The sequence below is a fragment of the Cucumis melo genome, chromosome 9 (assembly GCF_025177605.1).
Source record: "Cucumis melo cultivar AY chromosome 9, USDA_Cmelo_AY_1.0, whole genome shotgun sequence".
In the NCBI taxonomy this organism is placed as follows: domain Eukaryota; kingdom Viridiplantae; phylum Streptophyta; class Magnoliopsida; order Cucurbitales; family Cucurbitaceae; genus Cucumis; species Cucumis melo.
This window is the reverse complement of record NC_066865.1, coordinates 2812288-2884376: the sequence shown is the minus strand read 5'-3', so window position 1 is coordinate 2884376 and position 72089 is coordinate 2812288. Positions and strand designations below refer to the sequence as shown.

General features: G+C 32.0%; 6 protein-coding genes across 6 annotated transcripts; all 6 read right to left on the bottom strand.

The window, feature by feature from the left end:
- Positions 1–4295: 4295 nt before the first annotated feature.
- LOC103498042 (metalloendoproteinase 1-like) lies at positions 4296–5430 on the bottom strand. The gene has a single exon (XM_008460493.3). The coding sequence runs from the start codon at positions 5386–5388 to the stop codon at positions 4435–4437; it is 954 nt and encodes a 317-aa protein (XP_008458715.1). The 5' UTR covers positions 5389–5430; the 3' UTR covers positions 4296–4434.
- A 4149-nt stretch (positions 5431–9579) lies between these two features.
- LOC103498041 (metalloendoproteinase 2-MMP-like) lies at positions 9580–10848 on the bottom strand. The gene is made up of 2 exons (XM_008460492.3): positions 10272–10848; positions 9580–10144 (listed from the first exon to the last, which is right to left on the bottom strand). The coding sequence occupies exons 1-2, from the start codon at positions 10795–10797 to the stop codon at positions 9711–9713; spliced, it is 960 nt and encodes a 319-aa protein (XP_008458714.2). The 5' UTR covers positions 10798–10848; the 3' UTR covers positions 9580–9710.
- An 11231-nt stretch (positions 10849–22079) lies between these two features.
- On the bottom strand, positions 22080–23392 carry LOC103498171 (metalloendoproteinase 2-MMP-like). The gene is made up of 2 exons (XM_008460685.2): positions 22873–23392; positions 22080–22510 (listed from the first exon to the last, which is right to left on the bottom strand). Exons 1-2 carry the CDS (start codon positions 23390–23392, stop codon positions 22080–22082), a joined length of 951 nt encoding a protein of 316 aa, XP_008458907.2.
- Positions 23393–47295: 23903 nt separating this feature from the next.
- Positions 47296–50338, bottom strand: LOC127150982 (uncharacterized). Its single transcript, XM_051090060.1, has 7 exons — positions 50213–50338; positions 50093–50143; positions 49944–49970; positions 49686–49811; positions 49475–49558; positions 47637–48020; positions 47296–47559 (listed from the first exon to the last, which is right to left on the bottom strand). The coding sequence occupies exons 1-7, from the start codon at positions 50336–50338 to the stop codon at positions 47296–47298; spliced, it is 1062 nt and encodes a 353-aa protein (XP_050946017.1).
- Positions 50339–52326: 1988 nt separating this feature from the next.
- On the bottom strand, positions 52327–53825 carry LOC103498039 (metalloendoproteinase 2-MMP-like). Its single transcript, XM_008460491.3, has 2 exons — positions 53313–53825; positions 52327–52913 (listed from the first exon to the last, which is right to left on the bottom strand). The coding sequence occupies exons 1-2, from the start codon at positions 53821–53823 to the stop codon at positions 52483–52485; spliced, it is 942 nt and encodes a 313-aa protein (XP_008458713.2). The 5' UTR covers positions 53824–53825; the 3' UTR covers positions 52327–52482.
- A 3887-nt stretch (positions 53826–57712) lies between these two features.
- LOC103498038 (ABC transporter B family member 15-like) lies at positions 57713–64098 on the bottom strand. Its single transcript, XM_008460490.3, has 7 exons — positions 63712–64098; positions 63516–63570; positions 63245–63423; positions 62414–62871; positions 60961–61501; positions 59412–60302; positions 57713–59323 (listed from the first exon to the last, which is right to left on the bottom strand). Exons 1-7 carry the CDS (start codon positions 63973–63975, stop codon positions 57956–57958), a joined length of 3756 nt encoding a protein of 1251 aa, XP_008458712.1. The 5' UTR covers positions 63976–64098; the 3' UTR covers positions 57713–57955.
- Between the last annotated feature and the right edge of the window lie 7991 nt (positions 64099–72089).

Genomic DNA, 72089 nt, shown 5'->3' with positions numbered 1-72089 from the left:
TTTCATCATATATGTCTCGTAAGCTTCTCATGCCACGAGGTTCTTCACTTGAACTTGAAGATGATGAAGATGTGCTTTGTTGTAGAGTGATTGATGATGTTGGTGGAGAAGCAATGTCACTAGGCTCATCACGATCGTCGGGAAAAAACAAAAATTTGTAATCTTCTGGTTCGTCATTCCAATTCCATGATGTTTCTTCATCAAACACAACATCTCTACTTACGATCGTCTTCTTTGTAACAGGATTATAAAGCTTGTAGCCTTTTGAGCTTGCATCATAGCCAACAAAAACATATTTCTCACTTTTATCATCAAGCTTACTACGCTTTTGATCAGGTATATGCGCATAAGCCATGCATCCGAATACTCTCAAATGATCAATGGATGGTTTTCTTCCTGCCCATGCTTGTTGAGGAGTTTTGTTCCATAAGCTTCTAGTAGGGGAACGATTTGACAAGTACACTGCACACTCAACAGCTTGTGCCCAAAATTCTTTTGGCATCTTCTTGTACTTCAACATGCTTCGAGTCATGTTAAGTATTGTTCGGTTCTTCCTTTCAACAACACCATTTTGTTGAGGAGTAAATGGAACTGTCATAGGTCGACGGATTCCATTTTCTGCGCAAAAAGTTTTAAATTAATTTGAAGTGAATTCACCTCCCCTGTCTGATCTCAAAGCTTTAACGTAATAACCACTTTCTTTTTCAACAAGAGCTTTAAATCTCTTGAACATGCCAAATACTTCTGATTTCTCCTTGACAAAGTAAACCCAAGTTTTCCGGCTGAAATCATCAATAAATAATAAGAAATAATTATTGTTACCAAAAGAACTTGGTTTGATCGGTCCACAAAGATCCGTGTGAACTAACTCCAGTGGTCTCCTTGCTCTCGAAGATGATTCTTGTGGAAAACTCTTCCTTGATTGTTTGCCATGAAGACAACCTTCACAAAGTTGGTCTGGATGTTTGACATATGGCAACCCTTTCACCATGTTCTTTCTGGCTAATAATCTTAAGCCATCAAAGTTCAAATGTTCAAATCTCAAGTGCCAAATCCAATTGGGATCTTTCAAACACGACTTTAAACATTTAGCAACATCAGTTTGAATGTTTAATAAAAACATTCTATTTTTCGTCATTTGCACTTTAGTAATAATTTTGTCATGATTATCTCTTATCGAAAGACTATAATCCTTCATCAAAATATTATAGCCTTTCTCTAAGAGTTGCCCCAAACTCAAAATGTTGTTCTTCATATTAGGCACATAATAAACATTAGAGATAAACTCATGCTTCCCATTCTTCAAATTGATCAAAATTTTACCTTTTCCTTTAACTGGAATTTTTGTGGCATCACCAAATACGATATCTCCACCAAAATATTCATCAAGTTCCACGAACATTGATTTACTTCCACACATGTGATTGCTTGCACCACTATCGAGATACCATGCACTGTTTTCACATGTTTCCCACCTTTGCATGCTAGAAACAATGAGGAATCACCACTTTCTTCATCTTTCTCAGCATAATTTGCATTTTCTTCAACTCTATTTCTGCATTCCCAAGAATAATGGTCGAATTTATGTCAATTATAACATTCAACCTGTCTTTTGTCATACCTCCTATCATTATTTGATCTTTCCCCACTTGACCTCGAATAATGTTGTCTTCCTCTACCTCTTGATGAATTTGAGTTTGAATTACTCTCATCAATTTTTTTTTACCGTAGCTTTCTCGACCTCGATCTTTGAAATCACCACGTCCACGATTACCATCACGTCCTCGACCTCGATTTCCTTTTTCTAGGCTGTCTTCCTTGTCTTTTAATTTCAACTTTGATTGAAAAAGTTGCTCAGTCATCTGCTTATTCTTCTTAAGAAGCTTCTCTTCATGGGCTTGTAAAGAACCCATAAGTTGATCAATGGACATTGTACTCAAATCCTTTGATTCTTCAATAGCTACAACGATGAAATTAAATTTTTCATCTAATGAGCGAAGTATCTTTTCTACTACTTGCTCATTGCTTATTGTCTCACCAAATCTTTTCATTTCATTTACTACTGCTAGCAATCTTGAAGTATAATCTGAAACTGATTCAGACTCCTTCATATGTAATTCATATTCACCTCTCAACTTTTGAAGGCGAACCTTCTTGACTCGATCTACTCCTTTATAAGAATAACAAAATTTGTCATGCTTGATATGTAGTAGTTGCTTCAGAAATTTTCTCAAAATTGTTATCATCAATGGCTTGATGAATTATGGTGAGGGCCTTTTGATCTTTTTTCCTTGTATTTTGTAAAGCTTCTCGTTGAGCTTGATTCAAAGCTGCATCACTTTCTGGTTCTTCATAACCATTACTAACAATGTCCCACACATCTTGTGAACCAAGTAGAGCTTTCATTCGAATACACCAACTACTATAATTTTCTTTCGTAAGTCGAGGTACTTGGAAGAGAACTAAATTGTTGTTTGTCATTTGCAAAAACAGTTTTTTAGACTCCAAACTCAAGCTCTGATACCACTTTGTTGGAAGCGTTTGATGAACACCCCAAATAAATAATCACCAAATAGAATATTTGATGGAAAACAAAAACTTTTTGGAAGACTTGTTGTGTGTATTCAACTCACACTTGGATGATTTAGATTACAACATTTCAATCCTATTTATAGGATTTTCATAAGAATAACTTATATCACAATTAAATACAACAAATTAAATCCTACATTTAACTAAGATGAAAGTCTTACTAAATTAACTCTAACATTTTTAACTCACATCCTTCTCTAACTTACATAAATTAACTCACATATAACTTATTTATTTAAAACATGTTTAATTTTCAACAATTTAACTTTGGTTTCAAAAAAGTCTGCCTTTGTTTTTTTATAGAAAAACCGACATTATATATATCAAATATCACTTTTTTCAACGAACAATAAAAGGTTAAATTTGCTGTAGTGTCCACTAAGCTTGGTCAGAATATCTTCTCAAGATGTTAAGGAACATATCAATACATGGCTAGGAGTAAAGCCTCCAACCACCTTATAGTAACACGACTTTCGCCCCTTTAAAGATCAATACACTTGTGAAAATTTCTCAACAAACAATGATGACTTTAGCTCGTAAAATTCTCATGAAATAGCCAAGAAACAATCACAATACCATAAAATACGTGCAACGAAAAACCAAAGAGAGCAACCCTAGTTCTCAAAACAAACGCACTTAGGAAAGAAAGGAAGTTAGTAAAAAGACAACGACAAGATTTTTCTAATAAGGAAAAATTTTCTCTACACCAGGTTTTTTTAAAAACAATCATTTAGTTGATACAACAAATGCAAAGACAGATGAATAACATCCACCGGAGATACGTCGAAGATTGTCAACACAACATCTCTAACATCCATTTGATGGTGTGGGAAGATTTTGGCCCATGCCTTTTCCACCTACTTACCAATGGGAGGCTTCATTTTGATGCTGAGGAAGCTTGGTTCAATGGGTGCTGTTTCTGGTTATTTTGGTGTGGAAATTGTGGCTTTGCATGAGATTGAACATATTCTTAACCTTCAACATAGCACTCTTGAAGGAGCTATTATATATGTTTCCAATTATACCTAATAGAGAGACAAGGGTTTGCATGAAGATGATATTAATTGCTAGAATCCAATGCCTTACATTGAAGTCACTCATTCAAATTTAACTTTAGCAACTTTAAGTATAAGAACTTCTTTTAATTTTAGTGTTTTTGGGCGCTTGAAGTAATCTTTTAAGTTATAAAAAAATTGGAATATTATTCTAACGTGGCCAAGGGTCGAGGTCGAGCATAGGTCAACTAAACCCTTAATCCAAACTCCCCACATTTCATATTTAATTTGACCCAAGGGTGTGGTTCTCCAGGTTAAGTTTCACCATCTTCTTGATTAGATAGCTTGTGAAACTCTATCATCTCAAGTCAATTTACATTCTTTAGCCCAAAATCACTCAAAATCATTTAACTTACATATATCATAATGAAGAGAACGATTAGGTGGAGCTTAGGCAGCACCAAATTATACATGCTTCCCTTTCTTTTGTGCACACAGATAAAATATAAAAATAATCATTAGAAAAGGTTAAAAAAAGTGTTATGTGGCATGTTATTATTGGGTGCAGCCTCGAGAGATATGTACGATAGGTTATGGGTACAGTTTGACTGCACCCAAATATTTTCCAAAACATAAATCTAGTCGTTCCTTACAAAATAAAATATACTTAATTTCAGTATTAGATTCACATTATTAATTTGGATAGAATTAATACAACAAGCCTAAACATTATTCAACCACAATAAGACATTGTACATGTACTTTTCATATAATAATGAACTTAAATTCTAACGAAAACCAATAAAAGTATACACAAATTAAATATCATTTGAGAGTATCAATCGTATCAAACTCGATAAAGAGTCTTAATTCCAGCAATATCATCACCATGCAAACCCTTGGTAACTCCCTCTGGTATACTTGGAAACATAATAGCCTCTTCAATAGTGCTATGTTGAAGCCCAAGAATATGTCCAATCTCATGCAAAGCCACAGTTTCCACATCAAAATAACCTGAAATAGCACCCACAGACCAAGCTTCATCACCATCAAAATGAAGCCTTCCATCCGTTGGTGGATAAGCATGAGCTAAAACTCCTCCCACACCGTCAAACGGAGCGTTGTCTCCATGTTCGCCTCTTTCAAAGCTTATTTTGATATCAGCTTTTCTATAATCTACAACATGTGAAAATTTGAAATGGGTATTCAAACTCCATTTTGAGAAAGCTCTTGACACTGGTTTTATTGCTTCAATTGGGTAGTTTGGGAGGAATCCATAGCTTAAGTGGAACTTTGAAGACGGCCATTTGAGGTTTCCTTCAAAGAAAGTAAAGTGAGAGACTTTGTGGAAATGAATATGGCCATTATTTTTGTAATTTTGGTTTCTTTTTTTGTTTTTGATTACATCTTGGACTCCACATCTAGGCTTGGCTATTTGAGCAAGGGTGTTGGAGTCCAAGATTCCTGAGGGTGCAAGATTGTGGTTTGTTTGGTATGTTTTTAGGGCAGATTCCAAGACTTGATCAAAAGTATCATCAAATATGGGGTTGGAGTGTTTTTGGATATTGGTAGTAATGTAACCAAAACGTTGAAGGTATTTTTTTATTTGTTGAATGCCTTGTTTTGTATCACCTAAATGACATCCTTGGAGATTCTTGAGAAACATTAAGGAATTGGATGAGTTCATGTTGTGGGAGTTATGTTTCAAGATCATTGGAGATGATGTATTTAGATTAGGGAAGAGGGAAAGAAATAGAAGGGTAAAAGGGAAGATGATTTGGATTGCTTTGGAAGAGGCCATTTTCTCTTTAAGAGATATTAGTTATTTTTGTGCAAAATACTTAAGATTTTCAAGCCTATTTATAGGGTTTGAGCAGTACTTATGTGCAACAACTTAATTCTTCTCCCACACATACAAATATTTTTGACTAATTATCTTTTTTATATATATATATATAACAACTTTCAGTATTTTTAATTGGGTGCAGCAAAATGAACTTAGCTCAATGATACTTGAACATGATGACTTTGAATCTTAAGGATGAGAGCTAGGTTCAATTTTCTATTCTACACCTAAATTTTCTCCGTTTGATCATAATGAACAAAATGAGCAATATGTAGGTGCATTTTACCTCTATGTATCCATTCTCATTAAACCAACAAAAGAAATTAAACATATAGAGAAAGTAAGAAGAATTTATGACGTGACAAACTACATCATTCTAGATAATTTAGTAAAATTACACAATGATAAATGTAACCTAAGATGCATCTAAATGTATATTTGGGAGTAAGTTTTGAAATTGTTAAAATTATTTTGGTTGTGTGTTTTTAAAATTATACTTTAAGTGAAAATCTATTCGGGGTTTAATTTTACGCTTTCAAGTATATAATATTCATTTTATACTATTAAAATTAATTTTGAAAATTCTAGAAGCATTTATAAGTGATTTCTATACTTTTTTAGAAGCATTCCGAAAACATGTTAAATTAAGAAAATGATGAGAAATGAATAAGAAAAAGTGCACGTCTCTTTGATGTTTAAACAGTTAAAAAACGTAGGGCTTTGAATGACGAAAATTAAAAGATAAAAATATTGATTGAATTTAATTAGTTAGTAGAAACGGAGGGATTTAGAGTTAGGCCATTTTTGTTTTTTTCTTCATTTGCTCAATTTAGAAAGTCCTAAGTGATTACGTACAAGTTTAATTCAAACAATGGATAACATTGATGGCCATGTCTGCCATGCAGAAGAGGGAACCTGCATCTCTCCTTCCTCTCATTTTAAACCCTAATGCTGCAACATTTAATTTAATGATCCATCCAAAAAGACGAGGACTAATGGATCAAAGTGAATTATGGATAAATAATATTTTTTATGGAAACAATTTTATACTTAACTTCGATTAGAGTTTTCTTAATTAATTATGAACGTGTAGAATTCATATATGTATTTGACATGTTGAGTTGAGTTCACGTGTCAAAGATATCTTATGCAATTTTTTCTAATATAAATAAAATGTTTTTATAGTGATTATTTTAGATTGAATTTTCTTTTATTCAATAGTAACGATACCCAAAAAAAAAAAATATTCAATTTTGCTTTGTAAGTGAAATGGCTCCAGATGTAATTGTAATAATAATCTATGCAAAAAGTCATTTATATTTAAACACTTTAAATTAAAAACACATGTATCTTCAACTCTTTTTGAAAGTTTTTATATATAAGTTTGTTTATTTGTTATATACTAAAAGCTTCTTTTTATTAACGTCGAATTACTAAAAATAAAAGCAACTAATACAATATTAATAACCAATGCATTAAAATAATATAATGGTCGTCATAACTTGTCATTTGAGATGGTCATTGTCAGAGTTTGTGATAGTTTGTTAGTTGTGATCGTTGATGGTAGTAGTCGAAGGTAGCTCTGTTAATGGTGTTGGTTGACCAACAATGGTGTCCCAACAAAATTGATCAACGATGGTGGCCAGAGTTGGCTTACGGAAGGAGACGGCGGCCCTAACAACATAGTTAAAGAGCAATATTTTAGACAGAATTATACAAATTAATATACATATAAAGAAGAAGATATTAAATGTTTCTCTTAAGAAAAAACATCTTCTAAAAGTTGATATCAAATTTTTTATCCTAAACCAATTTATTTAATTCACAGACTCATTTTTTGAAAGCGATTATTAAAGCATCCACTTTGTTTTTTTTTTTTCCAAAATTAAACACATACTCTAAAATCTCCCTATATATAAAGGGAGACATGAAGAAGCAAAGAAAGTATTTAGTGGAAGAGCATCTTACTCAACCTTCGCAGAGCTGTCTCTTCCCCAGCCAGAAACCTGCAGTTTGCAAAATGTGGAGGAGTTAAGGTACTATACCCACACTCACCTTAATTAGAGTGACAAGATATGTCTCCCCTCCACATATATATACATGCATATGTACTGACAAGACATGTCTCTTGAAGTTGTAGTTCAATATAGCAACAAACACGATTAAAAATTTCAAAATCCCTGTGAAATATGGAATAGAAAAAGTTAATTATAATATATAACTCGACATTCTAACTTATATAATTATTGTGCGAATCTTCGATTCTTTTTCGACTATGGAATCTCCAATGTTATTTCAATTTTTAGATATAAGACAGTAAAATGAACTAATTAAATTATTTTCAAATAATAGAAACATTTTACTTTTTGATAAATTGATATACACAAAAATAAACTTCTATCACTTGCAAAAATAGATTTTTATAACTGAGTCTATTCTAATTAAAAGTTTATCTATTATTTATAAATATTTTTAAAAGCTTTATACATTTAAAACAAAATTTCATATTTATTTTTTTATTTAATAATATGTTTGTTTGAACTTTAATTATAAACTTTTATTATAAATCAATTGAAACCGACTAATTAACGAAATAAAACATTAGTCAAATATAGGGTTAGGTGAAGGATGTCATATTATTATTTTTCTGTGAAATGTGAACTATGTGTATGTTTTCCACACACTGTCACACCCATAGACGAAAACTTCTGGCTTTGTTGGACCTACACGTCGTCCATCATCTTTCACACTCTCTCTTCACTTAAAAAGGAAAAACCTTTGAGAAACAGAAAAGTTTCCAAAACACAATAATTACTTTAACAAGTAATTATGAATATATATTGATGGACACGACTGGTAAAATTTAATACTTTTCTCAACTTTGAAATTTATACATATATGCTTTCTAAATTTTTTTTTTTTAAAAAAAAACATTTTATCTTATTTATTTTGAATGAAAGAAATTGAAATTGTCACTCAAATATGCAATCACCAAATTTTAATACTTCTTATAAATTATTAAATACTGAATTTAATATTGAACTATGTGTAACAATGTTCCTAATAACATACTCTAGTTTAAGAAAGATATAACTTAATTAATTAAGCGATAATGACACTATGGAATTAATAGGGCTAATGACTTTATTTCTTGACTTTCCAATTTCCACTTTCCACCTTCTTCCAACATGTAATTTCTTCTCTTTGCTGGTACTAGTCCTTCTCCTTCCATAATTTGTTGGAGCTTGTTTTTTCTTTCTTTAAAAAACAAAAACATAACTAAAATTAATAAAGTACTGTATGGCAACCTTTTCAAAAAAAAAAATGGTATAAATATAACAAAACCATTAATCAACCATAATGATATATGAAAGGCTTCTAGTAAGATATGATCTGTCACTAATATACTCATGAACTGATTATAAATTTTGCCTATAATATATCTGCAACTTTACATTGTATTCTTTATGTTAATACTTTAGACTCGATTCTTCCATTCGAATGGCTTTAAAAAAAATCAAATATATCTCTTTTCTAAGAGAAAGAAAATAGAAGATTAATAAACTGGTTAGAAAAGTAGCAAAGCCTAGTTACAATCAAGTATTTTCTTCTCATTTTCTTATTTTTCGCGGTCATCTCTCTGTAAAAGGTGAATCACTACAAATGGGGCATACAGCAGAATAGATAATAATATCAAATTATCAATATCCATATCATTTTATAATAAATACATTATTGTATAAATGGTAAAACTAGCGAAAATATTTATAAAATATAGTAAAATTTTAAATTGTTGATAGACATTTTTATCACCGTCTATCAGTATAACTCATTAATAAAATCTAAAATTTTACTATATTTTATAAATATTTTAGTTTATTTTGCTAGATTTAAAAATATTCGATCTATATATAAATATAAACAAGACTTAGTTTTAAAGTTAGACAATATCATCCTACATGATTTAATTCACCTAAAAAGAATACTGCTACAAAAGTATAGATGTCATTAGCAAAAATTTATTTAAATCATTTATAATTAATTAGTGAAAATAATTAAAAACACGTATATATCTTGAAAAAGAGGAAATCTCACCTTAAATAAATTAATTGTACAATTATTTTATATTCGTTAAAACCTTTAACCTAATACTTGCAAACAATATATAAATATAATTCAAATTAATAATCAATTACAAGATATCAAACATTGAACCAAATTTTTATAAAATAAATAAATAAATAAACCTATAGATGAAGAAATACAGAGTTGTAATTTTAAAGAATGTTATTATACAAAGCCTTAATCCCTGCAATATCATCAGCATGCAAACCCTTGGAAGCTCCTTCGGGGACTTGTGGCCACATGATAGCCCCTTCAATGGAGCTATGTTGAAGGCCAAGAAGGTGTCCAATCTCATGCAAGGCCACCGTCTCCAAATCAAAAGAACCAGAAACAACACCGTTCGCCCAAGACTCGTCGGCATCGAGGTGAAACCGGCCATCCGACGGTGAAAAAGCATGAGCTACCACTCCTCCAACACCATCAAATGGATACCCATCTCCATGATCACCGCTTTCAAACCCTATTGTTATGTCTGAAGTTTGGTTGTCCAAAGCTTGGGAGAAGGTGAAGTGAGAGTTCGCCGCCCAAGTAGCAAAAGCTCGAGCTACCGGACTCACCGTTTCTGGTGGAGTTCCTGGAAGAAACCCTGTTGAGAATATGAATAAAAGATTATATATGCTCTTTGAAGTATTGATACAACTGAGCTAACTATAATTCACTAGCTTAAGCTTAGCTTAAGCTTTTAAGTTGATTGCTATTAGCCGATAATTTACCATAAGTGAGATGAGATTTTGTAGCAGGCCACTTAGGGTTTCCGTCAAAGAAAGCAAAGTGAGAAACCCTATGAAAATGGCCAACTATTCCATGTTCAAGTTGCTTTCTTTTCTTGCTTGATCTCATCCAAGTATTGCCATGGATGATATCTGCAACTCCGCATCGAGGCTTCAACATTTGAGCTATTGTCATAGCATCAAGAGTTCCTGTAACTTTGAGATTGTAATTCTTTTGGTATGTTTTAATGGCGGACTCTAGCAACTCGTCAAATTCGTCGTCTTTATTTTCAGAATGAATTTGAGCATCCTCATTCAAGTAGCCAAATTGGTGAAGGTATTTCTTCAGTTGGTGGATACCTTCAACTTTGTCACCCTTTTGGGATCCATGAAGTTGGTTAAGAAACACAAATTGCGATGATGCTTTTCCATGGGAGTGAGAATGGTTTGGTTGAGAAGATGATATTAAAGGGAAGAAGGTAAGAAGGAGAAGAGTGAAAGTGAAGAATGATAATTCTTCCAAGGCCATAACTCACTTCTCCAAATATTATTATTGGTTGTAATGGTCAGTTATTACAAATATGGTGGTCTTTGAAGAAAAGTTCTCCCCTTATTTATAGCTTTTTTGGAGAGAGAGACTATGGAAAACATTGAAAAGGAAGATTGATGTCCATTTCATAATAACTAACTTTTTTAGAAGGGATTATTGAAACAAATATAACTATTTTTTCTAAAGGAATTATTGTATTAATATGTAGGTGAGGAAATCAGATCTCTAACTTTAAGGTTAAGTACAAGCACTACATTAGTTTAGTCATGTTTATTTTGATCGCACGTTTATATTTTTAGTCAAATTCTAAAAATAAAATTAAATTTGTTGAGACCTATTATTTTTCTGGACTCTTATGGTTGGAAGAGTAATTTTTATAAGTTTATTTCGTAAAAAGTCAAATGTTATCAAAAGGGTTTTTTTTTTTTTTTTTTTCCTTCATATCATCCTTCAATAAGCATTTTGAATTCTTAACCAAAAACAAAAAACGATGTTTCTGAAACTACCCTTTTAGTTATGTTGTAAGGTAAAGTATAAGCAGTTTTTATAAATTTATTTAAAGAGAAAAACGAAAACCCAAATTGTTATGAACAAAGTTTGAATTAGTGAGTTTTTAACTTTCAAAATAACTTCTATTTAGTCTAAACTATTATATATTCCTTAAAACGTTTCAATAGAATTAATCAAGTTTATGTATCTAAATAATCGATATGTTTCATATAGTCAAAATAAATGTAATGTTTATTATTATAAGCTATAGAAATATAATTTTGAATTGACAACTCAACAACTACAAGTTTTTGAAGAGCTGATCTCTTGGAAAAAGTGTATTCATTTTTGGTAAAATATTCCTTTTTCTTTAAGCATTTTTAACAAATTAATTATTCAATATTTGTTTAATATATAGTTTAATTTCTTTGCCTGATTTTAGATTATCAAAAGTATTTTTCTCAAAAAAAAAATCTCAAATTTATATAAAAAGTATTGAAATATTAGATTCATTTAGAAACTATTTTATAAAAGGAACCTTTAGAGAAATAATTTATCTAAAAAAAAAATTAACAATAAGTTCTATCACTAATATATTTTACTATATTTGCAATTCTTTTAAAATATTATAATATAAACTTAATTATTAACCCTAAAAATTTTGTCCATCGTAAATACGTACTCTTTTTATTTTTAACATAATGCAACTCACAAAAGAATTGTTATTTGAATTAAAGTTGCGAGATTTATCATACGAGATTCACTAGTGGTGCACGACTCCATCTCCCCAACCGAAAGTACCGAATATTATTCTTGAGGTACACTTGTATATGTCAACATGGTCGGGATGGTCCAAGATGTAGACCTCCTAACCCTAATTATTGCTATCCCAATTGCAATAGTTTTGGTTTTGATAAACACAAGTGTTGCTAGGAGAAAAAAAAGTCACATTAAAGATAGGGTTAGTTAATTTAAGTCAGTAGATAACGAGAAATATTGGAGAAAATTGAATGTAAAATGAGGAATTAGAATTTGAAAGTTAGGCTGGAAAATTAAAATTTATTAGATGAGATTATAAGCCTCTAGAAGTGTTAGAATTCAAAAATGTTGCATAAAATTAACGTCAAATGTGATGGTCGTTTAAATTTGGGAGGTGGGTGTAACAGTAAATAAAACGTTTTTTTTTTTTTTTTTTTTATATTATTTCATCTCATCCAATATTGGCCAAGTAATTGGGCTAAAATAGTGCCAACGTGTAATTTCTTTCTGCCACGTATGCAACGGTCAACTTTTCTTTTTCTTTTTTTTATAGAAAAATTGACTCTCTATTTCTTAGACAACAAACTTACAGCTTCCTTTTCAAACTTTTCTGCTTGATTGCACGTGACATGTTTCTTTCTTCCACATAGAAAATGAGAGATGGCAATTATTGACAAAAGTTATACCATATGATATAACATATTTTTGTGTAGTTTGATTCAATTATAGTTTGTCTATGTGAGTGAAAATTGTTTTTCATACATATATTCTTTGGTTACTTGTTCTTCTTTTTAGAAATAAACGTAGAGTATTTTAATGCTAAATGGTGTCTCCAAAGAAATCCTCTTATGCACTATATACTCCAAATTCATTCATAAAAGGGGTAAGGTTACATGGTATAAGTATCTTAAAGGGTCCGAGAAAAGCACTAGGTTACTTGTTCTTTTCTAACCTAAATTCTTTAAAATGTTTCATTTTCATCTTTAAACTTTAAATTTTGTTTAGAAAAAAATTCATGGAGGGTATTGGAAAAGATACATGAGAGCGTCATGTATATTACATTATGTATTATTCCAACCTTATCCGAGTAGTTATTGAATAAAGTTGAACTAAACTATTTTAACTAAAATAAGTTGATTTTACAATATCTTTTGAGATAAAATAAATAGTAACAACAATCTTAATTAATCTTCTATATTGTTGTTAAATAACATGGTCACATATGTCTATTAATTTTTACAAGTGATTGGGAACTATGATGTTTCTTTGAATCCTTTATTTTAAGGGAAATTGACATTATCAAGATTATATATATTGTGACCCACATTTGTATTCTAGTGATACACCAGAAAAGAATATGAATGAAAGTTAGTTATGTGTGAACTTCTAGGTTAGTCATTTCATTTAAACGAAAAATCTTAGAAAAACACTATTAAAAAGGAAAAAGAATATATTGTTAAAGACATATGTGTTTGTTTGTTCAAATATATTATTCAGAGAATAATTATGAGAGTGCTTCCATTTCAGAAGTCATTCTCATTGAAAATGACTTCGGCTTTGGCGGCTTTTGGTTTTCCAAAAATGTTTGGTTAGTTTGGACTAATCATATATAATAGTTATTTTGATAGTTTTCTTGGAGTTGCATGTTCTTTTTCCCAACTTAATTGGAGTTGTAAATGTTGTGTTGCAATTAAGTACTAATATTTATGAAAACATTAATCAAATTTTGTTTAACATTTTTTATGTATTAAATTGAGGATATAGTTGGGTATGTATTAAAATAGAGTAAGATCGCAGTTAAAATAGATGTAAAGTAGTTATAATACTAAAGAGAAGAAAATGAAGTGAATAACACATAAAGATTTTACATGAAGATCAACTAAATAAATTAGAGTAAAAACAAAAAATAAGGATACAGAAGATATATTTTTTTCTATATAGCATTTGACAAACATTATGTGTATTTTATCTTTCACATACTTTGCTTACTTGTTGAAGATTTTTAGGATGGTTTTTGCAGTTATAGGTCTTGTCCTATTTATAGTTTAAAGAAATTAAACTTAGTCATCAAGCAAAATCAATTACTCCAAAATGTTATAGATCAATTGTAAAAGATTCAGTAACTATGATATAAATTAAAATTTTTAGCTATTACCAACCTAAGCAAAATTGAAAAAAAAATTATTAGACATAAAATTCATAGAATAATTAACTATAGTTATATAGTGAAGACAAAAATAAATGAGAGATGACCAATAACACAAGTATACTCTCTTGATTGGTGTAATTAGTCTTCCACTTATTTGAAGATATCTTAAATATCATTGATGTAACGCTTTTGATAATGCTAGAAATACAATAAATATAAATATATATATTGATTTCTGGACAAATTTGGTTTGTGAAATTGAACTTGTGTTGATATTGTGTTTGTATTGATTTGATGCGATGTGGTTCGATCTCAATAATTTAATCTCTCTAATTCTCTTTCGATTGAATGATTTGAGGAAACGAAACACGTGTTCTTGAAGTTGGAGTCTTGGAAGAAAGCTTGTATCTTCAAATGTGCTTCAATCTTCGAGAATGATCGACTTCAGAAGTTAGGGAGAGAATTCTTTCTATAAAATATTTTCAATCCCACAAATGAAGAAAACTCCTCTATTAGAGTTCTTTTGTGGGCTTTTATGGACTTGGACCTAATTGGTTTATGGACCAGACCCATGGACTCAACCAAAATGGTTTGGGTCATATTTGACCGTTGGGCTAAATTAAGTTTATTTTTGGGCTAAATTAAATTTTAGGTCGAGTAAATAATATTTAATTAGACCAAAATAATAATTTGATCCAATGCTCATAATAAAAACATGTGGCATCATTAGAATAGGCCAATTTTGTCGAGAAATTTTTAGTTAATCTTAAATTCAATTATTTTAGTAAATGACGTGATAATTTGTTATTGGTTCCAAAAAATTTTTATTTAACAATGTCTTTCACTTTTTCATTGATTAATTAAAATCATAAACTAATAAACTTATAAATTAAAACCACTTAAACTTTCACACATTTGTCAATCATGAACACTTCCATATGTAATTCTCGTACTTGTATATAATACAAACAACAATTAAAATGATATGTATCTCTATTTAATAGTATGAGATTTCATCGACAATAGGTTTTTCAAAGTGGAATTCTTATATCATTGTCTTAATGCTCCCTCAAGATGGTGCCTCTTCAGGCTGGATTTACCGATTCTTGATCGGATCTCAAATTCATTTGATTGGACCGAATTTTTGTTTGAACTTTATGGGTTTTGATATTATATTTGGTCGTATGAGGTATCATCTCAAAACCAAATTAGCAATAAATGGAGTGGCACATCTATCATATAAGAAATATGAGTCCTTTGTTTTTTTTTTTTTTTTTTTAATTTTGAAACAAAGACAAACGTGTGACCCCTTTGTTTTTCCAATGTGAGATTCTCTTGCATCTTTATAATCTCTTTTCAAAAACCTCGATGCATTGGATTAAATTATCTAGAGGGTGCGGGTTTCAATTAAACCACTTTTATCATATACTATAAATTAAGCTCAATACAATAAATAAATACATTTCTTTCTTTTTTTTTTTTTTTTTTTTTGAAAAGGAAACGGAGAGATATAGTGATCATACACTATACCACAATTCATTAATATGAGGCAAAGTTACAGATGTTTTATATTGGTGAGGGACCATATTACAAACATTACTTTAACAATGCCTTGTAGTTTAGAGATATTACTCTTTGGTTGTAGTCTTTGAACATTGAGTTTTTGCTAGACCACATACCAATTAGAGAGCCTATATCTTCCCACATGTTGACCAAACTTTTTTCTACATCTCTGAAAATCTTCTCATTTCTTTCCAGCCATATTGTGTCCACAAGAGAGCCACCCCAGCATTTAGGCTGATTACATTTTTTCTGCTTATTTGCTTCATTTCTCCCACCAAAATACTGACGGTATTTATGCTTCTTATGTCAAAATTGACCCCAATCTGCCGACTTAGCTTGTCCCAAAGGGTCTTTGTTAAATGGCAGGATATGAAGATGTGGTTTATTCCTTCGGCATCAGATTTGTAGAGGAAGCATCTACTTGGTTGAAGGTATGTATTTGGAAGTCTTTTTTGGAGCACATCCGTCGTGTTTATGCTTTCATGGAACAGAGACCACATAAAGAATTTTCCTTTTTTCGGCAACTTTGATTTCCACAAAGTTTCATAAAAATTCCTTTCATTTAGATTTGGAGTAGGTCTTTCAGAGAGTAGTTGTCTCTTTGCTGATGCGGCTGTGTAGGTTCCTTTATCGTTTGGTGTCCAGATCATGTTGTTTTTGCCACCATTGAGGGTAAGAATTTTTAGTATCCCCTTTAAGTTTGTCCAAAGCTCAATTTCCCTGTCATTTAGGGGGCGTCTAGGATGTAGGTTCCAGTCGTTTGTGTTGGGATCCCACAACTCTTCAATTGTTGCATTTTGAGCCTTGGATAAGGTGTATAGCCTCGGATAAGTGTTTGAGAGAGAGCCAGAAGCAATCCAATTGCTATGCCAAAAAGATAGGTTTTCCCCATCTTTAATTTCCCAACTGCTGTGATTTTGAAACCATCCAATCTCTTTGATGATTTGTCTCCACGGGGCTTTCATACTACTATATTTCCCAATTGTTGGAGGGAAATCTCCTATATGATGCCCTTTATATTTTGCAGAGATGATTTCCACCCAGAGGGAATCTTTCTCCTCTTGGAATCGCCAGAGCCACTTACAAAGAAGGGCTGTATTGATGACTTTTACATTTGTTATGCCCAGACCTCCCTTGCATTTTGGAGTAGTGATTGTGGACCATCTAGCCAGGTTTGTGCAATTGGTCTCATTTTTGTTTTTCCAAAGGAAATTTCTCCAGCATTTTTCAATTGTTTTGCCTGCCAGGTTTGTGCAATTGGTCTCATTTTTGTTTTTCCAAAGGAAATTTCTCCAGCATTTTTCAATTGTTTTGCCTACTCCACTCAGAGCTTTGAAGATTGAAAGCTGGTATGTTGGTAGACTGGATAGGGATGCCTGAATTAGTGTTAATTTTCCCCCTTTAGAGATTTGTGAGTACTTCCACCCACTTAGCTTCTTTTGTATTTTGTCCATAATGTTTGTCCAAAAGCCTTTTGTGTTTGGTTTTCCCCCCAAGGGAACTAGAAGGTATTCTTTTGGTAGAAGCTTTGTAGGGAAATTCCAGAGATTTGCTACTTCAGCTGATCTGGTAGTTGGGATATTGACAGGAGAAATTGAAGATTTGCTTCTGTTGATTGTTAATCCGGATGCGGCTTCAAAGAGGAAAATAGCATTCTGTAAGCTTTTGATAGCTCTATTGTCATCCTCTATGAACACTAGAATATCATCGACAAACAGAAGGTAATTTAGTTCACAATTTTTGTCGAAAACCACCCCTTTGATGACTCCGTTTTTCTGCAGTTTTGTTAGGAGTCGACTTAGGTAATCCATGGCTATGACGAAAATGAAAGGAGATATCGGATCTCCCTGTCTTAGGCCTCTGTTTGGAAGAATTTTTCCCCTTGGTCTTCCGTTTATCAAAATGGAATATTGGATGCTACTGATACATGCTTTGATCCAGCTTCTCCATTTTAGAGGGTAGTTTTTTACCCTTAGCATGTAGTCAATGAAATCCCATCTAACTTTATCAAAAGCTTTTTCAATGTCAAGTTTTAGGACGTACCCTTTTGTTTTGCTTGTGATCCAGAAATCCACTGCTTCATTAGCCATAAGGATGGCATATGTAATTTGTCTCCCTTTGACAAAGGCAAGTTGGTTGGGGGAGATACTTGTTGGGAGAGTGGACTTCAATCTATTTGCAATAGCCTTAGCTATGATTTTGTAAAGAGATGTTGCAAGGCTAATGGATCTGTAGTCTTTTGGATTTGCACAATTTGACTTTTTAGCAATGAGAGCAATGTAAGTATTGTTAACATTCTTGTTAATAATACTTTTTTCATGAAAATCTTTAAACACTTTTATTACGTCTCCTTTGAGGTGATTCCAAAACTTTTTTAAGAACTCCATCGTATATCCATCAGGCCCGGGAGCTTTGTTGCCATTGAAAGAGAATAAAGCTTTTTTTATCTCAGATTCTTTGAATTCGGAGCATAGTGCAACATGAAGTGATGAATCAATTGGGGTCCAGTTCAAATTTTCTAAGAGAATTTGCTCCTTTTTTTCCCCGACATAGATAGTCTTGAAGTGTTTAATAATTGACTCTGTTGTTTTTTCCTCTGTATCATGGACCATTCCTTTGTCGTCTTCTATTTCAGTAATGAGGCCTTTTTTATGATTTGTTGTGCAGACTTTGTGGAAAAAGGAGGTGTTTTCGTCCCCTTCCTGTATCCATTTGATTTTTGCTCTTTGAGCCCAAAGCTGGGCCTCTTTGAATTCAATGTTACAGAGGTCAGTCTTAATAGCTGTTCTTCTTTCACTGTCTTCAGAACTTAACTGGTTTTGAATTTCCTTTTTGTCAATAGCCTCAATTTCCTTTGCGAGGGCCTTTTTTTGGAAGGTAAACTTGTTTAGATTGTTTTTTTGCCAATCCTTGATAGGCCTTGAGATTTGCTTTAGTTTTTATATGAATGCATGACCCAGGTGTCCATCATGTCTGGTGTTTAACCACCAATGCAAAAAGTTACTTTTGAAGTCCTTCTCCTTTAGGGAAATGTTATTTAGTCTGAAGGGAGGAGGCCCCCATCGAATTTCCGAGCATTCTAAGACTATTGGAAAGTGATCTGATGTGATTCTTGGCAGTGTTCTTGAGAGGTGGGTTTTGTAGGTTGATTCCCAAGAAGGGGTATAAAGGAAACGATCGAGTCTTGAGCAAACTGGCTTTTGTCTGAGGTTGGACCACGTGTATAAGTTGTTTGTAAGAGGGGGGGTCTATGAGACTTGTTCTTTGTATGAGTTTATTGAACATGTTCATACTGTGTTTTGCCATGCTTGTGGTATTGGATTCACTCCTCCATCTGATCACATTGAAGTCTCCTGCCAAGATCCAATTTTGCAAATTATGGGATGAGAGGTTGTCCAATTCCTTCCAGAAATCATTTCTATGTCTTCTTTTTGCATGCCCATTTACCGTTGTTAGCCACCATGTTGTATTATTTCCTTTGAAATTTGCCGATACTGTGAAGCTATCTTCATTTGAGTTGATGATGTTGTATCTAAGATCATTCCAAAGGATCAATATTCCTCCTGAATTTCTAGATGACTTTTTTGCAATCCACTTAAGACTTTTTATTCCCCATAAAGATTTGATTGTGAATTTCTTAGCAACTTTCAACTTTGTTTCAGTTAATACCACAACATCAGGATCATAGCTAGTAATTATATTTTTTATTTGGGCTCTTTTATGGGGAGAGCTTAACCCCCCTTACATTCCACGTTAGCACTTTCATTTAACATGATCATTCCCTTGAAACATTTTGTTTGATGAATCCCCCATAACCATGAAGTCATTCCCATACAGATTGTTTGATGTGCTTGGCAAATTTTGAGTGTTTGTTGGGGCTAACTTCAAGTTGTTTTCTTTTAGCCATATCACTAACTGTTTTTTGAATTCTAAATTTTCAATTGGCTTTCCTCCTTTCTTTTGCTCCCCCTTTTGTTTTTTGAGTCTTGCTTTCTAGCTTTGGTGGCGTCTTCTGGATCATCATTATCTGTTAGATTGCAGTTTGGGCTTGTGTGCTTCTGGGCCTGTTGTTCAGATGGTATTTGTGTTGGTGTTTCTTGAACAACTTCTGGGCCGGTATGCATGATCTCATCTTCATTGTCGCAGTTTGTTTGAAATTCTCCTGGGGAAATGTAGCCAAGATCAACAGTAAGATTGCAATCCCTGTCTTTTTCTCCATCAACCACCATTTGTATGGGGATGATTTCGGTTTCTGCATTGGATCTTGATTTGATTCTGTAGGTTTTTTGTTGAGATTTTCTTCCCGATGTGTGTTTCTTTCTTGGATTGCTCTGCTTTGATCTATCCTCATTAATGGCGTGTCTTATCTTCCTCGTGGGTGCACTGCTGGGATTATAATAAAAAGTTTTTTCTTTTGGAGAAGGAAAACTTACTTTCCTTTTTGAGACATTCCTTGAGCTGACGTGTCCAACCTCTGTTTGCATTAATTGAGAATCCCCTTCCATATCTTCATTAATGCTCTGTGATAAACAAACCTCTTTGCCTTTTCTTTTCACTTTCTTTTTTGCCATCTCCTCATCCGAATCTTTAGATCATTTAGATCCTTTGTCATCAGTACCCTTGGCCAATGTGAGATTTCCACTTGAGTGTGACGGCTCATTTATTACAATCTTGCTTTTCAATTTGAATTTTTTCGGTGGAACTACTGAGTTTCCGATTAAGTAATACTGCTCTGCTTTAGGATTGAAATCATCAAAGTCAATTGCAGCTTGTCTTTGGAAAGACCATGGATTTTTACATCCCTTTCAGTGAGCCACTTTTCATGAGTAACAGTATGAACTACGAAGGAGTGGCCATTGTCGTCTTTGATGCTTATATTTGTTGGGATGAAGCCAGAGTAATTATATCTGATTTTGATTTTGACTTCCACAAGGTTTGTTTTGTTCTTTGTTTCTTTTGCCACATCCAGCAAACCCCCGCAGGCGTTCCCAATCTGGATGAAAGTATCGGTTTTCCAAGCTGAAAGAGGAATTTCTCTAAAGTTTACCCATCCGCCATAGCTCGGAACCAGTCTTGGGGTCGCATGTTTTTCAAAAGACCATTTTTCAAATTTGACGTAAAAATTACCTACTGTGGTCCACTTGTTGTTGTTGCATAGGAGGGTTGCTTGTGTCAGTTCTTGAAAGTGACAGTGGCTTTATCTACATGAAACGGTGTGAAAGAGAATGAAGTTTCCATCTGTTTCTTCAAAGTGTTCATGATCTTTTACCAGTCATAATGGAAAAACCTTCTTGTTATGATGATAGTGTTGTTTTCTTCGATTATATCTCTTGTTGGGCTTTTAGAGATGCTTCTTTCTCTGTCCGATGATGAGTCACTTGGGTAGCCTTCTGAAAGGACTTGTGCAATAGGACCTTCTTGATGTTTCAGAGTCAGATGAGGAGGAGTAATACCTATTTGTTCCTTGACGGTCAGCAATTGGTGGCCTTGCTTTTGGTTCTATATCAACTGTAGGGCTAATCATGGAGAGGAAGGAGACCCAACCACTTTTCTTCGTGCCTTCAGGTACCAAAATACAACTTTTTCTCCCTATCTTGTCTACTATGAACACTTCTGTTATGGGTCCATTTTGGTTTCTAGTCTTTCTAACCCAAATGCAATATTTCGCATACCGTTTTTCCAGGAAAAAGCGATTGGACTTTGGAGTGGCTATTAGTGATTTGAAGGTACTTATAAGCCCGTCTAAGGAGTCTTTTGTGATAAGGATTTAAAAGGACTTTCGGGCCCCCACCTCAGTGATCCAGTAGCTAAGTGGCTTCTTTCTTTTTTCTAACGACAAAATGAACTCTTTTCTTTCTATTTGGCAGGAACGTGGGAGGGATTTGAACTCCATTTTTACTGCAAAAAGTAGTTGAAAAGTTGTAGTACTTGTGAAGAAGGTGTAGATGGATCTTACCTTTTATGGAAAAAATGTAGGCCTTTTTGTCATCAAATGCGTCTGAAAAGTAGTTGCCTGTAATAGTTAATGAAGCTTGCTGTCGTTTTTGTTGTTCGTTAATGCAAGAGGAAGCTTCAGGTGGATTCCGAGAAAAGAGAAAAGAGGAATGATTGAGAGCATTTTCTCCCTCTAGAAAAGAGGAATTTGGCTAGCTAAATTCTCAGATAAATACATTTCATTGAAATGTGAAATAATAATTTGAATTAATTAACTTAGTAAAAAAAAAACAATTGCAAGAAACGAAAAAAAAAAAAAAAAACAAATCAAGTTAAAAATAATATATAGCCCTAACACTAATGAAAATCAATTAGCATTGTATAATGCATTAATGCCTGCAATGTCATCGGCATCCAAACCCTTGGTAGTTCCTTCCATGATGCTTGGCCACATAATAGCCCCTTCGACGGAGCTGTGATGGAGGCCGAGAAGGTGTCCGATCTCGTGTAACGCTACGGTCTCCAAGTCAAACGAATCAGCAACAGCGCCGACGGCCCATGACTCGATTGCGTCGAAATGTAATCTCCCATCTGTGGGTGCAAAACCATGAGCTATAACTCCTCCAACGCCATCGAAGGAATGGCCATCTCCATGGTCGCCACTTCTAAAGCTTATTTTGATGTCAGCTTTTTTGTATTTAGATGCTCGGGAGAAGTTGAAGTGAGTGTGTGCACCCCATGTCTTAAATGCTCGACCCACCGGAGCTACTGCCTTCGATGGGGTTCCCGGGAGGAATCCTGTTAAGAATGTGAATAAAAGGTTATAATAACTTTGAATTCAACAATGAAATTAACATAGTATCAAAATAGAAGATCTTGTTATAATCAAACTTCAATGATATTAACAGCTCATTTAATGATAATTATTTACCATCATAAATTTGTGACATGAAAATCTGTCTTAAATTTTAAAAAATAAAAAACGAACTGTTCTTTTTCACCAAAAAAAATAATAATAATAAGTGATCAGTTTAGCTTTTATGGCGGTTCTTTTTTCTCTCTTGAATTGTATTTATTCTTGTGTCATAAAAAGTCCAAATTGTTGTAAAATTGATGAAAAATGTACGTAAAAGTATATATGAATAAAAGATGGAATGTACCATAAGTCAGATGGGATTTAGAAGCAGGCCATTTAGGGTTTCCATCAAAGAAAGCATAGTGAGAAACAGTATGAAAATGACCATTTATTTTTCTATGTTGATTCACCATTTTCTTCCCCGATTTCATCCTCGTCTTTCCGTCAATAATATCTGCAACCCCACATCGAGGTTTCGACATAAGATCTAGCGTCTTGGCATCGAGAGTACCAGTGGCCTTGAGATTGTAGTTGAGTTGATAAGTTTTAATGGCGGACTCTAAAACACCGTCAAACTCGTCATCATCAAAAGATTTAGAATAGTTTTGAAGATAGTTATTCAGATAACCAAAATGTTGAAGATATTCCTTTATTTGGTGAATTCCTGCTACTTTGTCACCTTTCCTGCATCCATTGAGGTTCTTCAGAAACGCCAATCCGTTAGAATGATGAATATTTGGATGAGAAGATGATATCAAAGGGAAGAGGACAATTACAAGAAAAAAAGAGGTAGTCAAAAATGATAATAATTTTTCAAATGTCATGGCTAATCTCTTCAATAAAGCCTATACTGTGTTGTGTTCATAAGTGTAATAAAATGAAATATTATTATACTACAAGTTTGGTGGATATTGTAAAAAAGGATTGACCTATTTAAGGAAGGAAGTTGAGAAGTTATGAACAAATTTTCTTTTTTTGATTTTAAAGGATTATTAAGTTTGGGAAGAAAAATTCCAAGACCGAACCATAAGTCAGAAAAAGGAAAGTCTAGAAGAAAGAACAAACGAATAAAACAAAATTTGGTGCAATGCATTCAAGAAAAAGGTGAAGAAACTATATGGGAAAGGTGTGTAATAGTGCATAAACGTTTATCAATTTAGATTGGAAATAATTAAACTAATTGGTATAAGGAAAAGTTAATTTGGGTTAGTTGTTGCTTTGCCCTATTTTGACTATTTTTTCTCCAATAATTAATAAAGGATGTTAATTACTAAGTAATATTATTACTTGGTTGAAACTAATTCTTTTGAAACAAATATTCCAACATTAATTCTCCTATAACATTTGGGTGTACATATATTTCTTTTAAGAGTTAAATATAAAAGAAATTTATGTTTCTTTTGACCCTTGTTTAACTTTTTTTTTTTTTTTTTAGAAAAATCATTTTAAATGACAAAAACTTCTTAAAATATTTTAAAATGTAGCAAATATGACAATATTATAAATAGCAGTTTAATTTAGTCTATTGCAAATAGATTGTGATATTTTATTTTATTTTGTAAATATGTTAGAATCATTTTACTATATTTCGAAATAGTTCTTTTTATATGTATTTATTATTAATATTATCTTAATTAGTTCAAAACTATACAAAGGATGAACTTGTTCTATTAATAATCAAACATAACATGCATGGTAATTATTTAGCTATTGTGTTAGAGAGTTGATATATATAAAAATATAGTATGTAGTTATTGCAACCCTAAAAACTTAAATTTTTTGGGTTAAAATTTTTTGGGTTAGTTAATGATATTTTACAACTTCTTTTGTTTTCTTCTTTCTTCTTCTTTCTTTCTCTATACCAAGTAGATCGAATCCGCGACAAGTGGTTGCCACGACTGCCCACTTAGTCAACAAGCCATGAATCCTTTTGGTATATGGAATACTATCGTATCAAAAAGAAGTCTGCCTCTAACAGTGGAGATATGCAATTTTTCAATACCAACGAAAGGAAAGAAGATAATTTAAATCTGATGGTGGATCTTAGGCAGTTATCTCCTTTAAAAAGTTTTACAAGCACAGAAGATGTTGTGGCTCAAGTTGACAAAGAAGGCTTGAACTCACAAGGCAAATTACCATAAACAACTGACCCCTTGATTGTCTCAAACAATCAGTTGATTCAGATGGATGAAAAACAAAACATGGATTGCAACACCACTGATGAAGAAGGGAAAGGCAGCAACAGATCAAAAGAGGAAGATGAAAAAAGTGTTTAAAGACAGACTTGTAATATGGTTAAAAGACAATGATCTGAAATTGCCTCCAAAGTATCTTTTAGATATTCCTAGTTCTTCTAACAACAACGCAAATGATACACTGGGGATAAAGGATAATATTGGCATAGAGCCAAGGGGGATCAAGGTTTTACATGAAACTATTTTGTTGGAATGTAAGAGGGTTAAGGCTCTCCCTCAAGAAGAGCCCAAATAAAACATTTAATTTCCTTGTATGATCCTGATATTATCATCCTTACTGAATCCAAAATGCAAAATTTAAATTGCTTCAACAGAAAGTCTCTTCAACATAAATTGGCTATCTCTTGGTTCTATTGTTTGCTCTGGAGGAATTTTGTTAATGTGGAATGAATTGCTTTTCAAAGTTAAAAGCTCTGTTGAAAGAATTTTCTCATTATCTGTCAACTTTAGAAATTCTAATGGGATTTGTTAGTGGCTTACTGCTATATACGGACCTCCCAAAATCAAAGAAAGAGACAGATTATGGGATGAATTAAATGATTTGCATTCTCTTTGCTTTCCCAAATGATTATTGGCTAGTGATTTCAATATTATTGTTAGATGGCTCTTAGAAACAAATGTCAAGCATACTGACAAAAAGAACATGACACTCTTCGACAACTTTATTCAAAACAATGGTTTTATTGATCCTCCCCTCATCAACAGTAGCTACACTTGGTCCAATATAAGGTTAAATCCAACCTTCTCAAGGCTGGACCGATTTCGATATACTTCTAATTGGGAACAAGTTTTCAAGCCTCATCACTCGAAAACTCTCCAAAGGACTATCTCTAACCACTTCCCAATCTCTCTGGAGTCTCCTCAAATCAAATGGGGACCTTGACCATTCAGACTAAATTGTTCTTCCTTCAACGAAAAATTCTTCATAAAAAATATTCAGAGTTTGTGGAAGAATACTTATCAAGGTGGACACCCTGGTTACTCCTTCATACATAGATTAAAAGTCCTGGCCGCTGATGTGATCAAAAATTCGCAAAAGGAATAATCAATCGAGTTATGAAATTGACAAGGTGAACATTCGGAAGGAAATTGAGAATATTGACAAAAAGGAGTTTCAAAATTCCCTAACTGAGTATCTACACAACAAGAAGGCTCTCCCTCAAATTTGGCATTCATCCTATTGAATTAAAACAAGCTCAAGTCTGGAGTCAAAGAGCGGAACAAAAATGGTGATGAAAACTCTGCCTATTTTCATAAGATTTTCTCCTTAAAACAAAAGAAAAATCTAATTAGGGAGATTTACGACACAAGTGGTCAACTGCATGACTCAATTGATGGCATTTCAAATGCTATCCTTTCCCATTATGAAGGAATTTACTCAAGTGATGATAACACTAGTAGAAAAAGGGCCTACGATGACAGTTAAATATTGTCATAAAAAGATTTCGTGACAGTTATTTGTAGTCATTGATGCAGCAGTCATGGAAAGTATTTTATGACAGTTCTACAAAACTGTCACGAAATGTGTTTTTCATGACAGGGAATAAATGTCACGGATTTTTTATTTTATGACAGATTATAACTGTCATTATTTAAATTTTATGACAGATAATAACTGTCATTACTTATATTTATGATAGATTATAACTGTCATTGTTTATATTTTATGATAGAGAATAAGTGTCATTATTAATCTTTGTGTGACAGATATTAAATATCATTATTTATCATTTATAATTTTTATTAATTGTCATCATTTCACCTACCATGACTTTAATTAACTGTCTAGAAAACATTTTCGAGGACATTTTTTTTAGATTCAAATGTCATAATTGTATTTTCAGTCCCTATTTTTCTTGCCCTATTTTAAATTGAATCCTTATTTTTCTTGTCGTCTTCCCATTACACACACCAATACAATCACAAAGTACTATACAACACATCCATATGGAAAGAAATTGTGAACGCTTTAATATATATACTTTAATATATATACTTTAATATATATACAATTGTTTGTAAAGTGTCTGTACAATGAAACAATGAATAAGCTATTTAAATAAGTACATTTAAACTAAAATTTGGCTACCAAACCTATAAAAAGGCCTATAAATCAATCAATTGCCCCAAATATGGCTTCACTGCTCTAGTAGATTATTGCAAAACCTAATAAGAAAAGAAAATTGTGATTGTAGCTCAGAATATGACTAGTACTTGTTATAAAGACAGGAAATAGCGCAAACACCCACAACGGACAAAGCAATAGTTAAACATTTCTGATTCAAAACCCAATAACAACCACAACTTAGTATAAAGATAAATGAAATGTTGAGAAGAATGACAACTTAATAGCAACAGTCATTAGTACTAATTAATCATAAACAAATAACAACTAGAATGACAAGAATGACATATACCTAACCGACCATAATCAGTCATTTCTCTAATTATATTGTATTTCAAATTTAAGCATGGACATCTTATCGAATTAGAATCTTTGGCATGAGACAAATCAAATTGAATAAACTTTTCGACTCCTACATCATATTCTCTAGACATCTATTTTTCATCATCCATGATTTCTCCATTGTGTAGATGTCACAAACACCGAATCTTCTATAATTGCCCTCTAAACAAATCTGGTTACAAAAGTGATGGATGGCAACTCAAGGAAATGAATCAGTAACTACATCCTATTATACACATATTTCATATAGAACCCACTACAAACTAGAAGAACACGCAGAATAATGATTGCATTAATAATGAGGTTGCATTAAAAGGAATTTAGTGACTTTTCAAAGAAAATATAAGCATGGTAAAGTAATACTCATTCTATTTAAACAAAGATCAAATTGAAACATTTAAAACAAGGGCAAAAAAAAACCTCCAGATTGATTTTAAATCCCAAGAATATATGTTGTGAGTTGCATATAAAGTTCCAGTTGCAGATGAAAAACCTGAAAGTAACCCATTCAGGTACAATCAAAGTAATACTTAAATTCAAAGTAGCAGAATCAAAATTAATCTAAACATCTGTCCTCCTACCTCTCTTAATATCACATTTCCATATTGACTAAGCAATAGAAGACATTGAATTGATATCAATACCTACATGTTCTACTTTTTCAAGTGGATCAACGGAATTACTAAAGATATCAAACTCAATTGTAAAAAATGAATTATATGTTAAATCTGTCAAAATCGATTGCAAGACTTGTTTTTGATCTAAACATCAAGCCTAGAATTATTAGGAGCAAAAAATAAGGTAAGCCCATCTCCATACCTTTCTACTCCTTTTGAATCAATGGAAAAGGAGAAATAAGTTTGAAAACTTGATAGATGTAAGGGCTTAAAGTAGGTTGCTCGTCCTGTGAAGAAGAGAAGAATGATACGATGTTCATAAAGAAGAAGAGAGGAAAAAGATAAGTGGAAATGGAGATTATGGCAGCCATGGAAAAAAAAAGTAAAAAAAATTATTAGGGTTTCAATAGAAGGGATCTCCCCGAACAAAGACTTACAAAGGGTAGCACCAGCGTTGAGGGAGAGGAGACGCGACGTTCGAATTGAAACAGTTGCAGTGGCGTTCGAACTAAAACGGTAGGGATTTTATGTGAGGGAGGAGACGGGAACGGAAGGAGACAGTCGGTGTTTGAACCACTGATTTTGCATGAGGGACGAGATGGGAACAGGAGAAGACGGCCAGCGTTCGAACCAAAACGGTAGCCGTGGTGATCGAACCAAAATGGTAGCGACGATGTTCGAATCGAAATGGAAGGGATTTTGTGTGAGAGAGGAAACTGGAACTGGAGGAGAGGTCCATCGGTAGTATGCTTCGAGGATTTTGCGGGAGCGATTTTGCGGAAGGGAAACGAAGTTGCGAAGGTCCATCGAGGGTTGTGCGTGGAGGGTTTTGGTGAAAATTCTTTTTTTTTTTAATTTTAAAATATCCAATTAATTTTTTTAATCCTTTTTATATTATGACACCAAATAACAGTCATGTATTTAAAAATTTTGAAATCACCATTTTTTCTGCCAAAAACCCGCTTTTTAACATTTGATGACAATTATTTGTTTCATCCTTTTAACTTGGGAAGTAACCAACTGTCATAATAGGTAGTTTTTCTTGTAGTGTAAGGAAATGGTTCTAATTTCAAATCTTGATTGGAAGCCATTAAACAGTAGCCATTATAGCAACCTTTGTAAGACTTTTGATGAAGTAGAGATAAAAAATTTCATCATGTCTTTCAACAATGGGAAAGCTCCTGTGTCGAATCGTTTTCCCATTCTTTTCTACAAAAAGAACTGGTCTTGGCTAAAGGAAGATTTAGTGGAGGTTTTTCAATATTTCTATGAGAACTGCATCATCAACAAAAATGTCAACACCTACGTAGCTCTCATTGAAAAAAAAAAAAGGAAAGTTGCTTCTATCCTTCTAGCTTCAGACCTATTAGTCTCACCATTTTTTTATACAAAATTATAGCTAAATCTTTGGCTAACAGAATCAAGGCCACACTTCATGACACAATAGCTTAAAATCAAATGGCTTTCATTCAAGGAAGACAAATAACATATGCTATTCTTGTTGCAAATGAAGCAATAGACTATTGGAAAGTAAAAAAATCGAAGGGCTTTGTTCTTAAGTTGGATGTGGAGAAAGCTTTTAATAGAATAAGATGGAAGTCCATTGATTATACACTTCAAAAAAAGAACTACCCTCTCAAGTGAAGGAGATGGATAAAAGCTTACATCACCAATGTTCAGTACTCAGTTCTCATAAATGGGAAACCAAGAGGAAGGATCAAAGCTCAAATAGGTATAAGATAAGAAGACCCAATTTCTTCTTTCATTTTCATACTTGCAATGGACTATTTAAGCATATTGCTATTTCATTTGGAAAAGAGAAATGCTATAAAAGGCGCCATTATAAATGACAGATGTAGCATTTTCCATCTTCTTTTTGCTGATGACATACTAGTTTTTTGTGGAAGATGAGGATATCTATATCAATAATCTCAAGAATGCTCTTACCCTTTTTGAACTTGCTTCTAGCTTGAAAATAAACATTTCCAAATCTACTATAAGCCTCATCAACATCTCAGCAAATAGAGCAACTAGAGTAGCCAACATGATGGGGATTTCTCAATAGTTCCTTCCTGTCAATTACTTGGGAGTTCCATTGGGTGGAAAACCAAACTCCAAGCTTTTTTGGAACCAAATAACTGACAAAATCCACAAAAGACTAAACGGTTGGAAATATAGCCACAAATCCAAAGGAGGAAGGCTCACTCTCATCAAATCTTCCTTGCAAAGCATCCCAAGATACCAACTCTCAACTTTCAAGGCTTCAAATCATGTACAAGGAAATTGAAAAACATTGGAGGAATTTTCTTTGAAAAGGAACTTCAAAGGATAAAAAGTCTCATCTGATCAATTGGAAGAAATCCACATCTCCTAAAGACAAATAAGGCCTTGGCATAACAAATGCTAAAGATACAAACTTCGTCTTGCTATCAAAATGGTTGTGGCGTTACCACCAGGAGACTAACGCTTTTTGGAAAAGGCTCATTGATGCAAAGCATTCAAAAAGATTCAAAGGTGACATCCCTTCTGGAGGAAGATACAGCAGCTCAACGCGCCTTAGAAAGCCATCATTCAAGAAAACGATTGGTTTGAATCAAAATTAACCTAGAGACTTAACAGTGGAAGCAATCTCTCTTTTTGGCACAACAATTGGTATAATGGTTGCCTTTAATTCATAGAGCTCCAAGATTGCATGCAGTCTAAAATTGTCAAGAGGCCACTATTAAAGAAGTTTGGGCAACAGACCTTTATGATTGAACCATTAACCCAAGAAGGCCCACTTAATGAGAGGGAGATAAATTTTTTGGCAATCCATCAAGAGTACTCTCCCAACCACAGACAGAAACACAAACCCAGACAAGCCTTATTGGATCCTTAGAAGTCAAGGGGTTTACACTAATGCTTCAACCAAAAGTGCTCTGTATGATGAATCTGATTTCAACCTAGCCAACCAGGAAAACTAAATCTACAAGAACCTTTGGAGCTTCTTTGTCTCTCCAAAGTGCAAATTCTTTGTCTGGACAATGATTCACCAAAAAATCAATACCATGGATGTCATCCAAAGAAGAAATTCAACAATTTGCCTAAATCCCAAATGGTGTACCTCCTGCAAATCTACAAATGAGGACATAAACCATTTGTTCATCCACTACCCCAATGCAAGTGGCTTATGGAACAAGCTGCAGTCAGTTATAAACATTGCCTTGTCGTTATCAAATACAAAGGATCTCTATCAGGCTCTATGCTCAATCTAAAGCAACAATATTAAGGGTATCATTCTTTTCAATGCAATTCCAACAACTTTTTGGACAATTCGAATGAAAAGAAACAACCAAATCTTCAAAGAAAAGTCATCCTCTTCCTGGAACCAGTGAGAAAATATTTGTAACCTTATGGACATATGGTCATCCAAGAGTAGGCTTCTAAAAAATTATTCTCAAGCATCTATCTCTTTTAACATTAAAGCTCTATTAGACTAATCCTTGTACTTGGGCTCCCCTCCAGCCTTTGTAACTACTTTATTTTATAAAATGAGTGGTATGGTACGGTTCTTATGCTACCATATCACAAGTATATCTTCATCTGAAAAAAACTTCTCTTGTTTTCTTTAAATATAACACTCTTTATTTTATATAACTCTCTTAACCAAAATTTAGGTAGAGAATTTCAAAGAGGGATAAAAAACAAGTAACATGTTATGAATTGGTTATCATTAAAAATAAAACCCTAGTTATTTAGACATGACAAAAACAGCGACATTAAATAATCTAATGAAAGGTGATAGTCTATAATAATATAAATATAATATTATGTATAATAAAAAGTTTTAGAAAAATAAAATAAAATATTTATCATATATAACAAAATTTTAGATTTTATCAATGATAGATACTAATAGACTTATATTACTGTCTATCAATATGATTAATCGAAACATATCGATGTATATCAATGTCTATCTTTGATAGAATATGAAATTTTGCCGTATGTTATAAATATTTTATTAAATTTGTCATTATTTACAATTCTTAACCTTTTTTTTTTTAAAGTTTAAATTCTCGCCCACGTTTACCTTAGTTACACAAAAATCAATTATAAAAGGGTATAAAATTTCTAAATCAAGACCGAGTGTGTAGTAATTTTCAAATTTGAAATTAAAAAAAAAACGCACATGTACTAAATAATAGGGAAAATAAAATGTAAATAAAAAGTCTATAAAGTGATTTTCTAAAGTAGAATTTGTTTGGACCTTTAAAGAAAAGGGTGTTCATACGAGATTTTAGGAGAAATTTAATTTGTGGAATCGAACTTTGTATTGATTTATGTATTGCGGATACAATCTCTAATATTTACTCCTTTGATTCTTTCTCTCGGATACAAAAAGTAAAATTTAAAACTTCGTGGTCTTCGATCTTCAAGAAGTTGTAACTACAAGTCAATTCAAGCTTCAATCTTCTGGAATTCAAGGAAAGTTTGATCTTCCAAGTCTTCGATCTTTCAGAAGGTTGATTTTGAGGTTGATGATAACTTGCACGTCTTGAGAGTCTTCAGAAGTTTTTGTCTTCAATTCTTCAGAGCTTCGATTCTTCTCTTCAATCAAAGGTCCTCCCAAGATGAATGAGAAGGTCTCTATTTATAGAGAATCTCGATGGGCTTTAGGTGGGCTTGGGCCCATTTGCTTGTTGGGCGGGCTTAGGCCTGGGCCCATCTGCTTGTTGGGTGGGCTTAGGCCTGGGCCCATCTGCTTGTTGGGTTTGGGCTTGGACCCCTCTGCTTGTTGGGCTTGAGCTTGGACCTGTTTTCTTGACAAGCTTGGGCTCGGACCCATTTGCTCGATCGGTTTGGGCTTGGATCCATTTGCTTGGTGGGCTCGAACTCGACCCACTTATTTGCGCAAGCTCGGGTCCATTATTTCTTTGCCCAATTTTTTTTAGGGCCTTGAACTAGGTTGGGTATGAGAAAACTTGACTACCCAAATCCAATCAAATTATAATTATCTCAATTTTGCTGTGATGACGTGGCGTGATTTAATTGGTCAAAATTTCCTGTTCAACAAATGCCCCCTTTTCGAGATTTGTACACGTGTATGGGTGGATGAATCTCGAAAATGATAAGCTGAAACAAAAAATACAAGTGATCTTGTTCTTGACTTTTGCTCCAATTAATATGTCGAATTAATCAAACTATGCATTTGGACATAAGTTTGATTAAAAATGAAGTTTTGATACAGCCCAATATCAAATTTGTAGTGAATTTTGATTTTAATTCACAATTTATTTAACTTCATTTCAAATCCATTTATGATTTGGGATAAAATTTAAACATTTTTTTTTAATAGATGAGAAAAGAAAATCGGGGGATTTTTTTTTCCAAGATTTGAGCTTTTTTTTTTTTTTTAAGGTTTAATTATGAAGAGGATATGGGAGGGATAAGACTTGAAATTTTTTTAACGCTTTTAAAAAAAACAGAATGTCATTTTTTTTTCTTAATTAATCTTTAAAAAAAACAATAGAGGAGGTTTTTTTTTATTATTATTTAATAAAGGAAAAGAATAGAGGAGGTTAGGAATTCTCTCCTATAATCTCACCTAATCTAATTATTTGTTAAGAAGATTTTTATTTAGTTTGTTGAGAAAAGATTTGATTTGCTACCTTCCATCCTTTATAAATAGGGAAGAAGCTTGCAAACAAAATTCACACCAATTCATCTTCTCTAACTTTTTTTTCATTGCATATGTATTTGATCCTCCAATTCTTTTTCTTTATTTGGGAGAGAAAAAAAAATCCGATGTGCTTCTTTTTTTTTTTCATGATTTGGAAGAAGAGGTGATAGATGAAAAATAAAACAGATTTTTTTTTCATTCAATTGGTAAGGAAGAGCACAGATGAAGAAGAAAAAGGAGACAGAGAAGAGAGAAAAAAACCCCCTTTTTTAAAAAAAATTTTGGAGAGATTTCTTTTCTTTTCCTTTTCTTTTTTTTTTTTCTTTTCTTATTTCTTTTTTTTTTCTTCTATTTCTTTCCTTTTCTTTTCTATATATATATATATATTTTTTTTTTTTCTTTTTCTTTTTCATTTTTTGTTTTTTGTTTTTTTTTTTTCTTACTTCTTTTTTTTTTTCAATTACTTTTTCCCCTCTTTTTTTTTCACGTTTTCATCTTTTTTTTTTTTCAATATACATATATGTTTTTTTTTTTTACATTTTTACTCTTTTAGTTTAGTTTTGTTTTTCTTTGTTTACTTTTATTTCATTTTCATTTTTTTCCTTCCTGTCCTTTCTTTTTTTAACTTTTTTTTGTTTTTTTTTTGTTTTTGTTTTTTTAGAAAAAGTTTTCTTTTCTCTTTTTTTTTTAAAATCGTTTTGTTCTAACATTTTTTTTTCAAGTTTTTTTTTAGTTACTTTCTTTTTAAAACTTTTTTTTTCTTTTCTTGTTTTTTTTTTCTCTCTTTTTTTTTTATGCGGCTGATGTAGTTCTTTTTTTTTTTTCTTTTTTTCTTTTTTTATCGTTTTCCTTTTCTTTTATTACCGTTTATCTTTTTCCATTTTTCTTTCCTTTTTTTTTATCTTTTTCTTGTTCTTTTTTTTTTCATTTTTTTTTTCAATTTTTTCAATTTTTTTTCTTTTTTTTATTATCTTTTTCTTTCTTTTTTTTTTCTACAATTTTGTTAAAAAGAAAATTCAACCATTTTGTCCCCATTTTTCCAAACTTTTTCTTTTGCAATTTTTTTTTTTTACTCCAATGTTTTTTAACAATTTTTTTTTTACTTACCCTTCTTTTTCATAAGAGTGAAGCTAAACCTTTTTTTTTTCCACAAATTCTTTTTTCATACGAGTGAAGTGTGTAGATGATGCGCTTGAACAAATTTGAGAATCGAGATGCCGCTTGAACAAATTTGAGGATGGATTGCCGCTTGAACAAATTTGAGGATGATTGTTCTATCGACTACACCGCATGGAGACGATGATGATTGTTCTATCCACTACACCGCATGGAGACGATGATGATTGTTCTATCAACTACACCGCATGGAGACGACGATGATTGTTCTATCGACTACACCGCATGGAGACGATGATGATTGTTCTATCCACTACACCGCATGGAGACGACGACGATTGTTCTATCGACTACACCGCATGGAGACGACGACGATTGTTCTATCGACTACACCGCATGGAGATGACGACGATTGTTCTAACGACTACACCGCATGGAGACGACGACGATTGTTCTATCGACTTCACCGCATGGAGACGACGATGATTGTTCTATCGACTACACCGCATGGAGACGACGATGATTGTTCCATAGACGATGATGATTTATCGAGTGTGCCGCATTGAAGATGGAGTTGATGATGATTTCGCTGCGCTGCCTTGAAGATGAAGATAATGATGGTTTCGCTGCACTGCTTTGAAGATGAAGATGATGATGAAGATCCTCTCGGCTGCAACATATGTGAGATGAAGATGATGATGAAGATCCTCTCGGCTGCAACATATGTGAGATGAAGATGATGATGAAGATCCTCTCGGCTGCAACATATGTGAGATGAAGATGATGATGAAGATCCTCTCGGCTGCAACATATGTGAGATGAAGATGATGATGAAGATCCTCTCGGCTGCAACATATGTGAGATGAAGATGATGATGAAGATCCTCTCGGCTGCAACATATGTGAGATGAAGATGATGATGAAGATCCTCTCGGCTGCAACATATGTGAGATGAAGATGATGATGAAGATCCTCTCGGCTGCAACATCTGTGAGATGAAGATGATGATGAAGATCCTCTCGGCTGCAACATATGTGAGATGAAGATGATGATGAAGATCCTCTCGGCTGCAACATATGTGAGATGAAGATGATGATGAAGATCCTCTCGGCTGCAACATATGTGAGATGAAGATGATGATGAAGATCCTCTTGACTGCAATATATGTGAGATGAAGATGATGATGAAGATCCTCTCAGCTGCAACATATGTGAGAAGATGAACATGATGATGAAGATCCTCTCGGCTGCAACATATGTGAGAAGATGAAAATGATGGTGAAGATCCTCTCGGCTACAACATATGTGAGAAGATGAAAATGAGATGATGATCCTCTCGACTGCAACATATGTGAGAAGATGAAAATGATGATGATGATCCTCTCGGCTGCAACATATATGAGAAGATGAAGATGATGATCCTCTCGGCTGCAACATATGTGAGAAGATGAAGATGATGATCCTCTCGGCTGCAACATATGTGAGATGATGAAGATGATGATTTTCTCGGCTGCAACATTTGTGAGAAGATGAAGTTGATGATTTCCTCCGCTACAACACATTGAAGATGAAGATGATGATCCTCTCTGTTGCAACACATTGAAGATGATGATGATGGTGAAGATCCTCCAAGCTGCAACATATTTGAAGGGACGACCTTCTCGACAGCAACATATTTGAGACGACGACATCCTCGGCTGCAATATATATGAGACGACGACTTTCTCGGCTACAATATACTTGAGACAAAAATCTTTTTGGCTGCAACATATTTGAGACGACGATCTTCTCGGTTGTAACATATTTGAGACGATGATCTTCTCTGCTTCAACATATTTAAGAACGGCAATCTTCTGAGCTGCAACATATTTTAGGGGACGACCTTCTCGACGATAATATATTTGAGACGACGACATCCTCGGCTGCAACATATATGAGACGACGACCTTTTTGGCTGCAACGTATTTGAGACGACGATCTTTTCGGTTGTAATATATTTGAGACGATGATCTTCTCTGCTACAACATATTTAAGAACAATAATCTTCTCAGCTGCAACATATTTGAGACGATGATCTTCTTGGTTGTAACATATTTGAGACGACGATCTTCTCAACTGCAACATATTTAAGAACGACAATCTTCTCAGCTGCAACATATTTGAGGGGACAACCTCCTCGGCGACAACATATTTGAGACAACGACATCCTCGGCTGCAATATATATGAGACGACGACTTTCTGGGTTGCACGAGACAACGACATTCTCAGCTACAATATACTTGAGATAAAAATCTTTTTGGCTGCAACATATTTGAGACGACGATCTTCTCGGTTGTAACATATTTGAGACGATGATCTTCTCTGCTGCAACATATTTAAGAACAACAATCTTCTCAGCTGCAACATATTTGAGGGGACGACCTTCTTGACGGCAACATATTTGAGACGACGACATCCTCGGCTACAATATATATGAGACGACGACTTTCTCGGCTACAATATACTTGAGACAAAAATCTTTTTGGCTGCAACATATTTGAGACGACGATCTTCTCGGTTGTAACATATTTGAGATGACGATCTTCTCAGCTGCAACATATTTAAGAACGACAATCTTCTCAGCTGCAACATATTTGAGGGGACGACCTCCTCGGCGGCAACATATTTGAGACGACGACATCCTCGGCTGCAATATATATGAGACGACGACGTTCTCGACTACAATATACTTGAGACAAAAATCTTTTTGACTGCAACATATTTGAGACGACGATCTTCTCAGCTGCAACATATTTGAGGGGACGACCTCCTCGGCGGCAACATATTTGAGACGACGACATCCTCGGCTGCAATATATATGAGACGACGACTTTCTCGGCTACAATATACTTGAGACAAAAATCTTTTTGGCTGCAACATATTTGAGATGATGAAGATGAAGATCCTCTCGGCTGCAACACATGGGAGAAGATGAAGATGAAGATCCTCTTGGGCACAACACATGGAAAGATCCTTGTCTGCAACATATCAAAGAGGAGTAGAGTTCGCTGGTCAACATTTTGGAGAAGAGGCGAAACCGCACCTTACGAAGGTAAACAATTAAACATCTCTGTTGTCACAAAAGAGGCCACAGAGGCGCTAGCTACGGTTCAAAAGAGCCTGAACGCTACACGCGAAGAATTTAAGAACTTCAAGTGGAGGCTTTAACTTTGCCCCCTTTGCCCCCATTCTTTTTTTTTTTCTTTAGTTGTATTCTTGTAAATACAATAATTTGTTGAATGGTGATGAGAATGTTCTTATTCTGGTGTGACTGCTCCTAAATTTCATTTTATACTGTTTACGCATCATTTACTATGCGCTTACATCATCACAATGAAGAATAATTTTTTTTTTTACGTGCGACTGAACTTAAAGTGAATTTTAAGCTGCCTACGTACCCTTTTTATAACATAGGGATCAAGTCATAACGTAGTTCAATTTTTTTTTTTTTTTTTTTTTTTTTTGCCATTCACCTTTTAATTTCTTGTGGGCTAGGAGCACCATGCAGTTTAGGCTCTTGCAATAAGGAGCTTTGCATTAACAGTTTTTATTTTCAACAAGAATTTATTCATCTCCTTCGTTTGTAGGATTGGTGAAGATAATAAATCTTGGTTTCACAGTCAAGGAACATTCTGTATTTATGTCAACAAACAACTTCCTCTTCATGCGTGACGGGGCACAACTGTGAATCTTATCGACATCATTTTCTTCAAGAAATGGTTTTTCCTTCGAAGATTTCATCTCTCTTTGTTGTTGATCATTTTTCATCTTTAGACGATCAAAAGCAGATGTTGAAGGTCGATCTTTCTTCGATGTGGAGATACTCAGCCTTTTGAAAGTTGAAGTTCGAGTGTAAATAAATGTTGGACATTGGTTTTCCTCTTCTTTCGCGGCCATACTTAATCTTTGAAAGACTGAAGATCGAGTAGTTGAAGGCTTGATACGATCAAAGACAGAGGTCCTTTGATTAATTTCATTTGAATTGTTGACTTCTTTAGAAGATCCATAATTGTTGTCGACTTCTACTATGCTGGCAGCATGACATGCAGTGACTTCAAGTATTTCTTCTGGATGATCCTCAAGGAAACTTCTTGGGAGGAATTCTGTCAAAGTTATCGATCGTCGAAGTTGGAGGAAGTCCTCATCTTTTCCTTTTATGGGCTTAGGATTCCACATCTTCTTGTTCCTTCTTCCTTTCGTTTTATAGGAGATGCTTACTTTTGCATACTTTTGATGGAATCGCGACTCCTTTTGAATGGAATTTGGTTGTCTCCCTTTTTGACGAGTGACTGTTATCCATCCTTCGCCATCATCTTTACCATGCGCTTCTTTATTTTGGGAGTTTATCGCCACGATCCTTTGTTGGAATAGAACAAGTATAGGTGCAGAAGTCCCAAATTAAATCAAGCTTTTTCTTTGATCATCAAATTGTGTTAATGGCGGAACATTTGAAGTCATCTCGATCGCAACATGATTCGTCTGAGCTACTTCATCAATATCTAGCTCGATCTTCTTTTCACGAGCCAACTTTAGAATTAGCTCTTTCAACACGAAACACTTTTCAACAGGGTGACTAATGACCCGATGATACTTGCAGTAGTTAGGATCATCTACTTTTCCTGCTTGTTCTGGTCGTTTGCATTCTGGCAGTTGAATAAGTTGGTTCTCTAGCAACTGCTCTAACATGTCTGCAACATCAGAGTCAGGAAATGGATAAACTTTTTCCTGTCTTTCTTTAAGAGTTGACTGTCGCTTTTCATCGCCATCATGCTTTCTTTCAATTTTTGTTTCTTTTCTTTTAGAGAAAGATTTCAAAGGAGTTGCATGAACAACAATTGACTCTTTTATGACACTATTTGCAATCTTTTTAGTGTCATCAAGTTCATTCTTGTCACTCCTCGATTTTGGAATCAAGAAATCTTTTGCTCCTCTATTGGCGATACTCAATTCCATATCATGGGCACGAGTCGCCAACTCTTCAAACGTGCGAGGTTTTATTCCCTGTAAAATATAAAGAAGTCCCCAATGCATGCCTTGAGTGCACATCTCCACTGCAGACAGTTCGGTGAGTCGATCCTTACAGTCAAGACTCAGAGCTCTCCATCGGTTGATGTAGTCGATGACTAGTTCTCCCTTTTATTGTCTTGTGTTTGTCAACTCCATCATGCTGACGATACGTCGGGTGCTATAGAAATGGTTGAGAAAGTCCCTCTCAAGTTGCTCCCAATTATCAATGGATTCAGGTTCCAGATCGATGTACCAGTCGAAGGCATTTCCTTTGAGAGTTCGACCGAACTGTTTGACCAATAAATCTCCTCGCGTACCAGCAGTTTCACATGTTTCGATGAAGTGAGCAACATGTTGTTTTGGGTTGCCTTTTCCATCAAACTGTTGGAACTTGGGAGGTTGGTATCCATTCGGCATTCTGAGATTGTCGATCCTCTTCGTATATGGTTTGGAGTACAAGGAGAAAGTTTGAGCAGGTCCACCATATTGCGTTTTGATGGAGCTTGCAATCATCTCCTGTAATTGTTGAACAGACAACGATGCAATTGAGGTTGAATTTTGTGGTTGACTTTCTTGCATAACTGCCTTCCCTTTGTCAGTATTCTTGACAGTATGTTTATGACTTGATTCAGCAGCATCACGACTTTCAATGTGATTCTTTAGAAATGCAATCTCATAATCCCTTTCTTCCACCACCTTCATGAGCATGTTCACCTTCTTTTCAAGCTCTGCCATTCTATTTTCACTTGTATCCACGTTAGTTACCATAACTGATATTATATTTGGGTGAGGCATTTCCTCACTTGAGGGTTTAGAGGACGAGTAGTGTTCGTCAATCGCATGATTTTCTTTGATTACAATTCCACCTTTTGGTGGCTTGGAGATTTGCTCCCAAATATTCTTTGCAACTTCAAAAGGTGGCATATCTTCAGATGACTGAATCTCCCTTGAACGGCTACGAGTGTTTGGTCGTTTTCCGATGTCACTGAGAGCTTTGGAAGTGTTGCCTTGAGATGTCATGATTTGGATGTTCTTCAAAAAGAGAAAGAGATGAAAGGTAGAGATGGTCCCACTGGGTGTGCCAAATTGTTCACACGAGATTTTAGGAGAAATTTAATTCGTGGAATCGAACTTTGTATTGATTTATGTATTGCGGATACAATCTCTAATATTTACTCCTTTGATTCTTTCTCTCGGATACAAAAAGTAAAATTTAAAACTTCGTGGTCTTCGATCTTCAAGAAGTTGTAACTACAAGTCAATTCAAGCTTCAATCTTCTGGAATTCAAGGAAAGTTTGATCTTCCAAGTCTTCGATCTTTCAGAAGGTTGATTTTGAGGTTGATGATAACTTGCACGTCTTGAGAGTCTTCAGAAGTTTTTGTCTTCAATTCTTCAGAGCTTCGATTCTTCTCTTCAATCAAAGGTCCTCCCAAGATGAATGAGAAGGTCTCTATTTATAGAGAATCTCGATGGGCTTTAGGTGGGCTTGGGCCCATTTGCTTGTTGGGCGGGCTTAGGCCTGGGCCCATCTGCTTGTTGGGTTTGGGCTTGGACCCCTCTGCTTGTTGGGCTTGAGCTTGGACCTGTTTTCTTGACAGGCTTGGGCTCGGACCCATTTGCTCGATCGGTTTGGGCTTGGATCCATTTGCTTGGTGGGCTCGAACTCGACCCACTTATTTGCGCAAGCTCGGGTCCATTATTTCTTTGCCCAATTTTTTTTTAGGGCCTTGAACTAGGTTGGGTATGAGAAAACTTGACTACTCAAATCCAATCAAATTATAATTATCTCAATTTTGCTGTGATGACGTGGCGTGATTTAATTGGTCAAAATTTCCTGTTCAACAGGTACAAACAGAAAATATTAATTAGGCTTTTTCTAGGGAAAGTAATATCTTCTAATTTTGAATATATGTATATATAATAAGATTTTCAAAGCAGTCAACGTTGACTTGGTCAAACCTAACAGTGCTAAATATAACCATTTTAATATGTTAATTAAAACAAAATGATTTAGTCATTTTTTTTTGTAACCGTCTAATCATTTCCCTAATTAGTTAGTCTAATCGTTGTTCCAATTTTACTAAATATTCTACAAATATATATATTGTTCTTTCTTTCTAGTTGAGAAGCCGCCTCAATCAACTCTAATTTAATTTAGATAAAATCCCAACAAATATAATTATGTTATGATAGATGGTATAATATTTTGCTTATGTGACCATAATTAGAGTTGGTATGAAAGATTTTTAGGCCCATCACGAACTAAGAACAACAAACTTTGGTTGAGTTGATATGTGTCCCCAAAATTCAAGCTTAGAAACAAACAAACAAACAAAAGGCAAACTAAAAATTGTACGGCTCTCCTTTCTTGCTATCCTAAAATACGAGTTATCGAATTTAACTGTGATTTAATATAGACCATAATTGATAAAAAATGAAAAATAGCAAATCCCAAAATTCTTTTGATTTATGACAAAATGACTGCCTGATTTTTTTTCCAACTTTTTTTGCTTGAGTTTACCCTTCCACGAATGGCAATTGCTCCATACAAATACATCGTTTTTGTTGATATCAAAAAATCAAATAAAATATCACATAGCACGAATACAGGTGTTTATAAACACATTTATTTTTTGTAAATCTTAACTAAATCAAAAATTATTCTATTGTTGCTGAAGATTGAACCAACATCATCTACTATGTCTTTAGTTTCAACATCCCCTAATTATTAGGATACAAAATCAGGTAATTAACGAATTTTTATATTTCATATTATTTATAAAAAAAATATTAAATAATACATATTACAAATTTTTAATAACAATTTCAATCTCCACCCTTCCCTAAAATCGCTAATTTGAATTCAAATTTTACCTCGAATAACTTCAAAGATAAATTCAACTATTTCGCATTTTTTATTCTTCAAATTATTTATCAAAAAAATAGACATAAATAATATATAATACATTTTTGATATTTTAACATTATTTTCTACCTTATTTTAACGTTTTAATTCAAAATTTTAACACTATTTTAAAATTCAAATTCTAGACATTAATTTTAGATTGTTAGTTTGAATCCCAAAATTATTCCAAAGATAATATTTGTTATATATCTCACCCTAAAATTACACTTTGGTTTTAATTTAGTTTGAATCCCTAAAATTATGCCAAATACAATATTTGAATCCCTAAAATTATTTTGTATAATTTATGAAACAATAATTTAAGATACATCAGTTATATGCTATGATAAAACTGAAAATTAAATCTTTGCAATTTAATAATATTTTAGCACATATCTCTTTAGTTAATTATTCAAACACATTTTAAATAATGTTACCAATTTAAAAATATATTGATGTTGAAAATACCCTGTATTTAAGTAGTGAATTACCTAAAGCTCAAGACTCACGTAATAAAACAGGAATTATTGACCTTGATGCATTTGAATCAGCTCATACCGGTATACTTATTAGAGTTGGATCAATGTTTAGGAATAAATCAGTTTTGAAGAAACCTATTTATATGCTTGCTGTGAATAATAGTTTTCAACTAGTTACTGTTAGGTCCAATCGTACATTGTTCGATACTCGGTACAAAGATTCGCCTTGCCCTTGGTATCTACATGCTTCGGTATTAAAAAAAATGATATTTGGATAGTTCGTAAATTCATAAATACCCATCAGTGTGTTGTTGACATCGTGAAGAATGATCACAGGCAAGCAACATCTTGGATTGTTTCTGAGTGTACGAAGTCATTCTTTAAAATGAATGACAATGCTCCATGTCGTCCTTCAGAAGTTATCAATTATATGAAGATTAACCATGGAGTGAATGTAAGCTATGATAAAGCTTGGAGAGGACGTGAAATTGCTTTGAATTTCATTAGGCGTACTCTGGAGGACTCGTATGTCATGTTGTCTGCATTTTCAGATGCATTGATCCAAAACAAACCAAGTATAAAAACTACAAATACACTGTATTTTAATAAATAACACACGATCAATTTGGAAATACAATGTAATTCTAATTTATTTCATTTCACTGTTTTTAGTTACGTATACGGCTGAAGAAGCAAATGATGAAGATCAATTTAAATACTATTTCATGGCACTAGCTGCTTCAATTGTTATTTCAGTTGATGGTGCAGCCATGAAGAACAAATACCTTGGTACGCTCATTTCTACTTGTACTATTTATGACAATTCTCAAATCGTGCCACTAACATTTGCTGTTGTTGATTCAGAGAATGATTTGTCATGGGCATGGTTTTTTGGAATCTTAAAGCTGTTTTTTAGGAACATAATGAAATGGTAATTGTGTGATGCTCACAAAAGTATAGAAAATGGGTTTAATGTCGTTTACGAAATAGCTGAACATGGATTATGTGCATTTCATTTATTCAAAAACTTGAAAAAGAACCATAAATTACTTCCCATGGAGGACTTGTTCCATAAATGTGTCAGAGCTTATACCCCATTGGAATTTGAGTACTACATGAGACAACTTGATCAACTATCTCCATCAACTAAGCATGAGTTGGAGGTTGTTGGAAGACACAGGTGGACTAGGGCATTTTTTAGGAGAAAAAGATATCAGGTTATTACAACCAACATCTCTAAAAGTATGAATTCTACTTTGAAAGAACAGTGAGAATTGCCTATAATTGAACTTCTAGAATCAATTCGTAGTTTTGTTCAAAAATGGTTTTACAAATGTCGTATCAAATGGAGTTTCCAACACACAAAACTTTTAATATATGTAGAAGATATGATTCGAGAATCTCTAAGGGAAAGTCGCTTAATGAATGTAAGTTGTTTAATATTCGAAAAATAAATGCAATAAGTATGTATTCACTTATTTGTAGATGACATTTTTTGTAATGATTTGACAGATATATCCTGTAGACCAACATGAATTTGAAGTCCACCATCATAAGAAACAATTTGTTGTCAACATTTTAGACCGCACATGCTCAATGTCATCAATGAGACCTTGATATGATCCCTTATATGCATGTATTGCATTGTCCACAAGAAATCTTAATCTAATTTTTACACTGATAAGTTCTACTATGTCTCAAATTTGATAAACCTGTAGAAGAAGGAAACACGTCCTACTAGCAGCATAGACCAAATTAGGAATACGCACCAAGGTGGCAATTATGGAATACATCCATCACAGGTTAAACGTCCAGCTGGAAGACAAAAAAAAAGTGAGGTTTACTTCATTTTTATAGAAAAAAGTGACTGGTTGTTGCTGCAAGTGTGGTCAAAGAGGTCACAATTGTAGGTCTTATAAAGAACCCATTCAACGTTAAGTTATTGTTTTAGTAATTTTCATATTTAATAATTTTAAGTTTTAAGTACTTTATATTTCTTTTCAAATTGTCTATATTCATAGGTGTATCTGTTATTAATGGGGTTGAATGATTCGCTCAAATAAGATTGATCTTTTGTTCATTGAAATACAAAGTATTTCTTATATTTTACAACAACTTAGGTATGTTGACTTTGCAAATACATTATATTGTATTGATTCGTTTTAAATTCAAGTATAGTTATTTTCAAACTAGATACATTGAGGTCGTCCTAATAAGAAAGTCATGACATATATTACCACATAGGGTCAAGATACATTATGTCTAGTTTCTAATCGTATTTGGCTTTCGAAGTATATCTCTTTTTTTGTAAATATAGTATATTGGTTATTTTGAATGGGCAGGTTATATGATGTTGATTATAGCAACTATAAATTATATATATAAGTTGTATTATTATATTGACTACATGAAAACATCATTATCCAAATACAGTGTATTTTAATTTATTTAATTTACAACTTATAAGTCTGGATTTGGGAATCACTTCACAAATAGATTGATAAATTTTATATATCTAAAAACAATAGATTTTATTTAAACATAAAAATTATAGAACTAATGTAATTAAACCAATAAATCTATAAATATGTCCATAAATTGTAGACCCCTAACAAAAAAGTTTAAAATGAAACTATCAAGCCTGACTTAGATGCAAATCAAATGATGGTCTTTCTGAAGATAAATTCTCTTTCTCTTTGTTTGATGGACCTATTTTTCCTCTTACAACATCTATCCATATTCTTGTTGACACTAGCGTAACTTCTCAATATTGTTTAGCATTTGATCTCTTCATTCGTTGTTCCATGTCTTCTGCCATCTTTACCAATTCTTCCTTTGTCATGTTCAACTAAAAAAAATAAAGAAGTCCATTAATAGAATAACAAGTTATAACTTACATATGAAGTATGGGATATGCGTACGTGTTTTAGAATAACCCTCGTTGTTGGATTATTTTTGTTGATATTTGAAAGCATGTCTTCACTTGACATCTTTCCTTTAATCTATAAATTGTTGGCAAACAAGTGTACTGTACCATTTTCGAAATCGTGGACCCAGATTCATATTAAGTATATTATTACCCTGGTCATCTGTGGTCTATCTTTAATTCTGCGAAATGCTGGTTGCACATTCTTCAACAGTCTTAAGGTTGAATTCAATGAACATTGATCCAGTGCATACTTTAGTATTTCTAAGGTATTAGTTAATAGTATTATAATAAAATCTATCATCCATATACAGCTATTCACATTCTTATAAGGAATAAGCAGTCAAACCATAAATCCAACAAGCGAAATTTCAAATATCTTGTAATTATGATCCACACTTCATAAAACTAATAGATATCCATTATAACAGTCATGCACGATAACAAAAAAAAAAAATACATGTCACTTCTGACCACAGCAACCCATTTTCACTTAGCCAAAGTTACAAATACCCTGTAATCGAGATCTACACTTCTTAAAACTAATAGTCATTCTATATAACAAACATATTCCAATTATTCAATCTCTAGAATTCAAATAGCAACTTCTCTGAAGTTATAAACCATTCATGATAAAAAACAGCCAAAGTTTCAAATACATAACAATAAACCATTCAAATACATATAAATAAATCACAGCAAGACATCTCATGCAGCTAGAGTTTCAAATACACTGTAATTGTGATTCAAACTTCTTGAAACTAATAATCATTCATTACAGCAAACATATACCATTCATTCAGTATTATACTTATCAAACGTCAAATCAAATAAAGAGCATAGAATTCAAATACCAAGTCCTTTGAAGATTCAAATCTCTAATGATGACAAACAGTGTCAAATTGTAAATAACAAAGAAATATACATATCATCGATTGTCACACACTTCCTAGTATGGTGAGCCTACTCCACGCAGTTAGAGGTACAGGTTCAATGTAATTGAGATACATATGTCCTAAAACTAATAGTCATTCAATATAAGAAACATATACACATCTAGTACTATATCGTTTTCCTTCTATCTTCTTTTTTCTTGATTTTGTCATATATAACACTTTCGTCGATTGACCGTATGGGCCTGTTTATTTCCTCCTCGATTTCCTCTGTGCCCTATTACAATTATGTACATATGTTAGTTTATAAGATGTATTATACACAGTTTCAACAGGTTGTACTATATTTGGTTTTTTTCTTTACCTTATACGGTGAGCGATCTCCATCTTATTCTTCGGTTGTTGGTGGTGTTCCTGATTTTTCCATTCTAGGTTGCCCACCAGCTTGCCCTCTGGAAGTTTGGATTTGACTTCATCCATGCTCCTCTTTCCGTCTTTGTCTTCATCGTCGTCCTTTTTACCAAACATCGTTGGATTGCTTAAATCCAAGTTCAAATCTTCAACGTCGTCTTCTTCTTGGTCCTCTTCCACCTTGTCAAGGTGCTCTTTAAATGCTTTTGCTCCCTGCGTACCAAATACAGTATATTTGTTAAGATTTTGTTGCATGCACACATGTATTGAAGTTTATATAAAATGCTTACCATAAATTCATAGGTGTCCTGAGCACCCGAAGAACTAGGTTGCTGGGTCCTTATTGCTTCTATTATTACATTCATCTTTTGTCCTAGTTTTTCAAACCGAGTATTCATTTTCAATTCTATAGATTTAAGAAAAGTAAGAATATCCTCCATACTATTCTCCATCTTCTCTTGGGTCTTCTCAATCTTTTCTACAATTCTCATCAAGCCATCAGTCTGACTTGTAGAGGGCATGTCTCTATTCAGCGAAACATGAGCAACGCAGTCAGAATGTTGGGTCTTTCGAAGCTCATCTTCTGCTTCTTTGAGTATATCTTTTTTCGCCTTGTGGAATTGTGCAAAGTATGGCCTTCCCAACTTCATTTGGTGTGGCGAGCATGGGGGACACTTAAAGTTGTTTCAAAAAGAAACAAAATACTTTATAAATATTAAAACTATTATAAATATTAAAACTCTTACAAATTAGCAGATTTACATACCGTAGACAAATCGAAGACCTTCTGTTTTAGATCCTTCCATTTGGGTTATGTGTTAGTTGTCCAATTTATAATCCTAAGGACTTCATTTGAAATCCTCATTACAAAGTAGTTGGGTGAGGTACTCAATGTTGTGATTACCAAGTAAGCCCAAGCAAGAATGGGAAAAATAAAGCCCTCCCATCGAAATCCCCGTTTGCCCTTTGCTACAAATAACCTTATTCATGAACTCTACTAGAAGTTCAAAAGCAACTCTACCCCATGGATACCCATCAAAGAGTTCATCATCGTCTACCATAATGATAGGATTCCACTCTATACTTAAACTTTCTTGCCTAGGGATCAAAAAACTCTCAAGAAAGTACAATTTGGCCATTTTTATCCTATCTTCATCGGTGCAAGCAGTGCTTATGTTGAATATAACGTTCAAGTACTGCCTTGTCACAGCTTTAAGGTATTTAAAATATACTTCTTTTAGTCGCCCACCCTCTTTTATATCCTCTTGGTTAATATCAGAAATCTCATGGTAGTTTAGGCTGATTATAAGGGTAAACTCTCTCAACCCAAACTTCAGAACTCTCCCTCCTATTAGAAAATAAAGTTGGCTAGTCGATTTGGGTTTGCACATTTTCTGAATAAGGTGCATTAATAATTGGGAGGACTGGTTTGTTGTGGAGAAGTTTAGAAAGTGCTCAAATATCCTCTCTCTAAACCTATTAATCAGCCTATCTCCAAGATTTTCTTTGATTTTATCTATTATCATGCTCTTTGTATATAGATTGATCTTTAAAGGCTCCTTTCTCCTTTCAAAGCACATTAAGTAGACCGAGTCCTAATATTGATGTGAAAAAACTATTAGTCAACCACAAATATATCTATCAGAGTCAATTAATTAACACTAAAGACATATTAAACAAATACACTATAATTACCATAAATAAATCTCAGACAATCCATAGAATTGAATACATTGTAATTATATTCAATGTAACATAAGTCAAAATAGACAATGTAATTCAGAACATGAAATACACTCAACATATAAACTTCATAAAACTCCCAAATCAATACACAAATACACTGTAATTAAATGCATCATATACATGAGAATTCAAAGCATACAGTATAATTCACAAATGAGTTACATTCATAATACACAAATACAGAACATGATGTACATTCAAAATGGAAAATGAGTTACATTCACAATACCATACTCCACATTCAAAACATGAGTTACATTCAGAACATGAGTTACATTCATAATACATAAATACAGTGTAACTGAATGAATCACATATAACAAAAGTCACAAATACTATGTAATTATCATACTTCACATAGACGGTAGTACCATACACATACCTCGGATTTTTTCCGTTTCATTGGTGCTTTTCCCTTCCTCCTTCGATCTTCTCTTGTCTTTTGTTTCTTTTTAATAGTCTTTACCTATGTTATAAAACAAAAATTTATAGCCAATACAGAAAATAATCAACACTTGATCAAATTAACCAGAATTATTATCTGTTGGTCTTTCATTTTGTTCAATCGTCCATGAACTCGAATCTTCATCTACCGCTATCTCACCCTCCCCTTCTTCATCGTTATTTTCTTCTACTTGTTTATCTTCTTCTCCTTGTTCATCTTCTTCTCCTTGTTCCTCTTCTTCGCTTTCGCTTTCAGTATTTTCTGGTTTGTCAAACTTATAATCAATTTATATAATTACATAATTGAAGTACAACAAAGGGGAACACATAACTTTTCTTCAACCTCTTTTTGTTTCTTTTCTTCAACTTTCCTTCTGTAAACTCGACTTTTTGAAACCTACGCAAACCACAACATCAATAAGCTTTTTTGAAACCTACACAGACCACAACTCATTGGAAAATAAATATGCAGTTTACCAAGCTTTTTATCCTTTGTTTCTTCTGTACAGGACGTCTTCTTTTGGCGATTCAATCATCCCATCTTTTTTAAAGTTACTGGACTGTCTCGCTTGCTTTTCGACCCCTCCACCATTATATCTTCTAGTCTCTGTAAGGCATAGAAAAAGCTATAAACATCTAAAACTTCTACGTAATTCTTAAAAACATACATTAGTACCTCGTTAGAAGAACACGACAGAGTTTGAATTCCCGTTGGCAATCTTTTCTTCGAACCAGTGGTGATCCCTACGGCTCTTAACCTGTCACTTGTTCTCGTTCTGATCTCTCCCTTCTCTTTTTTCATCTTTATATTCTCTATAGTTTATAAAAATAATATACATTTATAGGTACACAAAAAATCCCGTTTATTCTTCCTAAAATAAATGACATATTTGTTCCTATATTATTTATATAATCTAAAAAAATAATTAAATAAATAAATAAAATATAAAATATATGTTCAACTGTATCTATAAATATAACATTTAAGTTAAAAAATTTAGTACTCTATTTTCAAAGTAGAAGAACACCATACATCACAACAATGGAAGAACTATAATATAGAAAACAAATCCAAAGAAGAAAATGTGAGAACAGGGTATTTTTTTTAATTACTTGCAGAAAATATGAGAACAGGAGACAAATCCAAAGAAGAAAATAGAAGAACTCGCCAATTTGAAAACAAATCGAAGAAAAAATTTGAAGCAGACAAAGGGTATGGAAACGAACGAACCGAACCTGAAGATGTGAAGCCTGAAGATTGAAGATGTGAACCTTAAGAAGCGAAGCGAAAGGACCTTTTTTCGAATGGACGAAGGTTGAAATAAGTGAGAAGATTTAAGGTTAAAATGAAACGGACGAAGTTGAAGATTGGAAATGTGCCAGATGAAGTTGAAGATTGGAGATTAAAGTGGAACAAACAATTGAAGTTGCAAATAAGATTAAAGTTGAAGATTGAAGTGAAACGGACAAAGTTGAAGATTGGAGATGTGCCAGACGAAGAAAATGCAAAATGAACGATGGGTTCTCTTCTAATGTGAAGGACAAGATGCGGACAAAGTTTGGGTTTTTCAATTTGAAGTAGACGAAGTTGGGGTTTTCAAAGTAAGAGAAGGAAATGTCAAATAAGGAAGGAAATGTCAAATAAGAAAGGAAACGTTTGAAGACCCTTTGTCTCCAAATTTCAAATAATGGAAGATCTGAAACTATGGCTTACACAAATTGAATGAGATGTGATAACTTGCAGAGCTTTAAATGTGGTTTGATAGGTTCTTTTCTGTTTTGGGGGAAAGTAGGGAAAGTATAATATTCAAATGTGGGTGCAAAATTTTATTTAATTATAGGATATTTGGGGATTAGTAAACAAATATATTTAGAAATCACATTTGTCACTTAGGTACAATTTTTATTTAAAATTATTATGTTTTGCTATTTTGTCAATTTAAAAATAAATTTGGCATGTATACAAAGTAAACCTCTAATTTTCTCATTCTTTTTGTCAGCTCAAGTTGATAGAGTTAAATAATTGGGCCATGACTAGGTTTGGTCTAAGTCCAAGTCTAACTGTTTTGGACCGAACACTAATTAGGCTCAAGCTGGTCCTTGAAAACTCAATCGTGTATGAGTAGGTTGGGCCTTTGGGCTTTTACAAGAGATGCAATGATAATAATCAAAAAATAAGGGAATAAGATGGTTGAGTCGATAGATTGCCTCAACAGTACAAAATGTTTAATTGGCTACCATTTAGGGGTGATTGATCGAAGGGGGTTGGTTGTATACAAAAATCAAAGCTGAAAACTGGCCTAGTTGATTTATACTAAGGGAAACTGACAACGATGTTTAGCAGGTCGGTTTCGATTGGTTTTTCGAAACCTTTTAATTAAATTGACTACTAACCGTAATTTTAATAAAATCGAGCATCGAATGTCTCGGTTCGATCGATTTTGATCATTTGGATCAATTTTCCAGATGTCAATTGCTCACCACTACTGTCATTATAGTCTTTGACAAGCTGTATGGACCAAAAGTAATTAAAGTTGTGATGCGTGGAGCTTGAAGTAAAAAGTTAATAAATAATAAAATTGATGTGTTAAATTAGTGTAAATTTCTCTCTTTGAAACAAACAAGAAAAGGATCGTAAAAGAGACGTGTGTGTGTGTGTATATAAAGTACATTCAAACTCTTTTAGAGGCGTCTTCAAATGAAACACAAAGAAAAACTCAAGAATCATTAGATTTTTATTAAACCATGAATTGATGATCAAAACAATACAATGTCACAAAATGTTCTGATAACTATAAAAATAAAGCTTCACATCTCTTATTACAACAAATGAAATGTCCTGTATGTATGTATGTATGTGTGGATTATTATTAGTGAGGAAAAAAGAATTATTGGTAATATAGTTTAGAAGTGTAATACAAATTAAGTTAGACTCAATACTACTACTCAAGAAGTAGTATATAAAACCTTAATCCCTTCAATATCATCGGCATGTAAACCCTTGGTAGTTCCTCCCATGATGGATGGCCACATAATGGCTCCTTCCACCGAGCTGTGATGAAGGCCGAGAAGGTGTCCGATCTCATGCAGCGCCACCGTCTCCATATCGTAAGAATTAGGAACGGCACCATCGGCCCAATGCTCGACTGCGTCGAAATGTAATCGCCCATCTGTGGGGGCAAAAGCATGGGCTAACACTCCTCCAACACTATCAAAGGGAAAGCCATCTCCATGGTCACCTCTTTCAAAACTTACTTTGATGTCTGCATTTTCATAATTTGATTCTTGGGAGAAGCTGAAGTGAGTGTTCGCAGCCCATGTCGTAAATGCTCGATTCACTGGACTTATCGCCTCTGACGGAGTTCCGGGGAGGAATCCTGATTTACGTTTACTACAACTCATTAGTTTAAATTTTTCAATTCAACAGTGCTATACTATCACATTATCAAAATAAAATAGATAATTGACAATAAGATGAGTAATCTACTATATCTTTTTATAAAGATTATGAGGTCTCTCAGTTGGGAGATCTTTCTTCTTCCCTCTCTTTTGTATTTTTTTTTATTAACGATGAGGCTTACACAGATTTTTTTATTTGAAAATAAGATAATTTTTTCTTTCGTGACATTTTCTTTAAAAAATAAAATCTTCCCCGTAGAAAAAGATGAAAGATCTCAGAAATCTTAATGAAATACATAATTATTTCTTCTCTAATCCTTAAAATTCGAACAAAAATTGGGTGATGGAAAGAATAAAAATAAAAACATTAAACTTACCGTAAGTAAGGTGAGATTTTGAATTTGGCCATTTAAGGTTTCCTTCAAAGAAAGCAAAGTGGGAAACTTCATGGAAATGACCAATTATTTTTCTATGTCGGTTCACCAATCTCTTGCCTGATTTCATCCCCGTCCTTCCGTTGATAATATCTGCAACCCCACATCGAGGTTTTGACATTTGACTTATCGTCGAGTTGTCGAGAGTTCCCGTGGCCTTAAGATTGTAGTTGATTTGGTAAGTTTTGACGGCAAACTCTAGGATCTCATCAAACTCATCATCACTAGATTTAGAATGAATATGAACATCATTATTCATGTAGCCAAAATGTTGAAGGTATTTCTTCATTAGGTGAATTCCTTCCACTTTATCCCCTTTCTTGCATCCATTAAGGTTTTTTAGAAACACCAATCCATCCATAGGTTTTGGGTGAGAAGATGAGATTAAAGGGAAGAGGGAAACTATTAGAAAAAGAGTGAAGGTGAAGAATAATGATGGCTCTTGAAATCCCATAGCTCTCATTTATTATTACAAAAATTGATGGATGTTATTTTGAAAAGATCTTTGGCCCTTTTATATCAAATTACTTGAGACTTTTAGAGGTTTAATTTATAAATTTTCTATTGACTGGAAGTATTATTATTCTTTTGGGAAGAAAATTCACATATAATGGATGAGTCAAAAAAGCATTAGGTCTTTTAGAAATACATATAATCCCTCAAATGTGGAAGATATATAAGGCAGCAAACTTCTAGCTAATTTTAATTTTACCATCAAAATTGGTCTCTTATTCCACGATCGTAAATATATGTTTTTAACTAGTTAAGTTATATTAAAATAAAAGTTAAAAGTTATTTATTTTGGTTTAAATTAAAAGAAAAGAAGAAAAATGTGTACCAAATATGCTGGCATATAATAATTTAATGTTTATATACATCATAATAAAAATAACTCAAATGGTTCTACCACATTGATATCAAAGTTAACGGTTTGATATTCTAACAAAAAGAATATATATGGTTTAATATATATTTTTTTATAACAATAATATAGTACTTGGAATTTCTGTTTGTGATGAAGGTATAGGATTAAATTATGAATATTTTGACCTATGTTTTAAGTTTGAATGGAAGTTTATAATTCAAATGAATCGACAAATATTCCATGCATATATTTCTCTATTTGAAATTTTCAATACAAGAAATTTTAAACATAAGTTTATAATAACTTCTAGTTTTGCAATAAAATAACCAAATCGTTGCAAATAAAACTTAGAAAAAATCAATTTATTAACTAGCTAGCAATTAAAACCATTCACCTCAAATGTTTTTAATTTAATCTTTTGACAAATAAATAATTGAAGGTTCTCCATGAAAGGTTCATTTTAAAAAAATTAAAATTAAAATGGTATTTTCTCTCTTTTTCTTTTCTTTTCTTTTTTTTTTTTTCTTCCAAAATGTTGACTTATTTCATAATCTTTTGAGAGGTTTTATTGATCTATTATTTGATTTACATCAATTTGAAGTTGATTTTAAACTTATTTAGATTGACTTTTTTTAAATGTTTATTAAAAACATTTAGAAAATTAGTAACATCTATTTAAAATCAGATGTAACTCAAAATTATAACTATACAACTTCAAAAGATTATATGGAAATAAGTCAACCAAATGTGTGGTTATTGTTCTCTATCTTAATTAGTAGTTAAAGTTTCCTACCCCTATATAAAGATTTAAAATCTTCTCTAATATTCCTCGTCTAAAAATTTTATAAGAAAACATTTCTTTTTCGGGAATTATTATAACCAACTTAGTGATCGAGTTGGAGAAAAAAACTTTCTTCCTATCACTCCAACCATACCTTATTTATCACATTGTTAAAATTCGAAAACTAAAACTTGATTTAATTAAGTTGAATAAAATGTTGAGAATAATTTTGGCTTTTGACTACAATATAATACAATAAAACTAAACCTTAGAGATTTACTACAATATAATACAACAAAACCACACACATTTGGATTTACATAGAGTAGTCGTAACTTTTCTTATGTTTGAAGTGTTCAAATGTTTGCTAGGGTTATGGGTCATTCTATTTGTAAATGGATATTCTAAAAGAGGACTAGTAAAAATGTGACTAATTTTTCAACGTCAACAGCGGGTAAAAAGCATAAAGTAGAGAGCTTGTTTGAACCCTTAAATTTAAGCTTACAAATGGATTTCTTTGGCTATTTTTATGGAGAAATTAGTCCAAAACCAAAAGTGCTAATTAAACATGACACAATTGTAGCAATATGAACAAAAGGAAAAAAAAAATGGTTCTGCTTGATCATCATTTCCCTAATTAGTCCAAGTCCACATTGCTAATTCCCCCAATCCCCACTCCTAGTTTTCCTTTATTTTTGTTGTTGAATTTATACCAAATAGCCTTTCAATATGGTCTTTGAAGTTGGTCTTAAAAAGTCAATATTAATATTAAGTGTCATCGTAGTCGTCTCGGAGCTTTGTAGCTTTGTTAATTAAAACATACATCCATTCACTTTCATACTCTATTTGTAAATTTTGGGCAAAAGATTTTTTTTTATACTATGGAAGGTTCAAGATTGATACTATCGACACTATGCAAGTAAACGACATATAAAAAAAATTAGAAAAATCATAAAGCAATAGAAGCATTGGCACATAGGTATAGCGTGGTTTACAAATAGTTTTAAAATAAAATAGTGGTGTCTCTTGAATTAGAGCGACAATGATGATAAAAACATAATAAATCTCGTAATTGGTCGTTTTAGAAATATAGCACAAGACCTCTATATTTGTTCGTTCTAGAAATAGCACAAGGCCTCTGTATTTGATAGTCATAAAAATGTAGCAAAATCGTGTATTTGGTCGTTTTAGAAATATAACAAGACTCTATTCTTTGAACAAAGTGTCAAACGAGAGATTCAAAATAATATTTCAAAATCTTGATAATTATTGAAGTAATATGAAAAGAAAAGGGTAATTATAATAGGTAGCAATTTTTAGAATAATTATTAAGTATGTAGCAATACTTTAAAAAAATTGTAAATATAGCAAAATCTATTAGTGATAGACTTCTATCGTTGATAGATTCTTATGGTTTATCAGTGATAGATCAACATTTGTTACATGGTCTATTAGTGATAAACTCCTATCATTGATAGATTTTGACAGATTTTGTTATATTTGCAATTTTTTTAAAATGTTGTTATATACTTAATTATTTTGAATATAATCGCTACATTTACAACTATCCCAAAAAAAAAAAAAACATAGATATAAATAGACACACCGAAAGGCTTTGGTACTAAAAGTATCATTGGCATTCACACGACTTCACGTCTCGCCGAAGTTTCACTAGCTCTAATCCATTTCATAATCTTCCATCATTTTCATTTCTCAAGTTTTTTTTTTTTAAGATTTTTGTGGTTTTTCTAATTTTCAGAGTGCAATATTTTGAAGTATAGCTACTTATCTATCACAATTTTGCTTTAAATCCTATGGTTTGGAATTGTTGTGTAGAATGGAATGGTGAGTCACACAAGAACCAAAGTCCAATGTGAAAAAAGCCCAACGAAAGTAATGAACAAAGAAAGCCCAAAATAAAATCTTTGAAGTAAATAAAGGTTGGGAGGAAATCTTATATTAAAAGAAATATCAAATAAAATCTAATCTATTAAGAAGAAAATCAAACAAATAAAATGGAATTGAAATCTACTTATCTACTCCAATTCCCTCTTTATATAAATAATACAATCAATTAGTAATAATTCCTTCACCAACCATCCTTAAATTGGCTTATAATTATCGATAATATTTGGATATGAAAATAATTTACATCCGTATCTTTCTCTCTTCACACATATTAAATTAAAGAATTAGAAAATTAATTATTAAAAAGATTATAAAAACTTACATTTTTTTAAGCTATAAAAATTTACTTAAATGATAAAAGAAAATTTTCATCAATGAAAAATGTTTGAACTATTATTCCAATCTTAGAGAAAAAGAGAAATCTGTAACAAAAGTAAAATATGTATAGATCATGGTCTTAAATTTTCATTGACAGTTTACCGTGATTTCTCGTATTTTTTTTATGAGTTTGACAACTACACAAGAATGAATCAATATTTTTATTAGAACATAGAAAATCCTACCAAACATAAAAACTAAAATTTGTTATTAAATTAAATAATATATAAACAATACTCATTTATTTATTATTATTATTATTATTTTGTTTCTATAAATATTTCATTAATATCCATCACTATCGATATGTTATCAATATTTTTCCCTATTTTTGTAAAATTATTACCTCAATATTTACATAGACATCATCTAACATTTTAAGTCTTAGGTAGATAATAAGGAGTAAAATGATTATTTAGTTTAAAATAAAGAGGTTATAATATATATACTTTATAACTTATAATAAAATGGAAAGAAGAGAACCGAAAAAAACTTCACATGATTTACATATTGAAGTCCTCCCCTCTCTCCATTTATGAAAAACCAGCCCCCTAGATCATAAAATTAAAAATAACAATGTGGTTAGTCTAAAGCTACTAATTTATGTTCCTCAACATCCCAAGCTTGCTTGTTGAATTGAAAGAGAAATAGATTCTAATGGGACCTCCTTTGCAAATTTACCAAAGCATAATATGCTCCACACGGGCCCTTTCCTAACAATGAGGAGTGAGTCCCTGTCTCCACCACCTTCCCTTTATCTAAAACAGCAATCATATCACAATTTTGTATTGTGCTCAGCCTGTGAGCCACCACCACACTTGTCCTTCCCACCATCACCCTCTCCAATGCCTCTTGAACTACCTTCTCTGATTGTCCATCAAGTGCACTCGTGGCTTCATCAAGCAGTAACACTCCTGGGTTCTTCAATATTGCCCTTGCTATCGCAATCCTTTGTTTTTGACCCCCTGATAGTTGCAATCCCCTGTCTCCGCACCATGTCTCATACCCATCTTTTAGCCCTGAGATGAAGTCGTGTGCGTTTGATGCCTTTGCTGCTTCTATTATCTCTGATTCGTCTACTGTTTTTGAAACTCCATATATGATGTTTTCCCTTATTGTTCCTGCAAATAGTGTCGGCTCTTGGCTCACTAATGCGATATGTTTTCTTAGTGTTCGAAGATGGTATGATTTGACATCTCGACCGTCGATGTTGATTGTTCCTTTAATCGGGTCGTAAAATCGTTCAATTAGGCCAATTATAGTGGATTTTCCTGACCCACTTTGCCCAACCAACGCAGTGGATTTCCCTGCCTCAATATTGATTGAAAACCCATGAAATATCATTGCCTCTGGTCGAGATGGGTAGTTGAAATCAACATTTTTTATTTCGATTTGGCCAATTAATTTGTTGGGTTTATACCCTTCTGGGTCATCTGGTTCTATCTTAGTGAATCGATCTAACACGTCAAAAACTGATCCAACTGCCTCTGATCCTTTCGCGAGATCTGTTGTCATACTACCAGCATCAGCAATGACACGACCCGTGCTCACCAAAATCATGAAGGTTTCGAAGAGAGCTTTAGCGGTGGTTTGTCCTTGTGCTACCAACTTGCCTCCATACCAGAAATCTAATGCCCATGAGCAAGTTGTGAGACTTTGAGAACAACCAAGTCCAATCCCAGCATACCATGATTGCTTGATGCTTTCTCGTTTTGGGCCTTCTTGAGCTTTCTCGAGCATTTTGAGAATGCGTTCTTGTGAAGAAAATGCAGTGATTGTTCGAAGGTTGGAGACAGCCTCTGCAGCAAGCTTGCTACTTTGTTCTTGTGCTTTGATGGCTTTGTTGGACATCTTTTTTAAGAGTACTCGTCTTGTGTAGAAGCAACATATGACTAAGGGTTGAACAGCGATCATTACAAGTGCTAGCTTCCATGAAATTACAAGACCCATTGTGAAAGCTATGGTTACTGCTGAGATTGTTTGCACAATTAGAGCCATCCTATCCCCTACCAAGGATCGCACCTGCCCAAAAAGAAAGTGAAACACTGTTTAATTATAAAATATAATTTAATTGATTTTATATTTGGTCGATAAATGAATGTGTGCTTACCACATTGGCATCTTTAGAGAGTCTTGAGCAAAGCGCACCACTAGAATGCTCATCTTGATCAAACCAACCAATTTCAAATGTAAGGATCTTGGAAAGCATCATTTCTCGAACCCTTTTGGTAAGATATTCCCCCATGTAAGCAAAGTTGTAATGTTGGACAATGTTGACAAGCAAAGATAAGATAGCCAATCCAACAAAACAGAGCGCATAAGTCCTCGTCTTGGCTTTAATCTCCTCGTGACTCTTCAAGAAATATACAGAAATCATCGACCCCATTGCAAATGCATACAAAGGTTGCACAGCGCCAAATACTACTGCCCCACTGCACCCCATCAAAGCCTGCTTCCACTCTGGCAAATTCAAAGCCAATAGCCTACGAAAGGATGGATTTGGGAGTTCCTGTTCTTTCTCGATACTAGATGATGGTGGGGTAGTTTCGTGAACTAAGTCTGAGGCTCCTGAGTTGCCAGAGTTAGAATGGTTGAGGAGGGAGAGACGACGACTACTGGTGGTAGTGGTGATTTTTTCGATATGGGATGTGGTGGAAGAAGGCTCAGGTGGGGATTTGTGTTGGAGTTGGACGAGGGAGGTGTAAAGACCAGTTTGGTTTTTTATTAGATCATCATGAGGTCCCATTTCCATAACTTGGCCATCCTGGAGGACGGCAATAAGATCAGCATTGCGAACAGTAGAGAGACGGTGGGCGATGATGATGGTAGTGCGACCGACGGCAGCTTTGTCAAGAGCTTCTTGGACGATACGCTCAGATTCTGAGTCTAACGCACTCGTCGCTTCATCCAGAAGCAGAATTCGCGGTCGCTTGATTATGGCTCGAGCAATGGCAATTCTTTGCTTTTGCCCTCCTGACATTTGTACTCCTCTTTCTCCAACCTATGAAATAAGCTCCACTTTAGTTAACATGTAATAAATAATATCTTTTGTTTCCTTACATAAGTAAGGTGAGGAATCCAATTCATGAATTTAATGTTAATTATATATATATATATATATTTGAATATCAAACTATACATCTTTTGATTGTGTTAATGAACCATAGTGATTTTGGTCCTATTTTTTTATTAATTTAATAGTAGGAGGAATAATTGAAAAGAAAAAAAAACACCATTTTTTGGTATAGGATTCTCTTTATTAAAAAAAAAAAAAAAAAAAGAGTAGAAAAAGGTGAAATGCCTTTCATTTTTAGTAAAGAAAACATTGTTGTTAAATTATCTTTTCGAAAAGACCATTCATCCAAAATCTACTTTTCAAACTAGCACTAAGTTAAATACAATTCTTTTTCTATATAAAGTTAAATATAATAATATTGATCTATCTTAGTCTATGTTTTTAGATTGTGGTATTTTACTAAAAGAAATTTATGTTAGATAATTGATTTCAAAAATTATTTGAAATAACTAGATTTTAATCAAAACTTGTTTTACCAAACCCAAAATCTTTTTAAATCATTCAAAATGAAATTCAAACATTTATTTCACAAAAATAGAAAAAAATCAAATTTAGAAAAAAGAAAAAAAAGAAGTAAAAATACCTGAGTATCATATCCTTGAGGAAACAGAGAAATAAAAGAATGAGCATTAGAAGCTTTAGCAGCTTCAATAACATCATCAATGGAACCATCTTCTTTCCCAAACAAAATATTCTCTTTAATCGAAGTACCAAACAAAGCCGGTTCTTGACTCACAAGCCCCATCTGCGATCTCAGCCATTTCAATTGCAATTTCTCTATCCCAATTCCGTCCACCGAAATACTCCCCGAAATCGGGTCATAAAACCTCTGAAGCAGAGAGATCACCGTCGATTTCCCCGATCCACTCCCTCCCACCAGCGCCACCGTCCGCCCAGCCGGGATTGTGAGGGTCAAATCGTTTAACACCACTGTATCGGGTCGAGATGGGTAGGCGAAATGGACGTTGGTGAATTGAACCTGACCCGAAATGTCTCGGAGGATTTGACCTTCCATATCGGCCGAGTCTATTTTTGGAACCCGGTTTATGACTTCCATGATTCGCTCGCCCGCCGCACATGCTTCCGAAAAGTACTTTATGTTCGATAAGCCCGAACCGATTGATCTGTCCATTTCAATTTTGTTATTATTGTTAATTTTTTTAAATTATGATAAACAAACACAATTTTTTTAAAAATAAAATCCAATAGACTTTTTCGAATAAATTAAAATTAAATATTATTTTTTTAATTAATTAAACTAAGTTTACTTTTCCAAGACTTATTTAATTACTCTATTGAATCTAAAAAGAAAAAAAGGTTGTGCATGTTCACTACTCCCTATTTACTTTTTGTTTTCTCGTAAATAAGAGAGAGAAATATGGAAACATAATTTTTTTAAAAAAATTTATTTTTCATAAAAAAAATTTCTAATGGATCTGTTGTCCTAATTAGGAAGTCTGGTATTTTTAAAGGAAAAAAAAAAAACCTCTAAATGGGTTTCCTTTTTTTTTTTTTTAATATCAATGGATATTAATTCTTTTAATTAATTGTTGTGACTTTTAGGTTTGAAATTTTCTATTCTTAGATTCATCATTTATTTCACTTATGATCTGTACTTTAACACTTGATTTGGATAATAATTAATCAAGTTTGGAAAATTTATTCTCATACTCTTCGAATTTTATAAATTATATATTATATGTATTTGGTCTCTAAATTTTAAAATATATATTTTTAATCTTTAAATTTAAAAAAATAGATTTAGTCAATCAAATAGATATAATTAATATTTATTTTGTAATGGTTATACTTTATTTTATTTTTCCAATTTTATAAATAGAAAAATTGAAAAAAAATTATTTTTTGAAATTCAATAACCAAATAGACCTGTTTTATAAATTTTGTGAAAAAAGAAAGTTACATTTTTAAAACCGACTAAATTCTGATATTCCTAAAAAATATTGGGGACTGAAAAGTAATTGTCAATCCGTTTAATTTTTAATTTTAAGGAATTGATGATTTAGAGAAAAACTTACAATCCACCGACGGCAATGGCAGCTCCGACGGCAAAAACAGTACCACCTTGAGCGCCATGGTACATAACCATTCGACTTCCATACCAAGACATGAAAGACCAAATCGCGAAGGAAATTCCATTGCTTCCAATCGCCAATCCTTTAGAAAACCCCTGTTTGATCCCTAACTTTACCGATCCTTCTAAGGCCGATGAATATTCCGATATGGTCTTGTCTTCTCCGACGAAAGCGTACACGGTTCGGATCGATGAAATTGCCTGCTCTGCTACTGTTCCCGCCTTCTGATACCCCTCCATGCTTTCTCTCGCTAAACCCATTAATGTTTTTCCATAAAGAAGGCCCGGAATCACCAGCAGCACCGCGAAAGGTAATCCGACCACCGCTAGCCGCCAGAATAGCATCACCGCCGCCAGATAGCTCCCGACGAATATTGCCGCGTTCATTAGAAAGTTTGGGATCTGAGTAGGTTCAATTAAGTAAAAACAAAAATCACAACTCCATTAAAACTGTACCGTTCAATTCTTAGCGGAATTCTAAAAACCAAAAATAATTGGTTAAAATACAAATCATAAAACAAGAATTTGCAAAAACTATTATAGTTGGAAAATATTTGAAAGAGTGAAATCATAGTCGTAGCAGCTAAATGTTACACCATCACATTCCACAACCTTTCAAGTCTCTGATTTTCTTTTAATAAAAAAAAAAAAAAGAAAAAAACATGTTAACGAAAAGCAAAAAGTTTCATTCCTTATTTTATTTTTCTTTTGTATTTCACTCTATTAATTTTTTTATAGAAAAAAGGGGGAAAATAAGAAGAAGAAGAAGAAGAACCTTCTCGCTCAAGACATCTTGAATAATTAAGCTGTCATTGGAAACAGAGGTGATAACTTCGGAGGTGCTAGTCACGTGCAGATCAAAATAGCCAACATCTTGCCGGAGAACTGCTTTTAAATATCTCGCTCTCATTCTCGCTGCTTGTCTCTCTCCTGTTCTTGTCCAACAATATCCTTCTACAAAACCAATAATTAAAAAAGAAAAAGAAGAATCTTAAATATAAATTTAGTCAATGTCTCAAAAAAAATTTCTAAAACTAAAAACCCACCTAAAAAACAAGCCACAAATCCCCCACAAGCTACATACAACAGAGCCACTGCATTCTGTCTCCCACAAAAAAAAAAAAAAAATACATATGTATCAAATCAATCAAAAAATATTCCATCATTCAATAGTGGAGCCAAAAAAAGAAAATAATAATAATAATAATAATAACAACTAGGTGCATTATTCTAGTGATCTACCTTATCGATGTTGGTTACAAAAGAATCAGTAATCGAAGAGGCCGAAGAGGTATGACCGATGTTGTTCATGAGACGGCTAGAAACCACCAAAACGAGAGGGGTCGTGAGGCCGTCTCCAATAGCTCCGATGAAACCTAACGTCATCAGAAATTTGTCCACCGCGTCGGCATGCATGAAAATCGATGCCATCCACCAACTCTTCTTCTTTCTACTGTTATTACTATTGCTATTTCTCTTGGAGTCTCCTTCCTTTTCTTTCCCCATTTTTTGGTTTACAACGAAGCTAGCGGAAGGCGCGGGCGGGGAGAAGGAGTGGTGGCTTTTCTTTTCCAGCACGGCGGCGGTTTGGCCGGAAATTAAATTATGACTTTGTGTTTAATTGTTGCTATGAACACTTGTGGAAAAACCAAGCCAGGTTCTCTTTATATATAGGTGACTTCGACCTGTGTTTGTCACTTTGTGAATCTTTTTTTTTTTTCTCTCTCTTTTTTTTTCTTAAATCACTTTGTGAAAGTTTTCTTTTTTCTTTGTTATGCTTTAAATTACTTTCTCTTTTAAATAAATAATATGATTATTAGAAAATAGTAAATAACTTTCATTTAGAGTCTGAAACATAATTACTACTTTTCTTTCTTTTAACTTTTTTTTTTTTAATTTTAGTTTCTTCATGAGAGTGATTTTTAAAATTGCTATAATTATTCTGTATTTGATTAATTAAATATTTAATTTTTAATATGAACTTTGTTGTCATTAAGATTGGTTCGAACAATAATGCTTAACGGAATGTTTAAGCAGTGCTTTTAAAAATTCAAAAAACTTAATTATTTTTTAACATATTTTTTTATTATATAAATTAATTTAGATTCCGTTTTTTAAAAATTAAACACTTAAAACTTTATTTCAAAAACACATTTTTAGATTTTATTGTTTAAAGATAAATTATTATAAACGAAAAAAACATATCAAAAAATACTAAAAAATAAAATTTATATTGTAAATTTTAAAAATCTATCAAAAGCTAATATAAACCCTAAACCCTAGAAATTGTTAGGCATCTTCTATTGTTTATCAATTATAGATTTTAAAATATTTTGATTTGTATTTTGGAGAAATTGATAAAATTTATCCTCTCTAAAAAATGAAATGTAATGAATTTTGTAGGAGGGATAAATAGTTTTTTTTTTTCTATTTTTGAAAATATTTCTTTATTTTACTATACTTAAACAATTAAATTTTTATTTTTTAAAATAGAAAAATTGTCTCATCAAAATTAAATCATAGCCAACAAATTTTCACAAACAATATTAAATCACTAAAAGATTAAAAAGCATTCAAATTATATTTGTTACACAAAAGGCGTTTCAATGCTTTTTTCTTTCTCATTTTATTTCTTATAAAGGCATATGGTATGGTCCAATTTTTAACTTTATAGATTGTAATGGGTGATTTTATTTAGATTGACTTCAAATATTTTATTTTAATCTCAATTTTATAAATATATTAGTTATATTGTTTGAACAAAATTGATTATATGTTTTGAGTTTTGTTTGAAACTTTCTTTCTTTCTTTCTTTTTTTTCTTATGTGATTTAATTTATAACCTATCACATTCAAGTGTTTATTATATAAAATATTCATAGATTAAAATACAAGGCTTAAGACTAGAAGTACCAAAATCAAATAAGAATTAAAAGTTTAAAGCATATATATGTGAATTTCAAGTTTTTTTTTTTTATTTTGACTTCTCTGCTATCACTTTCATCAAAGCAAATAAACATACAATTTTAATTAAAATTCAGATAATTTTTTTTTAAAAAAATACAACTTTAATAAGTAACATCGTTAAAAAAATTAGAAAAATCAATCAAATATTTATATTTTTTAGAAATATTAAATGGGTAAATAATTCTTTTTTTTTTTGAAAAAAAAACCGTCATCATACTTTATAATTTATTTAATTCTAGTCTTTATAATTTCATTAATTTGTCCATTTTTAATGTTCGTAGTGTCAATAAATTTTAAAATGAATTAGAATGATAATTTTGAAGGAAGAAATGAATATACTTTGGAACAACAAAAAATTAAATGAACAATAAATTAGTGGTAGGGATTAAGCGTGTGTTTGGGAATTTATTTTGGGAGAAAGAGAAGTAATTATAACACAAAATTAACCATTTTTTGTTTAGTTAAAACAAATTTTAATCAAATCAATTAAAATCACTTCTCAATCTCACTTTGATTGCACACCTTTGTAAAAGCAGTTTTTTCTTTGCTGGCTTTTAGAGTTTGCTAAAAACAAATACAATATTTAATACGATTTAGTCGAATTGATTAATCTGTCTAAAAGTACAATAATAATTTAGTAATTATTTACAAAATACATATAATCAATATATAAAAGATAAAGTAGAAAGATGTTTTTAAGTTGCAAAGCCAAGAAAACAAATTCAAATTTTAGTTTACAAATTAATTTATCTTCTCAAGTCATATTAGTAGAATCTAAAATGTTATTGTACTTGTAAATGTTTTTCAATAATTTTACCATTTTCGATAACTCTCCTTGAAATAAAAAATATTTCTTGATTTTATGGTAACAAATTAATTTATCACTTTCATTGAAAGTTAGGTAATACATATCTTAAGATGTTTTTAAAGTTTTTTCAATTTTCTGTATGATGATTTAAGAATAAAGGAAATTAAAGAGATCTAAATCAATAGTTAATAAAGAAACAATATTAATTACCTTTTGAATTAAATTATGTTCACATTATGATCTTACATTTATTAGTTACTGCAAATATGACTCATTACCACATGTTGGTTATCACTTGTTTTCATAATATAATTTGTCTTTTTTAAAGGAAAAGAAAAAAGTAGTTTTGTAAAATGTAAAAAAGAGAGAGAGAGATGAAAAACCCAAAAAGTTTTACCTTTGATGTGTTTCAAAAATTACTTAATTGAACTTAGGATTATCTTTGATTGATGCCAAGGAAAATCATATTTGAATATAGTTTCTTGGAAAAGTAATATTTTTGTTTAAATTTCTTTTTAAAATATGTTAACGTTTTTGAACTAGGATTGAAGTTGTTCTTTCCATATATATAAACAATGAAATTGAGAATTGTGATTTTAATAATATACAATACAAACAAAGCCAGAAGTGCTTTTTAGTTTTATTGTTTTAATTTTAAAGTTTTTAAGCTGGCAAAAAAAAATTAAACGGATATTTAACATTGTTATCATTATAATTAATTATCATCACTATTTTATAGGAAAATGATTTGGCATTTTGTTGAATATTAACTCTGTTATAAACTATATTCATAAATGTGTAAATATACAAGTAAAATTTACTAAATATAATCTTAATTATCACCTTGAAATATTGGAGTTTGAACTAAAAGATAATATAGTACTAAAATTTTAATAGGAGTAGAAAAACGTTAACAATAAAAAAAAAACAAACAAATAAATAAATAAATAACTTAAATAAACGTAGTTAAAATTAAAATATTGTATAATCAAGAGGGATTTCACTTTTTTAAACAAATTTCACGTCGTTAATCTTTTAACATTTCTCAAGAAGCTCATTAAAAATAAATAATCTATTTTTTATTTTATTTTTTGTGTGTGTATTTTACCTAAATTAAATGTTGGATTATGAAAGATTTTTTCGTTTTTAAAATTTATTATATACAAAAAAAATAAAGAAAAATAAAAACAAACCAAGAAAATGTCAATAAATAAGCATATATATAAATAATAATAATAATAATAATAATAATAATAATAATAATAATATATCAAATAACTCCATTTTGTAGGCTTTTCTTTGTAGTAAAATCAACTAAAATATTTACAAAATATAACAAAATTTTGAATTCTATCATCAGACATCGACAAACTTCTATTATTGACTATCAATTTCTGAAATATACTAGTCTCTATTAATGTTATTATTGATAAAATTTAAAATTTTGCTATATTTTGTAAATATTTTGTTAAATTCGTCGTTTTTTATGATTCTCCTTTCTTTTTTCTAAAAGAAATTTTTTTAAAATTAGCGGTAGTTACAAATATAACAATCATGTTGATATCACACGATGCAAACAAAAAGTGCAAATATAACAAAATTTAATTAGAGTTAGATGATCTCGAAGATTGTCATCGATAGATTTTACTATGGGGCGTTTTCAAAAATATAACAAAGTGGCAAAATGTTTACGGTCTATAGAACAATTTCAAAAATGGAAAAAGCCCAAAGACCCACCGTGTAAAATACCAAACATGCCCCGTCAACCATGTCGTCAATAACGCGCGCGTAATATATTTGCGATCGTTTAGATATGGTTCAATATATATGCGATCGTTTAGATATGGTTCAATATATATGCGATCGTTTAGATATGGTTCAATATATACACGATCGTTTAGATATGACTAAAATTTATACACGATCATTTATATATAGCTACAACGCAATCGTTTAAATATGACTACAATTTATATGCGATCGTTTAGATCTGACTACAATTTATACGCAATCATTTAGATATGACTACATTTTATACGCGATCGTTTAGATATGGCTACAATTTATCTTTTCAATTCCATCGTTTAATTTTGTTACACGATCATCAAAATCTAAATGATTTAAAAAAAAATTGGTACACAATTTTTTTAATTTTTTTTGGTACACCATCGTTTAGATTTATTTACACGATCGTTTATTTTTTTTACACGATCGTTTATATTTGGTTACTCCAATCCAAATGTTTTTTTTTCAAGATTTTTTACATAGAATCTTTTAATGTCGTTTACTTTTTTTAAACGATCGTTTACATCTGCCTACTTCAATCTAAAAATGATTTTTTTTCAAGATTCTTTATACACAATCTTTTATTTTTTTACACGATTGTTTACATTTGACTACTCCAATCTAAATGATTTTTTTTAGATTCTTTATACACGATCTTTTAGATTTTGCTATTTTGTTGTATACAGTCTTATACACAGTCATTTAGATTTGGTTACCCAAATTTAAACGCGTAAAAAAAAAAAGAAAAGAAGAAAGATATGGAAAGAAATCGCAGGGAAAAAAAGAAGAGGAAAAGTAGAAAGACGATGGAAAGAAATCAAAGTGAAAAAAGCGAAGAGGAAAAGAAGAAAAACGATGGAAAGATTAAACGACATAAATAAAAAATTGAAAAATAAGAAAGATGATGGAAAGAAATCGTAGAAAAGAAAAAGAGAAAAGAAGAAAGACGAAGACGAATCGCGCGAGAAAGAAAAGGAAGATAGAAGAGCAAACTGGGAATATTTAAAAAATGACTAACATTTTAGGCTTCGTTACACGGTCAGTAAATAGTTTACAGCTTTGTTAGATTTACGTAAGTTTCCCTTTTACTATATCTATATATATATATTCAATTATGTAAAATGTTAACATGAACTTGATTATTAACTTTAAAAATGTTGTTTACGGTAATTATGCCCTTTACAATAGCACCGCTCAATTAACATAACTATACGTTAGTGCGATTTTGAGTTCTTCGATTCAGATTTAATTATATGTATAAAAATCATTAAATATACTTTCAAACGACAACTTCAAATCAATTGATTTTATGTATAACTCATCAAAACCATCAATATAAACAAGTATCTAATTCTTTCTTTTCTTTTTTTTTTTCTTAAAAAAAAGGTTTTTAATTAATTTGATATGAAAGCAAAAATCATTGGCTTACATTATGCTTCCAATACCATAATTTATTATATACATACATACATATATATAATCACCAAGAAGAAGAGGGGCATTGATGGGATTAAGAAAGAAAAAGGAAATCACTTTCAAAGAAAGTAATTTATGAAAAAGACCATAGATAGACAGCGTGGTTAGTGGCAAACTTGGAGCTCATTTTCATGGTACCAATAAACTCAACTTTTACCTTTTATTTCTTTGGATCATATATATACATGTATTATATAGATTCAACGTATAAAATCTTTTATGTTACTTTTCAACGTGTTCAAATTTTCACATAAAAATGACCTTTCTCTCTATGCCCACCATTGATGGTGTGTTAAATATTGCTATAAAGAAATATATTTCAATTCACATTATGTTTGTATTATCTACGCAGAGTTTCGAAATTTGATTTTGGTATTACTCAAAAGGCAAAAATGAGACGAAGAATAGAGTTTGGTATAATATATAGTTGACTAATTAGATGGTGATTATAAAATTAAAATGAAGAGATTGTATTAAAATGGAAAGGATTAGGCTAAGAGGAGATGAGTATAGGGTTGTTATGTGGAGAAGATAGATTATGATAATAAAAAATAATATATGAGTTAATTAGATGACATAATTTGGTTGACCTTACCATCCTAGAATTCCTCAAATAAACGTCATTAATGACGTTTGTAATGTAATTGATTGATTTATATTATGGTATGTAAATTATAAAAGAAAAAAAAAAAGGAAAAAGAAAATCAAATAATATATATATATATATATATATATATATATATATATATATATCATTCTTTATAAGGTAATAATTAATGTTTGATTTCACTTCCCATTCTTTCTGCCTCATGCGAGGGAAAAAGAAAAGGAGAAACGCTTTGTTTTATTATGTTACTCACTCCAAGAAGGTTGCCATATCTAATATATTTCAATTCTTTCTCTTTTCTTTCATTACAAACAATCTCCAGTTTCTCAATATCTCACTTATGGTTAACTTATACGATTTCTTTTTTTCTGCATTATAAATTTTTTTATATCAGTTTTTATGAACATCAACTACTCTTACCTGACCTATTTATAAAAATATGTGAGATGTAAATTCAAGTAGTATGAAAAACTGTTTATACTACTACAATATATAAATTTTTCTCTTAAGTTATGTTCATTTTTTTACTTTGATGTGTCGTATCAATTATCATTTTAAATGACAGCTAATGAAATAGTTTAGTTGATATAAACTTAGATTACCAATTTCGAAATTTGAGGTACGATCTCTCGTTTTATATATTGCCGAATTAAATAGAAAACTTTTTATTTCAAACATGGAAGTTTGAAGATTTTTTTGGTTTTTCCTTTTTACTTTTTTAGAAGTGTATATATATACTCAAAATGGAGAAAAAAGAGGCTAATTGTGCAGCCAATTGTCACTCATGCACGTTAATCGATTTTGCTGTGTGAAAAAAGGTAGAAATTTTATTTTCTTTTCCCAAAAACAATAATGATAAATAAATAGATTTTTTGTTAAAATTAATAAGTTATGATTTTTATTTAGAGAATTTTATTTTCTTTTATTAAAAAATAATCACTTTTTTTTTTTTAATTTTATGTTATTCAAACTCTAAATATTAAAAAGTTAAATATTTGAACCCTAAATATTAAAAAAGTTAAAAATTGATAAATATTAAAAAGTTAACTATTCATAAAAAATAAGAATTTAAACTCTAAACCCCTTGTTATTATATAGTAGTGAATTTTCATTTTATTTGAGTAATTAAATTTTATGCATTGATTTTGTTTGTTGATAATTTTCTATTAAAATGAAATCAAGTAAAGAAAATAATATTACTTATATAATAACATGAAAGTTTAGAATTTAAATTCTTATTTGAGTATTATTCCTATATGATTTATGTATTAACAATTTAAAAATTAAAAAAAAAAGTATAAGCTTAGTATTATGAGATAAATATAAATTTAATATTAAATCCATTATATTATAAAGTTAAAATGGATTCACTTAAAAGAGGTTTTGGATTTAAACTAATATCATTTTTAGTTTGAAATTTTAATTATACGCCTCTAAAATTTAGAGTTAAAAATGGAGTCCTAAAAAAAGAAATAATGAGTGGAGAATAAAAATGACAGAACAATTAATATGATTTTTAGACATCAATCCAAAGGTGCATCTTACAAAATCTTTCAAATAAATATGAAAACCTTAAAGTGTTTTATTTTAGTATTATTATAAATTAAAATATTACTTCAAAATCCATCTAAGAGATAAGTAAAAGCAACTAACGTACCATTTTTCCTTTTTGTGACAAGAAATCGAATCATGATTAACGTTTTAGTTGTATTCAAATTAGATAAACACAAAAATATCCAGTACTATATGTTTGTAAAAAGAATTTATACTACCTTCGTTCATTTTCTCAAGCAAAATATAAAAGAAGAAAAGGATCAGGGAGTACATCGAGACATCTCAACTAGGATTATTAATTCAATTTAAACTAAATTGATGCGTTTGATATTAATATTAATGTTTTAAATTAGGATATTATTTAAATAAATCAATGAAAACACAAGAAAAGGTTTGTTTTTTTTTTTTTAAAATAGAGGGTTTA

Bases quoted from the DNA above. Each gene is read 5' to 3' on its own strand.
- LOC103498039 (XM_008460491.3), bottom strand. From the start codon at position 53,823: ATGGGATTTCAAGAGCCATCATTATTCTTCACCTTCACTCTTTTTCTA. The intron at 52,914-53,312 runs GTAAGTTTAATG...AACGTAAATCAG, and splicing joins AAAATCTCACCTTACTTACG to GATTCCTCCCCGGAACTCCG.
- LOC103498042 (XM_008460493.3), bottom strand. From the start codon at position 5,388: ATGGCCTCTTCCAAAGCAATCCAAATCATCTTCCCTTTTACCCTTCTA.
- LOC103498041 (XM_008460492.3), bottom strand. From the start codon at position 10,797: ATGGCCTTGGAAGAATTATCATTCTTCACTTTCACTCTTCTCCTTCTT. The intron at 10,145-10,271 runs GTAAATTATCGG...TATTCTCAACAG, and splicing joins AAAATCTCATCTCACTTATG to GGTTTCTTCCAGGAACTCCA.
- LOC103498171 (XM_008460685.2), bottom strand. From the start codon at position 23,392: ATGACATTTGAAAAATTATTATCATTTTTGACTACCTCTTTTTTTCTT. The intron at 22,511-22,872 runs GTACATTCCATC...CATTCTTAACAG, and splicing joins TAAATCCCATCTGACTTATG to GATTCCTCCCGGGAACCCCA.
- LOC127150982 (XM_051090060.1), bottom strand. From the start codon at position 50,338: ATGAAAAAAGAGAAGGGAGAGATCAGAACGAGAACAAGTGACAGGTTA. The intron at 49,971-50,092 runs GTAACTTTAAAA...TGGTCTGTGTAG, and splicing joins AAAGCAAGCGAGACAGTCCA to GTTTCAAAAAAGCTTATTGA. The intron at 47,560-47,636 runs GTAAGCATTTTA...TTTGGTACGCAG, and splicing joins AGGACACCTATGAATTTATG to GGAGCAAAAGCATTTAAAGA.
- LOC103498038 (XM_008460490.3), bottom strand. From the start codon at position 63,975: ATGGGGAAAGAAAAGGAAGGAGACTCCAAGAGAAATAGCAATAGTAAT. The intron at 63,571-63,711 runs GTAGATCACTAG...TGTGGGAGACAG, and splicing joins TTGTAACCAACATCGATAAG to AATGCAGTGGCTCTGTTGTA. The intron at 63,424-63,515 runs GTGGGTTTTTAG...TTGGTTTTGTAG, and splicing joins ATTTGTGGCTTGTTTTTTAG to AAGGATATTGTTGGACAAGA.